At 38.3% G+C, this 72089-nt stretch overlaps 2 protein-coding genes across 2 annotated transcripts; both read left to right on the forward strand.

Moving 5' to 3' along the window:
- Window positions 1–8842: 8842 nt before the first annotated feature.
- On the forward strand, window positions 8843–46431 carry LOC127808297 (protein DCL homolog, chloroplastic). The gene is made up of 3 exons (XM_052346778.1): window positions 8843–9334; window positions 35518–35632; window positions 45942–46431. Exons 1-3 carry the CDS (start codon window positions 9024–9026, stop codon window positions 46110–46112), a joined length of 597 nt encoding a protein of 198 aa, XP_052202738.1. The 5' UTR covers window positions 8843–9023; the 3' UTR covers window positions 46113–46431.
- Window positions 46432–63433: 17002 nt separating this feature from the next.
- LOC127807173 (cyclin-D3-3-like) lies at window positions 63434–65456 on the forward strand. The gene is made up of 4 exons (XM_052344833.1): window positions 63434–64136; window positions 64257–64458; window positions 64637–64767; window positions 64865–65456. The coding sequence occupies exons 1-4, from the start codon at window positions 63636–63638 to the stop codon at window positions 65108–65110; spliced, it is 1080 nt and encodes a 359-aa protein (XP_052200793.1). The 5' UTR covers window positions 63434–63635; the 3' UTR covers window positions 65111–65456.
- Window positions 65457–72089: the final 6633 nt, after the last annotated feature.

Consider the following 72089-nt stretch of genomic DNA (forward strand, 5'->3'; position numbering starts at 1 on the left):
ATGGTTGTTCTGAAAGGAAATGAGGGCCTGAAGTTGAAAACCAACTATGTGTGGATCTATGCAAGGATTTACTAGTTTTAAAATTATTTTCAAAATAAAAAAAAAACTTCAAAGCAACGCAAAGCGAAAGCGAAAACAATCATTGCAAGACTCGATATACTTCATCCATATACTTGAAAAGAAAAACCATGCCACAGAGGGTTTTTCAATATACCTTTACGAAGAAAGTTGTTATCGATTGTCCAAGTGATGGATGCTCATCCTTGTTGTCCGTTTGAGCTCCCACGAGCAACCTGCTTGTAACGGCCCGCCTCCCGGAGCCCCCGAGCACCAAGAGGATCCGTGAGAGGGTCATTACTAAAATGATATCGAATAATGACGCACCTACAACACACACATAACCCTTTTTGAAATCATAATTTTTCTTTATTACAACATCTCATCATAATCTTTACAAACCATTCATCAGTTGGGCCCACCTGGGCTTACATAACATGCGACAAACTCTGAAAACATTAACCTTATTAGGACACGATGACACCCAGGATCTAGGTTCGGGAGAGCTCTGCACTTGCTACCATGACATGTCAATCTGAACCCAACCTCGATGAACGTACCTGGAATGATGTTAAAAACAACGTGAGTCGCGAGACTCAGCAAGCTCTAGAAAAGAAAGGCTGAGGGCTTAGGATAGGACTCTTCCCATGACACCCCATGCAACTCATGCCAATGCAACCACACCATGCCATGATCCACATGTACCTTACTTCTACATGCATAACATAAAGTTAACTGCACATAAGGAACCAGGGGCCCACATAAGTCAAACATTGGCACCCGGGTCCCACATACAAACCTGTTGTAGCCTAACATAGGCTACCATATCATCATTCTCTTAGACCAGTCTTTTCCTGACATGGTCGGCTTTTCCTGACATTCAACTTTTGTCTTTTCCTGATACTTGTTACATACTTTTCCTGATTCCCATCATATTCTCATGTGTTCATCATGTCATACATCACATAATCATATACTTCCGCGATCTTGGTCTTCCCTCGGGCCAACCCCGAGCTAAAATCTAAGCCGAGCCGAAGCTCACATGAGTCGGTACTCCCGACACCTGGCACGGTACTCCCGTCCAGAATAACAGTAACATTAGAACCATGCGATGCAACACATAAGAAATGCAAGGGCTTCCGTAGCATAAACGTGATGACAAGGCCCCCATAAACCAAACATCAGGCCCTGCTACGCCCACACATAAGAATTCACACATGCGACATGCTCTAAATGCATATGCTCATCTAGGGTACCCAAATTGGCTCTTGGACCAACCGGGTCATGTAAATGTTCACACATCCCGTCACACACAAAGCATGTCCCCACGTGAATGCAACCCAGCCCTTTGTAGCACACACATCATGAAATGCACAAACCAAGGCGGGAATCTGGAGTACCAGCTCTTCTGGCCGTCTAGCGCTTATCGTAACAACCGATGACTGGCGCCCATACATCCAGCCATCAACTGCCACGACCCACGGTCAACAGTCAGTGGCTTTGTACCCATACCCTTAGACACACTTACTGACATTATTGACTTTATATTTTCCCAGCTTAACTTTACATAACATTTTTCCATAACTCATAACTCCTCATGTACATAACCACATAACATCGTAATACCATTCTTATTACTTTTCATTCACATAAAGTCATCTCAACATACATAATAAACTCTTTAACACATTTTCTTAATTCTAACCATAACCAATTTCTCTAAGAACCTAACCCCAACGGGTTCGGCATCATTCCCAAGGAAAGCGGAGCGATACGAAGCTCCGTGACGGTTGAAATAAAAGACGCCATGACATCCTTACTAAACTTATCCCATTAACAATAAACTCATTAATAAAATAAAAGTCGTAAAATGGTTACTACGCAGATTATTATTATTTATGCGTAGAACCGAGTCAAGGTGAGGGAGGGTTTAGAGTACAAGAAACCTCAAGGACTTTCAAGGGAAATAAATAACGCGAAGAGAGGGTTAGGAGCTTGCCTGGAAACGACTGATTTCAGCCTCTCTTGTGCTCTCGATGCGAAGTAAAACGTTTCCTATCAAATAATACAACCGTGACTTAAATCGGTTAATTCTAACGCGTAAACTGTATAATCTAACCGTATAAAATTCATGATTTAAACATATAACACTTATATAAATTTTACCCACTTACCTAAAAATTTTAAACACCAAATAACCACCAAAATCCTTTGATTTTTCCTCATTTTCCTTCATTCCTCGCGCTGCTCGAGCTCCCTCTTCTCTTCCATATTCCTGTGAGCGCAGCATGCTTCTTTAATGGCTTCCAACCCAAGATTGCATTATATATATATACCAAAGTCAAGTGGCTTCTAAGCCACAAAAGGGTAATGGCCAACATAAGGCCACGCACACACATACATACATATAAATATATATATATATATATTAAGTAATTAATTTAATTTGATTTACTTTATTATTATTACTATTATTATTATTGTTATTATTGCTACTATATATTATTTGATTATTCTCATTAATACTTTCAATTAATTTAATTAATCACCTTAATTTCCTATTTCTTCAAAATATCATAAATAAGTATTTTCTTAAAATCTCCAAATATTTTAAAATATCCTCAAACACCCAAATTAATTATTTTTACTTATCTCCAAATTTTTTTAGGATGCTACATTTCTCCCCTCCTTATTGGAATTTCGTCCTCGAAATTCGCGCTCGATCCATCTCCTTAAGACACGCTCGCAACTCTCATAATCTTACTCAACATCACTTCTAGGACATTCCATATTATCATTTTCCAGTATCTCACTGGGCATCTTGCGTCACTAAATCATCCTCAAGGTCTCGCTTTTTTTTTGTACCGAGTCAACTATCAACCTCAATTTTCTTATAGCACTAATGACTTCCAAATCGTCTTATCACTCACTTCAACTATAAGGTTGACCCTAATTTGGCTAGCACCATTATATACCTTGCCCACCGAATTCCCATTTGGGAGTCCTTATTTATCGCAAATTCCCTTAGGTGGGTTCTAATATCCAACTTTTACTTATTGGCTCACATAACACTTCCTATTATAGCTTTCTACTGGCAATCACTTTTGCTACCATGAAACCACCCAAGCACATCCTTAACAATCTATAACCATTTATCATGCACCTAGCCTCTCACTTATATCCTATCTTCCATCAGGGCCGCAAGCTAACACCAATAGAGACACAAACACCTTGATCAACCTAGACATCGGGCACGTACCTTGAGTGGGGTTTATTCCTACCATTTACTCGTGGCTAACCTCAACATCTACAAAATCTTAACCCGAGTCACTAGCCTTCCATCACGCATTGCAACATTTAATTCCTAAACACCCACGAATCGCCAAACTCGCAACGATGGCAACTGGAAATCTATTCCTTGCATTTCTAGTACCTCTGGCCCTCAAGCCGGTAATTTTCTTTCCTTAACATTCGCTTCCTTATATAGCAATCGCACCTCGAATACCATTCTAGCCGTATGACCCATGACACGCGCCTAACTCTACCTGATCATTCTATGTGTGCAGAGTCACCTCCCTTAAACTTAACTTGCTCTGATACCAAACTGTAACGGCCCGCCTCCCGGAGCCCCCGAGCACCAAGAGGATCCGTGAGAGGGTCATTACTAAAATGATATCGAATAATGACGCACCTACAACACACACATAACCCTTTTTGAAATCATAATTTTTCTTTATTACAACATCTCATCATAATCTTTACAAACCATTCATCAGTTGGGCCCACCTGGGCTTACATAACATGCGACAAACTCTGAAAACATTAACCTTATTAGGACACGATGACACCCAGGATCTAGGTTCGGGAGAGCTCTGCACTTGCTACCATGACATGTCAATCTGAACCCAACCTCGATGAACGTACCTGGAATGATGTTAAAAACAACGTGAGTCGCGAGACTCAGCAAGCTCTAGAAAAGAAAGGCTGAGGGCTTAGGATAGGACTCTTCCCATGACACCCCATGCAACTCATGCCAATGCAACCACACCATGCCATGATCCACATGTACCTTACTTCTACATGCATAACATAAAGTTAACTGCACATAAGGAACCAGGGGCCCACATAAGTCAAACATTGGCACCCGGGTCCCACATACAAACCTGTTGTAGCCTAACATAGGCTACCATATCATCATTCTCTTAGACCAGTCTTTTCCTGACATGGTCGGCTTTTCCTGACATTCAACTTTTGTCTTTTCCTGATACTTGTTACATACTTTTCCTGATTCCCATCATATTCTCATGTGTTCATCATGTCATACATCACATAATCATATACTTCCGCGATCTTGGTCTTCCCTCGGGCCAACCCCGAGCTAAAATCTAAGCCGAGCCGAAGCTCACATGAGTCGGTACTCCCGACACCTGGCACGGTACTCCCGTCCAGAATAACAGTAACATTAGAACCATGCGATGCAACACATAAGAAATGCAAGGGCTTCCGTAGCATAAACGTGATGACAAGGCCCCCATAAACCAAACATCAGGCCCTGCTACGCCCACACATAAGAATTCACACATGCGACATGCTCTAAATGCATATGCTCATCTAGGGTACCCAAATTGGCTCTTGGACCAACCGGGTCATGTAAATGTTCACACATCCCGTCACACACAAAGCATGTCCCCACGTGAATGCAACCCAGCCCTTTGTAGCACACACATCATGAAATGCACAAACCAAGGCGGGAATCTGGAGTACCAGCTCTTCTGGCCGTCTAGCGCTTATCGTAACAACCGATGACTGGCGCCCATACATCCAGCCATCAACTGCCACGACCCACGGTCAACAGTCAGTGGCTTTGTACCCATACCCTTAGACACACTTACTGACATTATTGACTTTATATTTTCCCAGCTTAACTTTACATAACATTTTTCCATAACTCATAACTCCTCATGTACATAACCACATAACATCGTAATACCATTCTTATTACTTTTCATTCACATAAAGTCATCTCAACATACATAATAAACTCTTTAACACATTTTCTTAATTCTAACCATAACCAATTTCTCTAAGAACCTAACCCCAACGGGTTCGGCATCATTCCCAAGGAAAGCGGAGCGATACGAAGCTCCGTGACGGTTGAAATAAAAGACGCCATGACATCCTTACTAAACTTATCCCATTAACAATAAACTCATTAATAAAATAAAAGTCGTAAAATGGTTACTACGCAGATTATTATTATTTATGCGTAGAACCGAGTCAAGGTGAGGGAGGGTTTAGAGTACAAGAAACCTCAAGGACTTTCAAGGGAAATAAATAACGCGAAGAGAGGGTTAGGAGCTTGCCTGGAAACGACTGATTTCAGCCTCTCTTGTGCTCTCGATGCGAAGTAAAACGTTTCCTATCAAATAATACAACCGTGACTTAAATCGGTTAATTCTAACGCGTAAACTGTATAATCTAACCGTATAAAATTCATGATTTAAACATATAACACTTATATAAATTTTACCCACTTACCTAAAAATTTTAAACACCAAATAACCACCAAAATCCTTTGATTTTTCCTCATTTTCCTTCATTCCTCGCGCTGCTCGAGCTCCCTCTTCTCTTCCATATTCCTGTGAGCGCAGCATGCTTCTTTAATGGCTTCCAACCCAAGATTGCATTATATATATATACCAAAGTCAAGTGGCTTCTAAGCCACAAAAGGGTAATGGCCAACATAAGGCCACGCACACACATACATACATATAAATATATATATATATATATTAAGTAATTAATTTAATTTGATTTACTTTATTATTATTACTATTATTATTATTGTTATTATTGCTACTATATATTATTTGATTATTCTCATTAATACTTTCAATTAATTTAATTAATCACCTTAATTTCCTATTTCTTCAAAATATCATAAATAAGTATTTTCTTAAAATCTCCAAATATTTTAAAATATCCTCAAACACCCAAATTAATTATTTTTACTTATCTCCAAATTTTTTTAGGATGCTACACTGCTACTCTGGGTGACTGGCTCTCCTTTTCACTTGTGAAGGACCTAGTTGATCCATGCTTGAGATGCAACTAGAACCCTCTAACGGAGTTAGGCTATAACTCTCTCAATGGAGGTGAATGGTTATTCTATGGGTGTTTCTCCTTAGGTTACTACTTGGCTATCCAATAGCCTTTTTGAATGGGAGAAGAAGAAGAGGTGCCATACTTTCTCTTGGAGCGAGAACAATGAGATAACTATAGCAATGGAGAAGAGGGAGCAAGCAAGAGGAAGAAGAAAAAGATAATGAGAGAGAGGGGGAGCTGCTAAGAGTGACCATATCTAAAACCCTCTCTTCACCTTTTAATCTCTCCAAATCCCCTTTTCATACCCCTTTGTACATCAACTGTCCTCTTCCAAATTGTCCTTTGCAATCAGGATGACAAAGCATCAAATGCTCATGTTAAACCACGCAGCGGAATTCCAGTCGATCGAAGATTACTGTTCAGTCGACCCGAGACAAGCTGCCCAAGTACAGTAAACCAAAGTCCACCAGAACCCAAGTGGTTTAGGTTCGGTTGACCGAACTCAACCAGAACCGTGCGGCTCGACTTCAGTTGACCATACTAAAAGATACGATCGACTAAAGTTGATCAACTTCTGCCCACTTCATGATTATTACATTCCGGCCCCTCTATTAATAAATAATAGCCCTTGCATTATCCAATAATGCCACTAAGGCCCTTGTTATCCAATAGCAATCTCTTATATACAATAGCAACCAAAATCATTGTCCCACAATGATGAAGAACATACTAAGAGCAATGGATCACTAATACGTGCATTACTTGGTATGCGTGTGACTTTCTAGGTTCACAACCATATAGTAATTAGAACACGCTAACTTTTTTACATCAACCAATCCTATCGGCCTACTAAGGGGATCTCTCCAAATTCCCAAAGTACCCCGAAGGATCCTGAGTACCCACTAGCCAGGACTCAAGACAAACCTAATGATAATGAAGTCTAACTCTATATGAACCTATTAAGGCTCCTCCATTACCATGCACTATAGTCCTTCCACTGACTAACATCCCGATTGAGTAAGAGTTATGGACTAATTAAACTCACAAGACTCGATAACTATGAAAGATCTAATGAGGTGTGTGGTATATGTAGCATGCCAGATCCAATCTAACATTAGAACTCTTTCCAATCTCATGCTCACCCTAATCAGGGGATTTCCAACCACAACCATTAATACGCATTACATAGGGTGTATGCTCCCATCCAATAAAGGTCAATGGATCCCATCAATGAACATCTGTCACCATACACCACTGCACAAAAACCACACAACGAGCATCCCCACCTCTTACACTGGATGGTTTCGCTTAATGGTAAATCCCAAATACCAGTGCATATATAAGACACTATGTCACCTCTAATCTAAGGACCAAATACATAATCAAGAGCCAACGATAGATCATTAATCCTCAAGCCATGTGATATGTCGTGTGTGTCACATTCAGCGGATGTTCTATCAACACCCACTCACATGTCTACTATATGCTCTTCACGCAATGTGGCATGTGACTCACCACCCCATTCCCATTAGCATCTCATGCTAATAATGGTAGTAGCCCATGTACCAATCCACTAATCGATACATCATATTCTCGTTATGATAAATTTGAGGACATCTAGGAATATCTTTAAGAAATTATGAACTAGAAATCCATGTCACAATTTCAATGCAATGAAAGTAGGACCTCTATCAGGAAATCCAGTGACTCATTCATAAAGACGAGAATGAGAGATATGAATGCAAATATGACATTATTATTAATATCAATAATAAATCAAGGGTGTCATTCACATACATTTCATGTAATGTAAATCTAGCATGTAAGACATTATCACTAACATGTTATTCTCCACATACCCTTTAGTTGGCATGGCGTTTCCAAAATGAAAGAGCAAGAACTTTTGAAAAATTCTTGAGATGAATATCTCAAGTGTCGTATAATGGATATGGTCTTTTTTAATTTTTTCAATGTTTGCATGCAAAGGCCAAATTGTTAATCAAAATTGGTTTTATGAAAATTCTCTCACCCCCATCTGGATCATTAGAATCCTTCTATTTAGTTTTAGATATCATTTTGCAAATGTAACGTTCTGTTAAAAAGAGTAGCAAGTTTATGCTTTGATCATTGAGTTCTCATAACAAATTTGGTTGTGTGCTTATTTTGTCATACTTTTTGAATCTTACTTGTCGAGGTTGCTTATTCTTTCTTTGCTTCTCTTGGCTTGGGTTTCTTGACTCATAATATTGGTATCACAGCCATGCTTGAAGCTTAAACCTATTAAGAGAAGGATATCTAAACCTTGTGGCATCGTATCTGATACTTTTTATCAACTTTTTTATTATTATGAAAACATTTTGATTAATAACCATTGTCGATTCTCATATTTAATATATGCCTTGCACTTGCACTCTAAAGAAAGCCGTGCACTAGTATAATGGTCTTTTGACCTATTCAACTGGCAATTTCTATTTGTGAATTTGATTAACAATTATTATTCTTTTAGAAATAAGTAATATTATTTGATTATATTTTATAATCCTACTATATAAAATAAAATGTTATTACATGAACAATCATTAAAATCAATATAAAAATGTTTTAAACATTTCATAAAATAAAAATATCATTATTTAAGACGAGACCATGGCATTGCCCTAAATGAAATGAAATGAAATGGTATCCCTGGGCATTAATGCAGAGGAGTGGGTCCATTCTTCCACGGTTCGATTCAGGGAGCTCAGTTTTAGCTCAGTTCACTGCCTCGCGTCATCCCAGAGCTGCGAATTCGTTGCTCTGTGAAGCAATCGCAAAGCAGACGGCTCTTTTCTGTTTTCTTCTGCTCGGGAAGCAAGCACATTATGGCAACTCCCCTGCTTTTCAGAGGGCTTCCACTCCTCCGTCTCCGCCTCCGACTCCACCAGCATCACCGGTTCGCCGCCGGTACGTTGACGCGCCGACCGTGGTGCGCCGCGGCAGAATCGTCTTGGCCGGAGGAGGAAGCTTCTTGCACAGCCGAGGAGAGGACTGCTTCACTGAGCATCAAAGATCCACCGAAATACGCCAGGTGGGACGATCCTGACTTCCGTAAGTGGAAGGATAAAGAAGCCGAGATTCTCAGAGACATCGAGCCCATCACTCTCCTCATCAAAGATATTTTACACTCCTCCAGGTTCACTATCTCTATTGCCCTTTCTGAAATTAAAAAAAAAATCATAGTTATATACTCTCTTCTTGTTAAAATATTTCATCAACAGGGCAATGATTTCTTATAATTGTCAGGGTAAATTTTAGGTTAATAGATAATGAACGCTATCAAAGTGTTGTGTATGTCAGTATGTATCTAATTGGGGAAAACTTGTGTGTTGCATTCTTAATTGTTCTTCATGGTAAGTAATTTGAATGCCTTGTTTTTGCATTGTAATGTTAAAGATGCTAACTTAGGTTGCAGGGTTATCAGCAACTATTTGTCATGTAAATCTCCTATGTTCTTTTACACTATACTGCTGTAGGTTTGCTAGTTTAGTATCCCTATATGTAAAGAGACATCAGCTATGTTGGTTAACTGAGGTTGTCTTCTGTTTTGTATGAGTGCAAATAAAGTCATCCTTTATGTGGAGAATTCGATGTATTTTCTTAAGTCTTAATCCACAAACTTGGGATATTTCAGTATGTTTAGTGTTGAGAGGGAGGGCCAAATTGTTGGGCCCATTGCAAGGTAGATGGCTTACAAGAAATCTTGCAGAAGACATTTATTATGCAAGGCCTGTAGAAATGATGGGGGAAGCAGCTTGATTATACTAACTAATGCAGCAAATGCCACCTTTCACAGGATGTGATTAAGATATGCAGGATGGGACTGCAGTTATGCACTTAAACAGGCAGAATTTTTCTCACTTCCTTGTTTTCAAACAGTTATATACATTTATTTATTCATTCTTTTTTTATCTTGTGAAAATATAGATATGAGATATAATGGCCTAACAGAAAATATAGCTATGGATAGAGATGGTTGGAAAATTACAATTCAAGGAGCCAACCTAACCTGGTGGGATTAAGGCTTGTGATTGCAGCTGTTGAGAACATTGTATTATGATCTCAAACTATTTTATGAAATTATGCAGTACTAGGTTTCAAGTTTTATGGCTATCCAACAAACGGAAGCTGTATGAAGGTTTTCATATACCCCAAATTCATCACCTAATGGCCCAAATTAAATGGTCAAAAGCAAAGTACTAAGGAGCTAGAAAACTCTTAAGAGATTTATAAGATAAAAGACAATTTTTTCTTTTTCTGTAAGCAAATAGTATATAGAAGAGAATTGCCTTAAGGGAATTACCTTAAGGGAAAAAATCCTATAGAAAAGAATTAGTAGGAAACTGGGAGTTCACATTCGCATTTGAGAGTCAAAATGAAGATCATCCAGAAGATGCACAATGGAGGACAAACAAAATAGGATGTCCTTTCTCAACTAAGAATACAATTTAACATAATGTTATCTTTATACACAAAATCAAACTCTCCAAGTCTTCAAAGGTTCTATTATTACTTTTCCTCCAAATATACTACCATAAACACAAAGGGATAGTTGTCCAAGCAGACTTTGAACTGTAACCAGATAGTTCCTATGCCAAAAGTATAAAAACCTGGACAAACACTTTTTATTAAGCCACCTTCCCTCTTTTTGGGAGGTTTAGCCTCAACCTGTTTGCAAACCTTTCAATCACCCCATTCCCAGTAGCCTTCAATTTGAAGGGCAACCCTGAAGGCAAGCATAAATATACAGAGGAAAGAAAATGGATTTTACAAAGCAAGATTAGAAGCTAATTCCACCTACCCCTTCCTCCTACCCAAGTGCTGAGATCTCACTCTTGGCTCAGTCCACACAAAACTGAGACTGAAAGGACTGAAACTTGCTATGACTTTTGAAAATAAAGGGTTTAATAAACAAACCAAAAGTTGTCCCAAAAAAACCTGTATGACACCATCCAAGGAAGAACATAGTGATTGGACAATGAATCACAGCAAGTGGAAATGACAACAATTAGTTTGCAGCATTCTGCAGTAAGAAAAGAAGCACAATACTATATATTTTTCATTTGGCTCAAATATTTTAATTTTCTATCTCTTGTTTTAGCTAACTTATATTATATATATATGTATATATCTTTCTCTCCATCATTTGTGTCAAGTCAATTGTATAAATTTTCATAAGCTTTCAACTCTGCTTCATTAATTTTCCATCTTTGCTTCATTAGTTTTCCCAAAATATACCTCTTTAAATTTTCTTCATTGTGGCATGTATGTAAAGTCTTGTAGCAAATGAGCTAGCTTTCTTGATTTTAGTTTTTCCTTTTACCTCTCCATTCCACCATCAGGGTTCTTTTCGGTTTGAAGCTTTTCCCTTTGAATCTCCTAAAACTGTTTTCTCCACATGCCAAATGGTGGTAGTTTTCTTGATCCACATTTGGTTCTCTCTCTTTCAACAGTCCAGTCGCTTTTGCCTCACGCCTGTTTTTTTTCCTTTGAAAATAGCTTGTTTTCATCTTTCAAATCTCGCCATTTGGTTCTTGGATTTCGTTTTGTATTATTCTTCCTTAATTTTTCGATATGGATGTTAAGGACCATAAGCCTATGTTGAATAGTTAGGAGTTTTCTTGGTATAACTTTACAATCTTTACAACATAAGCAATCCTTTTGTCTCATAGGAAAGTTGACTAGTTGATAAACCATCTTAAATGTGTCCAAGTGTTCATCTTGCTTTCTTGAACATAATTTTAGCTTCAATAAACTCATATGCTATGGCAAAATTTAGATAGCTTTACCTTCATTCTTTCTTTCTCCAAATCCATAACATTTGTGAACATCTCTATACCATTCACATCTCTCCCCACATGACCATTTAAGTCACCTCCTATCATGATTCTCTCTACTGTAGGTATTCGTTGCATCAACTCCTTTTAAGTCCTCCCTAAATTTTGTCTTTATCCCTTCTTCTTCGTTGCATCAACTCCTTTTAAGTCCTCCCTAAATTTTGTCTTTATCCCTTCTTCTAACCCAACTTGTGGTGCATATATATTAACAATATTTGTAGCCTATTCTCCTAGAACAACTTTAATTAGCATAATATAGTCTCCTACTGTAGTTTTTGAACAGGAAAAACTTCTCTCACTTATTCATTTGATTGAACATACATATATAGAGATTACAAAGGAGAAACTGCCGACATGGAGTCGGTTAAGGAAAAAAAAAACTGTCACCTTGAGATAAAATTAATTGTACAATTATAAACAAAATTGTAATCACATGATTTTCTACATGCCCCCTCAAGGTAGGCTGTAAATATTAGGCAAGCCTAGCTTGGATCTTCACATCTTCAAATTGAGTCTTCGGTAGATTCTTGTCCACCTTCCATTTTTCTTCTTGAAATGCCTATTTATTTAGGTCACTTTGAACATGTTGAGTTGTTGGCAATATCTAATTAGACGACTAAGATATTGGGTAATTGAGAGGTCTACTTGACAACACCTCTGTTGTGTCCTCAATGTTGGAATACGTCTCTTTTGCGACATCTTAGACTTCTTGTGTCGTCTTGTGGAAGATGAAATTTACTCCGACTTGATGTGTCTTCAGGGTTGGAATACTTCTCCTTTATGGCATTCTCTTGTGCCATCTTGTGGAGGATGAGATTTACTCCAACTTGTTGTGTCTTTAAGGTCGGAACACTTCTCCTTTGTGGCAATCTCTTGTGCCATCTTGTGGAGGATGACATTTACTATGCAACTTTTCACAAGCTCAGCTACAACCTTTTCAAGGCATAGCTACAACCTTTTCAAACCTTTTACAAGGATGAGGCTCCTTGATGCAAGACTACGGTGATGGCGGACGAAGATAAAGGAGATGATCAGAGATGAAGGAGATGGGTAGTAGCCGACGATGGCAATGTTTTCTCTCTCTCCTTCAAAACTCTTCGTCTAACCCTGCTCTGATACCATGTAGTTTTTGGACAGAAAAAACTTCTCACTTTTCATTTGATCAAACATACATATATAGAAATTATAAAGGAGAAACTGTCCATATGGAATCGGTTAAGGAAGGAAAAAACTGAGTCAGTTAAGGAAAGAAAAATTGTCACCTGGAGTAGAGGTGTGCAAAAAATCGGGTAAACCGATTTAACCGAACCGACCAGTTTGATCGATTCGGTTTGGTTTCAGTTACTTATTTAAAAATTGGTTATTCGATTCGGTTTGGTTATTTTTATCAAAATAATCGAAAATCGAATCGAACCGTGGAGGAATAACACCCCCCCCCCCATGTCTATACTGCCATTTCATTTTCTCTTCGTCCTTCTCTCTCTCTCACCATTTCATTTTCATCCCAGATCTGGTCGATTCGTTCCCTCTCTCTCCCTCCACCATCCCTTGTCGTCGCTGAAGGCGAAGACGAAGACGAAGACGAAGGTTCTTCGAGGCTTCATAGATCAAAGAGAAGACAAGAGAGAAGACCCAGAAGGCTAAAGGACCGAATCAATCCTTGGTCCTTTCGTTTGCTCGGCCCCCATCGTCTCCCACTCTCCTGCACGGTGGCACCATCGCCCCCTCCGATGCCATCGTCAATGCCGATGCGATGCTTCCTCTCTACCTCTGACGCCGACTGTTGTTTCTGTCGAAGCAACCACTTTCGACGCTTCTGCTCTAACGTTGACACTGACTCGGACCTTCAACACAGCAACGCCGACTTCAACGCCTACGACGAGTGCATCTCTCTCTCCTCCAATTTGCACCACCGTGCTTGCCCTTCGGTAAGTTTTCGGCAACTTCTATTTTTCCAGAAATGTGTTCAAGTTTTTTAACTATATAATTAGTTTTTAGATCTACAAAAAATCAACTGTCCGATCAAACTCATTTTTGGATATATGAATCACTGTGGTTGGGGGAATCCAATGATCGGTTCCAATCATTGGAATCACCAGCTGGCCAGGTGGTCGGCGACAACAGATGTTCGGTCTCTTTGGTTCGATTTAGTTCGGTTACCATGATTTGGGTTTCGGTTAGTTCGGTTAGTCGGTCTGTTAGTAATTTTTGGACAGTTCGGTTCAGTTATAACCGATTACACACCCCTGACCTAGAGATAAAATTAATTGTACACTTAAATACAAAATTGTAATCACATGATTTTCTACACCTACTCTATTAACACCCACTACCCTATTCTCTAACGTCTTGTCAATACTAATTCTCATTTCATTCCTTGTATGATATTCTTTGAGTACCATATTTTGTATCCACACTCAAAACAACTTTTTTAGCCTTCTCAACAACCCATCTTGTCTATTGGAGCCAAGTAATATTAATACTTCTTTTGATCATTAGATCGACCACTTCCATAGTTTTTTCTTGGGAAACTTTGGATGTTCCATGATCCAATCCTTACTAGTTTATGAGTTGTGTTAGTATAAGTTAGTGGCTTTTGTTCAACAATTGACGATTAGTTTTTTGTTTGAATTCATATACAAATTTGTTTCTCATAGGTTTACTATGATTGGTCCCCTTTTTGGAGTTCAGGTTTTGACATCTATCCTTTCAAGTCCAAGCTCTTGTTGAAGTAAAAGATTTAGCAGTCACCCCCCACGATGGGAAAGTTGTATGGAGACTCTTGGGTTTGATATTTAATTATTTGGGCCTTCAAAAGATAAAGCCTCTAGATAGAAATGAATCAAAAGCTAGAATTCATGTTGTTAACTCCACGTAATGGGATAAAGGCTTGGTATGTTGTTTATAAATACTCCCCAAGTTTCTTTGAATGCATCTTTCTCTGAGTTTTCCTTTTTAGTCAGCTTCAGGAATTGCTCCCAGGCCTTAAGAACTACTTTTGTAATCCTGACAACTGTACTTTTGCAAGTGAAGTAATTCCCTAAAAAATTAAAGAAAATATATAATCATGGAGAACCAGACATAAAAAGGTGGTTATTTTTCAGCAATTTTTTTGGTAAGTAAGAATACGAGGATAATTATAGGCAAGGTACTGTTCATAGCCTCTGAGAAGATACTATCATTAACTGTAAGGAGAACTGATTGAATGTTGATGAGTTATAGTTCAAAATCTCCGAGCAGCATCCATTTTCAACCATAGCCATGTACCCTACCAAATCCTAACTGTAGGTTTTTTCCTGTGATTTGTGGCATTAGGCTTAGGAACTAAGGTCCATTCTAGCTCATAGTCAGCATGCATTTTCTAAAATTTCAGTGACCTGTTTCTTGTGAAATCTGTCTAATTCCAAACCCTTACCACATACCAATAATTTATTAACTTTCCTCTTTCCTTTACAAGACTAAAGTCTACAAGTCTACAACCTTAGTCCAGAAGGAAACCATTTGTATATTGTATTATTGTAGTGCTGCCTGTTGATCAGTGGTATGAGAGTAGAGTAATGGGGCCTTCTGGCAAGTGGCAGCGGTGAGTGAGCTGCCACCAAATTGCCAAAGATGAGGAAGAGATAGAGAGAGCTTAGACAATACAAAGAGTGCCTGTTGGGAGTTTGTGCTATGAGGGAATGCTTTACACTTTAAGTGCACCACTCTTTCTCTTCCCCTGTATCTGTAGCTGCTTTTCTGGCAATCTCTTAAGAGTAGTAGGATATTGATCTTATTTCAAGTGACAAAATCCTCCTTGGAGGACCTATGAATAAGAGGCTGTGAGAAAATGCCAAGCATTTACATGGTAATGCTGGGATGGATGACTTGTATTCTTTTGCCTGATAAAGTGCAGATTTGATACTCTGTTATGGAGGTTCCCTTTGCCAACTTCCGCATAGTGGTTGGTTGGTTTCTACAGGTTCTGTAGTTTGTAGTTTGCACTCTGCTTGAGAGATATGGAAGAGCATGGAAGTGTTCTTTCTCTTGGTTTGTCTTTATGCAGTTTATCTCTCTTGCTTGACTATTCAAGGGCAAAGGTCTGTTGAGGAAGCTAGAGATGAACACACGATGAAACCCTGAAATCCAGCCCCCATTCCTCCAGAATTTTGTGAAAACAGATGCCTAGACCTTGTCTTTGCTTAGTTTTGTAACACCCCCTCAGCTCAAATATCACAAGAAGTCATACACATAACCGCCTAAGGGGTGTTAGGAAACCCTCAAACAACGAAAGCGACGGATTGAACCTGCCAAGAGTATTGAAAGGGTTTCCTAGGCTAATATAACACATACAAACCCCCCTTTTTTTTTTTTTAGGTGGTGTTTAAATTTAACAATAAGTAGTACAACCATCAAACTGATACAACGCTTTATTTACAACTCAACCAGATTACACAATAAGCCACAAGATAAAAGGTAAACATTAAGCGTCCATAATTCCCTTTCCATTTGCCTCGCTTGCCTCCTTGGTTCCTTACGTGTCAAACATATCTGGAACGTGAAACGTTCCAGGGGCATCAACCCAAGTTAGATAACAAATATCTAAGTGAAGTGGTTTCATGAAAGAAGTAAAGTATGTATGTAATGCACATATGCAAAGTGTAATCCCCTTTTGTGGAAGCCATGCCAAGGTGTTGTAATTACCCCCGCGTATGCCATGCTCACATCAAACACAAATATGTGACTCCATAGAGCCACTCATGACGGCCACTAGTTTGCCACAACACCTCATGCTATGTAGTGAAGTAATTAAGTAAAGAAACATGCTAAACAAAGAAATCAAGTGAGTAGGTTCACATCCAACACAAGTGATTCAATAAATGATCAATATGTAGCAAGAAAAATGCAAGAAACCATTCACCTTAGCTGCTGTCCTTGTCGGGTTACTATTCACAGGGGTGTCGATTTTGTCTCGTTGCAGTTTCACAAATTTCGAGTCACCAATCTAAAATATTTTTACATAGGATACTAGGAAATAATTTAAGGAAGAAAGCTAGAAAATTTCAGAGGAAGAGGTCCTGTCACGCGACGCCACGCGCCGTCTTCTTCCTCGTTACGGATTCTGCTACCAGAGTTTAAAAATGCAATAACTAGCTCAATTTAGCTTCGTTTCACCCCCTGTTTGAACCTATGGACTCCCTTTTTCGTGCTCTACGACCCTACGGAAAGAAAATCAACTTACCTCTTTGATTTTCCCCTTGTATTGATTGATTTCTAGTGAGGTGTCAGTTACTTGGCACCACCTTCTTCCTTCTTTGCTTCCTTTGGTTTTTCCCTCTTTGATCACTTAGAGAACTCCCTATACTTGACACACCCCACATCCACGCAAGTCTCCTCCCTTTATATAGGCTCCCAAGGCATCCATATCTCAAGATATCCCTTCCTTCTTAAGTTATATCCCTATCTTCTTAAGTTATTATGACTAAATCTCTCATTATCTCTTAGAATATCCTTTAACTCTAATTTCCGTTTCTCATCCAATCCCATGCTTCCAATTCATGCCCCCATGTGTCCTTTAAGATAAGGACTCATCATCACCATCATTTCCTTTAGTTGGAAACAAACTAACCCTTTGCAAGTTGTAACATTTGCACTTAGGCCTAGTTTTCTCCTTTCTCTTATTACGTTAATGCCCGGAAACCACTTCTGTTTACATTTTAACCCTCAGCCTTTATTGGAAACTCTTTTACCCCTCTTAAACATAGAATCCTACCTTGCAACTCTTTCCCTAGGTATTTCTAACTCATTTTTACATTCACAAATCAATAAAATTAAAGATTTCTCTATTTTCCCGAATCAAAATGCCATTCATTTCATTACTACAATTTCAATTACAACATCCAAGCTTTACATCAAGGTTCAGAGTATTACATCCTCCCCCTCTTAGAATAAATTTCGTCCCCGAAATTTCTTCAAGTCTCCATAAAGTCAAAGAGGTTTGGATACTTCTACCGAATTTCTTCTTCTCTTTCCCAAGTAGCTTCTTCAATGTTGTGATGCTTCCATAGGACCTTTACTAGAGGTATCGTCTTGTTCCTTAGTACCTGCTCCTTTGTATCCAAAATTTCAACTGGTTCTTCGGGATAGGTTAAATCTTCTTGCAGCTCGGTAGTCTCTATAGGAATCCTCTGGGTGGGATCAGGCTCATGTTTTCGGAGTCGAGAGACATGAAAGACATTATGTATGTTGGACATCATCGGAGGTAATGCCAATCGATAAACGACTACCCCGACTCGTTCTAAGATCTCATATGGTTCGATGTACCTAGGGCTTGACTTTCCTTTTTTCTTTCCCTAGGAAATTATTTGAGAGGGTATAACCTTCAAGTACACTTTATCACCTGGTTGAAACTCCAAATCCCTCCTCCAGTGGTCTGCATAAAACTTTTGTCTGCTCTAGGCCATTTTGATCCGTTCTCGGATTATCTTGATTTTCTCATTTGTCTGTTGCACAATTTCAGGTCCTGTTATACACCCTTCTCCTACTTCTGTCTAGCATAGAGGAGTTCTACATTTTCGACCGGCTTCGTAGGGGTCCATACCGATACTGCTATGGAAGCTGTTATTATATGCGAACTCAATTAGAGGTAGATGTTCTTCCCATCCCTTTGAGAAATCAATTACACATGCTCTCAGCATGTCTTCCAGGGTTTGGATGGTTCGTTCTGACTAGCCATCTGTTTGCGGGTGGTATGCAGTACTCATTTGTAAGCGTGTTCCCAAACGCTCCTGCAAGCTTCCCCAAAACCAAGAGGTAAACCTTGGATTTCTATCGGAGACGATGCTGACTGGTACTCCATGAAGTCTAACGATTTCCCTTATGTACAGCTGAACTAGTGTGCTAACAGGCTGTTCTGTCTTCATCGATAAGAAGTGAGCAGATTTTGTCAGCCTGTCTACAATCACCCAAATCGCATCATTCCCCATGGGTCCTTTTGGCAATCATGTTACGAAGTCCATAGTGATATGCTCCCATTTCCACTCAGGAATTTCTAGAGGTTGCAATTTCCAGCCAGTCTTTGATGCTCAATTTTGATTCTTTGACAGGTGTCACATCGAGCCACTTGTTGCACCACATCCTTTTTCATTCTCGGCCGCTAATACACGTTTTTCAATTCCCTGTACATTTTCGTAGCGCCTAGGTGAATCGTATATTTGGCTTGATGAGCTTCGTCCAGTATAGTTTGCCTTAATTCCCTAACTCTAGGTACATAAACTCTGTTGGTGAATCGTAGTATGCCACCTGAGAAACTAAAACTTGGATTCTTGACCCTCACTTGGTCGTCGAACCATAGTTCTAGTATCGGGTCTTTCTTAGTGGCTTGCCGAATCTGTTTTAACAGCTGAGAACGAACCATTAGGCCAGCGACGTAAATAGAAGTTTTTTTAGGAATTACGTTTACCGCCAATTGGCTAAAAGCCTCCACCAATTCCCATTCTCGAGTCATCAGATTGGCCATCAAGGCAAGCTCTTTTCTGCTCAATGCATCGGCCACAACATTTGCCTTCCCGGGATGGTACTGAAGCGAACAATTATAATCCTTCAGAAACTCCATCCATCGCCGCTGTCTCATGTTCAGGTCTTTCTAGGAGAACAGATACTTCAAGTTTTTATGATCCGTGAAGATCTCAAATTTTTCTCCATACAAATAATGCCGCCAGAGTTTTAAAACAAACACAACTGCCGTAAGCTCCAAATCATGGGTGGGGTAATGCTACTTGTGCTTTTTCAGCTGTCGAGACCCATAGGCTATCACTCTCCCATTTTGCATGAGAACACATCCTAATCCAATCTTTGAGGTGTCAGTGTAGACTGTAAAACCTCCTGTATCACAAGGCATTGCTAAAATAGGAGTAGAAGTTAGCCTTTCTTTAAGTTCCTTAAAGCTATGTTCACACACCTCATTCCATTCAAATTTAATTCCTTTTCGCATTAGTTGAGTTAAAGGTAAAGCAAGACGAGAAAATCCTTCAATAAATTTTCTATAGTAGCCAGCTAAACCCAGAAAACTTCGTACCTCGTTTATTGTTTTGGGTTGTGGCCAGTTTCTTATTGCTTCAACCTTTGAGGGATCGACAGCTATTCCTTTTCCAGATATGACATGACCAAGGAAAGCAACTTGATCTAACCAAAACTCACATTTCGAAAACTTAGCATACAACTGGTGCTTCCGTAATATTTCCAAAACAATCCACAAATGTTGTTCGTGTTCCTCTTTGCTAGTAGAATAAATCAGGATGTCATTAATAAACACAATTACAAACTGGTCCAAATACGATTTGAATACTCGGTTCATTAAATCCATAAAGGCATCAAGTGCATTAGTTAATCCAAAAGGCATCACCAGGTACTCATAGTGTCCATATCGAAATCTAAAGGCCGTTTTCGAGACATCCTCCTTCTTAATCCTTAACTAATACTAACCAGACCTCAAATCAATTTTGGAAAATAATTTACCACCCTGCAATTGATCAAACAATTCATCAATCCTAGGGAGGGGATACTTATTTTTGATAGTCACCTTGTTTAGCTGCCTATAATCAATGCACATTCTCAAGCTTCCATCCTTCTTTTTGACAAACAACACAGGTGCTCCTCAGGGTGAGGTACTGGGTTGAATGAATCCTTTATCCAAAAGGTCCTGCAACTGACTTTTAAGCTCTTTTAGTTTTGCAGGGGCCATTCTATATAGTGGTATGGAAATGGGATCCGTTCCTGATACAACTTCTATAGAGAATTCAATTTCCCGATGAGGGGGTAACCCAAGTAAGTCTTCGGGAAATACATCAGAAAATTCATTTACCACTGGTGTCTCCTCAAGTTCGACTTTCTTATTTTCTATTTGCACACCAGCCAAGTACCCATAGGCTCCGTTCTCTAGCATTTTGATAGCTTTGAGGGCTGTTATCCATTTAATCCTTTTATCACTCTCATGTCCCTGAAACTTTTCCCAAATTCCCTGGTTATTCTGAAGTTTTACCGTTTTTGTCTGACAATTAATTCGAGCCTTGTATGTGGATAGGAAATCCATTCCAAGAATTATATCAAAATCTTGGATTTCTAATGATATGAGTTCAAGTGCAAATTTATTGTCCCCTAATTCAACATTTCCTTCCTTATTCCTCGTGCTAGTTTTTACTTGTTTTCCTAAAGAAGTAGCCACAATCATAGGACACACCAAATCCTCCGGTTCCAAATTCAAACATTGTACCAATGCATGTGAAATGAATGAATGTGTAGATCCAGGATCAATTAACACTTGTACTGGTGTGTTGAGAAAAATCATTGTACCTTATATGACTGATGGGCTTGTGTCGACATCTTTTCTCGTCAGATGATACACTCGTCCTTGTATCGGTTCTTAACCTCCTCTATCTGCTCCTGCTTGATCGACTTGCTTCCCTTATGGGCAGTCCTTTGAGAGGTGACTGACCTTCTGACAATTGAAGCACTTAGGTCCCTTGGGACAATCGTGAGCCAAGTGGTCACTCCTCCCACATGAGTAACATCCTTGAGTCTGGCTCTAACATGCCCTTCCAGGATGGAACTTCTGACACTTGGGACATGTAATACCCTGAAGCTTGATGTAAAGCTTTGATGTTGTAATGGAAATTGTAATAATGAAATGAATGGTATTTTGATTCGAGAAAAAAGAGAAATCTTTAATTTCATTAACTTGTGGATGTAAAAAGGGGGTTAGAAGTACCTAGGGGAAGGAGTTAGCAAGATAGGATTCTATGTTTAAGGGAGGCAAAAGTATTTCCAATGGAAGTTAAGGGTTAAAATGTAAACAAAATGGTTTCAGGGCATTAGTGTAATAAGAGAAAAGAGGAAACCGGGGCTAAGTGCAAATGTTGCAACTTGTTAAGGGTAAATTTGTTTTTAACTAAAGGTAATGATTGTGATGATGAATTCTTATCCTAAGGGACACATGGGGGCATGAATTGGAAGCATGTGATTGGATGAGAAATGGAAATTAGAGTTAAAGGATATTCTAAGAGATAATGAGAGATTTAATCATAATGACTTAAGAAGATAGGGATATAACTTAAGAAGGAAGGGATATCTTGAAATATGGATGCCTTGGAAGCCTATATAAGGGGAGGAGACTTGCGTGGATGTGGGGTGTGCCAAGTATAGGGAGTTCTCTAAGTGAACAAAGAGGGAAAAACCAAAGGGAGCAAAGAAGGAAGAAGGTGGTGCTAAGTAACCGACACCTCACTAGAAATCAATCAATATAGGGGGAAAATCAAAGAGGTAAGTTGATTTTCTTTCCATAGGGTCGTAGAGCACGAAAAAGGGAGTCTGTAGATTTAAACGGAGGATGAAACGGAGCTAAAATGAGCAAGTTATGGCGTTTTTAATTTTCAGTTGCAGGGTCTGTCGGGAGGAAGGGGACGGCGCGTGCATCGCACGCACCAACTGCTACTGCGCGTGGCTGCACGTGGCCACCCTTCTAGGGGCGCGTGAGGGCCCCTCTTGACCTGAAAATTTCTAGTTTTATTCCTTAATTTATTTCCTATCATCCTATGTAAAAATATTTTAGGCTGGTAACTCGTACTATGTGAAACTGCAGCCAAACCGAGCCGATACCCCTGTGAATAGTAACCCGACAAGTCCAGCGACTAAGGTGAATGGTTTCTTGCATTTTTCTTGCTACATATTGATCATTTATTGAATCATTTGTGTTGGATGTGAACTTACTCACTTGATTTCCTTGTTTAGCATATTTCTTTGCTTAATTACTTCACTACATAGCATGAGGTGTTGTGGCAAGCTAGTGGCCGTCATGAGTGGCTCTGTGGAGTCACATATTTGTGTTTAATGTGAGCATGGCGTGCGCGGGGGTGATTGCAACACCTTGGTATGGCTTCCACAAAAGGGGATGTCACTTTGCATATGTGCATTACATACATGTTTTATTTCTTTCATCAAAACCACTTCACTTAGATATTTGTTATCTAACTTGGGTTGATGCCTCTGGAACGTTCCACGTTCCAGGTATGTTTGACGTGTCAGGATCTAAGGAGGCAAGCGAGGCAAATGGAAAGGAAACTATGGACGCTTAATGTTTTCCCTTTTATCTTATGGCTTATTGTGTAATCTAGTTTGGGTTGTAAATAAAGCGTTGTATCAGTTTGATGGTTGTATTACTTAATGTTAAACCTAAACACCATCTAAAAGAAAGGCTTGTGTGTGTTCCTGTTAGCCTAAGAAACCCCTTTCAATTCTCTTAGCAAGTTCGATCCATAGCTTTCGTTGCTTGGAGTTTCCTAACACCCCTTAGGCAACTATGTATATGACTTCCTGTGATATTTGAGCTGATGGGGTGTTACGGTGGTATTAGAGCAGGGGTTACTGTGATTTTGGATAAGTTATGATTTGACTGATATTGAGGTTTTTGATGTGTAACAGGATATGGACCCCAATGAGATAGAGAATCAACGCCAAAGGGCCATTATGGGCTGGTGGACTGCGGTGCTCCAGGGACGCATCATGCATCCTGTAGATGCTCTGGGGAATTTTCTTGATATTGTTGTTCCCGTTATACAGCAAGTTCCACCAGGCCTAATGCTCCCGTATATAATAGATCTTCAGTTGGGTTATTTGGTATCTATACTAACCCCGGAAATGCAGGAATTAGCTAATCAACTTTTGGGACAAGCCCTTTACCCTGATATTGAGACATTTGTCAATCACTTGCGCGAGGTAGAACTAAATCAAGGAATTGGAGACATGCCAGTAGATGCGGATGACCTTGTAGACTTTCCTGAGGAAAGGGAACTCACGCCTCCAGTGGCATCAGAGTTAGAAGAAGAATAGCTCTACTTTGGACTAGGAAATTTTGTTTGTTGTGGATATGTATGTAGATATCAAATCGGATATGCTATGTATTATACTAGTGATGGTAGAATATGTATAGCACTTACCCCTTACGCGCAGGAATTTTGGATTGTATGACAAAATAAAATAGTAAACTCGGATGGCGTAGGTGATACTCTAGCAGTTGTGTATAAAGATGTAATGAAATAATGGTAGTATAAGATGTGACGTAAAGTATAGTAGTTATGTATAGTTGGACATGTACTTACGTGACAGAAGTAGAAATGATAAATAGAAATATGGACTATGTAAAACCCTTTTGGATTTTGAATAAGGTTGGGGATGGATAAATTGGGTGTGCGGATTAAGTGAATTTGATCAAATTAAGAAATAATGTATAAATTTCATTTGAAATATTTAAAGAATGATAGAGTTTGAGAAAGACCTCGCAAGCACTTGGGAGATACGAGAATCTTAAGAACCTAAGGGCATTAGAAAAGTATTTTGTGGAATAGTGGTAGGTCTGATCATAAGGGTTAGTGTTATTTTCTTTGAGAATTTTAGAAGCTCCAATTATGATTCCTATATGATTTCTACAAGACAAGTCTAGCTAATTTGTTTTATGGACTCAAAACATGTGATCCTTAAATGTCATTCTTATAAACTTTGTGGTTGTTTTAGATGGTGAACACTCGACGATCCCAAACCCTCAGACAAAAGGGTGGCACCCAAGAGGAGGAGGCACGACATCCCCAGGAGAAGGAGGCACGACATCCCCAGGAGGAAAGAGTCGAGTTGTCCCAGGGAAACTCGCCTCAAGGTGAAGGTCAGGAAAGTGGGGATCGTATAGATCGGGTGGAGCGAGTTCTAGAACATATGGTCACGTATATGCAAGGGACTCAGCCACCAGGTTAAAATATTCCTCAAGTGCTGGATACCATCGACAGGTTTCAACGATTAAGTCCCCCTGTTTTCCGAGGAAGGGCAAACGCTGACCTAAGCGAAAGTGAGTATTGGGTAGAACAGCTCGAGAAGATTTTTGACTTCATTAGATGTGGGGATGGGGAGAAATAATTTGTGCCACTTTCATGCTCCGAGATGAAGTGAATCATTGGTGGAGGACGATGCAAAGAACTTTGTCCGGCCCTACAAGACAAGGTATGCCAGTTGTCATATAGGTTCAGTTTAAGGAATTATTTTACACTAAGTATTTCCCTTTATGCAAAAAGTTGGAAAAAATCGAGAATTTATGAACCTAAAACAAACTGGGGATATGTCAGTCGCCCAGTATGAAGATAGCTTTTCTCGGTTAATTAAATACATGCCTGTTTATAATTTGGATGAGGAGGCAAAATCTTAAAAATTTCTTAGCGGGCTAAAACTTGAGATACAACTGGCATTAAGTTCCTTAGGGGCCCGTACTTATGTAGAGGTGGTTATGCAAGCTTTAACGGTGGAAAGTAACCTTGTTCGAATGAATGCTTTAAGGGTGGAGGTGCAGGAGCCTGAGGGCAAGAACGCGGAGAAGAAGCATCACTTAGGAGTCCGAGGAGGGAATTTTAAACCTAAGAGTAGATGTCCCAAGTGTCAGAAGTTCCATCCTGGAAGGGCATGTCAGAGCCAGACTTAAGGATGTTACTCATGTGGGAGGAGTGACCACTTGGCTCGTGATTATCCCAAGGGACCTAAGTGCTTCAATTGCTAGAAGGTTGGTCACCTCTCAAAGGACTGCCCACAAAGGAAGCAAGTCGATCGAGCGGGAGCAGGCAGAGAAGGCCAAGAACTGCGACGAGGACGGGTGTATCATCTGACGAGAAAAGATGCCGACACAAGCCCATCAGTCATACAAAGTACAATGATCTTTCTCAACACACCAGTACAAGTGTTAATTGATCCTGGATCTACACATTTGTTCATTTCACATGCATTGGTACAATGTTTGAATTTGGAATTGGAGGATTTGGTGTGTTCTATGCTTGTGGCTACTCCTTTAGGGAAACAAGTGAGAACTAGCACGAGGTATAAGAAAGGAAAGGCTGAGTTAGGTGACAGTAAATTTGCACTTGAACTCACATCATTAGAAATCCAAGATTTCGATATAATCCTTGGAATGGATTTCCTGTCCGCATACAAGGCCGAATTGATTGTCAAACAAAAACGGTAGAACTTCAAAATAACCAAGGAATTTGAGAAAAATTTCGGGGACAGGAGGGTGATAAAAGAATTAAATGGATAAGAGCCCTCAAAGCTATCAAAATGCTAGAGAACGGAGCCTATGGGTACTTGGCTGGTGTGCAAATAGAAAATAAGAAAGTCGAACTTAAGGAGACACCATTGGTAAATGAATTTTCTGATGTATTTCCCGAAGACTTACCTGGGTTACCCCTTCACCGGGAAATTGAATTCTCTATAGAAGTTGTATCAGGAACGGATCCCATTTCCATACCACCATATAGAATGACCCCTACAGAACTAAAAGAGCTTAAAAGTCAGTTGCAGGACCTTTTGAATAAAGGATTCATTCAACCTAGTACCTCACCCTGGGGAGCACCTGTGTTGTTTGTTAAAAAGAAGGATAGAAGCCTGAGAATGTGCATTGATTATAGGCAGCTAAACAAAGCGACTATCAAAAATAAGTATCCCCTCCCTAGGATCGATGAATTGTTTGATCAATTGATGGGTGCTAAAATATTGTCCAAAATTGATTTGAGATCTGGTTATTATCATTTAAGGATTAAGAAGGAGGATGTCCCAAAAACTGCCTTTAGATCCCGATATGGACACTATGAGTACCTGGTGATGCCTGTTGGATTAACTAATGCACCTGCTGTCTTTATGGATTTAATGAACCGGGTATTCAAACCATATTTGGACTAGTTTGTAATTGTGTTTATTGATGACATCCTAATTTATTCTGCTAGCAGAGAGGAACACGAACAACATTTGTGGATTGTTTTGGAAACATTACGGAAGCACCAGCTGTATGCTAAGTTTTCAAAATATGAGTTTTGGTTAAATCAAGTTGCTTTCTTTGGTCATGTCATATCTGGAAAAGGAATAACTGTGGATCCCTCAAAGGTTGAAGCAATAAGAAACTGGCCACAACCCAAAACAATAAATGAGGTACGAAGTTTTCTGGGTTTAGCTGGCTACTATAGAAAATTTGTTGGAGGATTTTCTCGTCTTGCTTTACCTCTAACTCATCTAATGCGAAAGGGAATTAAGTTTGAATGGAATGAAGTGTGTGAACATAGCTTTAAAGAACTTAAGGAGAGACTAACCTCTACTCCTATTTTAGCAATGCCTTGTGACACAGGAGGTTTTACAGTCTATACCGATGCCTCGAAGACTGGGCTAGGATGTGTTCTCATGCAAAATGGTAAAGTAATAGCCTATGGGTTTCGGCAGCTGAAAAAGCACAAGCAGCATTACCCCACCCATGATTTGGAGCTGGCAGCGATTGTGTTTGCTTTAAAGCTCTGGTGGCCTTATATGTATGGAGAAAAATTTGAGGTCTTCCCAGATCATAAAAGCTTGAAGTATCTGTTCTCCCAGAAAGACCCGAACATGAGGCAGCGACAGTGGATGGAGTTTCTGAAGGATTATAATTGTTCACTCCAGTACCATCCTGGGAAGGCAAACATTGTGGCTGATGCATTGAGCAGAAAGGAGCCTGCCTTGATGGCCAATCTGATGACTTGGGAATGGGAATTGGTGGAGGCTTTTAGCCAATTGACGGTAAACGTAATTCCTAAAGAAACTTCTATTTACGTCTCTGGCCTAATGGTTCGTTCTCAGTTGTTAGAACAGATTCAGCAAGCCACAAAGAAAGACCCGAGACTAGAACTATGGGTCGACGACCAAGGGAGGGTTAAGAATCCAAGTTTTAGTTTCTCAGGTGGCATACTACAATTCGCCAATAGAGTTTATGTACCTAGAGTTAGGGAATTAAGGCAAGCTATACTGGACAAAGCTCATCGAGCCAAATATACGATTCATCTTGGCGCTACGAAAATGTACAGGGAATTGAAAAACGTGTATTGGTGGTCGAGAATGAAAAAGGATGTGGCGCGACTAGTGGCTCGATGTGATACCTATCAAAGAATCAAAATTGAGCATCAAAGATCGACTGAGAAATTATAACCTCTGAAATTCCTAAGTGGAAATGGGAGCATATCACTATGGACTTCATAACAGGATTGCCAAAAGGACCCACGGGGACTGATGCAATTTGGGTGATTGTGGACAGACTAACAAAATCTGTCCACTTCTTATCAATGAAGACAGAGCAGCCTGTTAGCAAACTAGCTCAGTTGTACGTAAAGGAAATTGTTAGGCTACATGGAGTACCGGTCAGCATCGTCTCCGATAGAGATCCAAGGTTTACCTCTTTGTTTTGGGGAAGCTTGCAAGAGCGTTTGGGAACACGCTTACAAATGAGTATTGCATACCATTCGTAGACAGATGGTTAGTCAGAACGAACCATCCAAACCCTGGAAGACATGTTAAGAGCATGTGTAATTGATTTCTCGAAGGGATGGGAAGAGCATCTGCCTCTAATTGAGTTCGCATATAATAACAGTTTTCATAGTAGTATCAGTATGGCCCCCTACAAAGCCCTCTACGGTCGAAAATGTAGAACTCCTCTATGCTAGACAGAAGTAGGAGAAGGGCGTATAACAGGACCTGAAATTGTGCAACAGACAAATGAGAAAATCAAGATAATCCGAGAACGGATCAAAATGGCCCAGAGTAGACAAAAGTCTTATGCAGACCACTAGATGAGGGATTTGGAGTTTCAACCAGGTGATAAAGTGTACTTGAAGGTTATACTCTCTCAAATAATTTCCTAGGGAAAGAAAAAAAATAAAGTTAAGCCCTAGGTACATCGGACCATATGAGATTTTAGAACAAGTCAGGGTAGTCGCTTATCGATTAGCATTACCTCCGACGATGTCCAACATACATAATGTCTTCCATGTCTCTTGACTCCGAAAACATAAGCCTGATCCCACCTAGAGGATTCCTGTAGAGACTATTGGGCTGCAAGAAGATTTAACCTATCCCGAAGAACTAGTCGAAATTTTGGATACAAAGGAGCAGGTACTAAGGAACAAGATGATACCTCTAGTAAAGGTCTTGTGGAAGCATTACAACATTGAAGAAGCTACTTGAGAAAGAGAAAAAGAAATTCGGCAGAATTATCCAAATCTCTTTGACTTTATGGAGACTTAAGAAAATTTCGGGGACAAAATTTATTTTAAGGGGGGAGGATGTAATACCCCGAAACTTGATGTAAAGCTTGGATGTTGTAATGAAAATTGTAATAATGAAATGAATGATATTTTGATTCGAGAAAAAAGAGAAATCTTTAATTTCATTAACTTGTGGATGTAAAAAAGGGGTCAGAAGTACCTAGGGGAAGGAGTTAGCAAGATAGGATTCTATGCTTAAGGGAGGCAAAAGTATTTCCAATGGAAGTTGAGGGTTAAAATGTAAACAGAAGTGATTTTAGGGCATTAATGTAATAAGAGAAAGGAAGAAACCGGGCCTAAGTGCAAATGTTGCAACTTGTTAAGGGTAAGTTTGTTTTTAACTAAAGGTAATGATTGTGATGATGAATTCTTATCCTAAGGGACACATGGGGGCATGAATTGGAAGCATGGGATTGGATGAGAAATGGAAATTAGAGTTAAAGGATATTCTAAGAGATAATGAGAGATTTAGTCATGATGACTTAAGAAGATAGGGATATAACTTAAGAAGGAAGGGATATCTTGAAATATGAATGCCTTGGGAGCCTATATAAAGGGAGGAGACTTGCGTGGATGTAGGGTGTGTCAAGTATAGGGAGTTCTCTAAGTGAACAGAGAGGGAAAAACCAAAGGGAGCAAAGAAGGAAGAAGATGGTGCTAAGTAATCGACACCTCACTAGAAATCAATCAATACAGGGGGAAAATCAAAGAGCACGAAAAAGAGAGTCCGTAGGTTCAAACGGAGGGTGAAATGGAGCTAAAATGAGCAAGTTATGGCGTTTTTAATTTTCAGTTGCAAGGTCCATCATGAGGAAGGGGACGGTGCGTGTGATGCTGCTGCGCGTGGCCGCGCGTGGCTGCGCGTGGCCACCCTTCTAGGGGCATGTGAGGGCCCCTCTTGACTTGAAAATTTCTAGTTTTATTCCTTAATTTATTTCCTATCATCCTATGTAAAAATATTTTAGGCTGGTAACTTGTATTGTGTGAAACTGCAGCCAAACCGAGCCGATACCCTTGTGAACAGTAACCCGACAAGGCCAGCGGCTAAGGTGAATGGTTTCTTGCATTTTTCTTACTACATATTAATCATTTATTGAATCATTTGTGTTGGATGTGAACTTACTCACTTGATTTCCTTGTTTAACATGTTTTTTTGCTTAATTACTTCACTACATAGCATGAGGTGTTGTGGCAAGCTAGTAGCCGTCATGAGTGGCTCTGTGGAGTCATATATTTGTGTTTAATGTGAGCATGGCGTGCGCGGGGGTGATTGCAACACCTTGGCATGGCTTCCACAAAAGGGGATGTCACTTTGCATATGTTCACGTTCCAGGTATGTTTGACATGTCAGGATTTAAGGAGGCAAGCGAGGCAAATGGAAAGGAAACGATGGACGATTAATGTTTTCCCTTTTATCTTATGACTTATTGTGTAATCTAGTTTGGGTTGTAAATAAAGCGTTTTATCAGTTTGATGGTTGTACTACTTAATGTTAAACCTAAACACCACCTAAAAGAAAGACTTGTGTGTGTTCCTGTTAGCCGATGAAACCCCTTTCAATTCTCTTAGCAGGTTCGATCCATAGCTTTCGTTGCTTGGGGTTTCCTAACACCCCTTAGGTAGCTATGTATATGACTTCCTGTGATATTTGAGCTGAGGGGGTGTTACAGGACATCTACTCATAGGCTTAAAATTCCCTCCTCGAACTCTTAAGTGATGCTTCTTCTCCGCGTTCTTGCCCTCAGGCTCCTGCACCTCCACCCTTAAAGCATCCATTCAAACAAGGTTACTTTCCACCGTTAGAGCTTGCATAAACACCTCTGCATAAGTACGGGCCCCTAAGGAACTTAATGCCAGTTGTATCTCAAGTTTTAGCCCGCTAAGAAATTTCTAGGATTTTGCCTCCTCATCCAAATTATAAAAGGGCATGTATTTAATTAACCGATAGAAGCTATCTTCATACTGGGCAACTGACATATCCCCAGTTTGTTTTAGGTTCATAAATTTTTGGCTCTTTTCCAACTTCTTGCATAAAGGGAAATACTTAGTATAAAATAATTCCTTAAACTGAATCCGTGTGACAACTGGCATACCTTGTCTTGTAGGGCCAGACAAAGTTCTTTGCATCGTTCGCCACCAATGGTCCGCCTCATCTCGGAGCATGAAAGTGGCACAAATTATTTTCTCCCCGTCCCCACATCCAATGAAGTCAAAAATCTTCTTGAGCTGTTCTATCCAATACTCACTTTCGCTTGGTTCAGTGTTTGCTCTTTCTCGGAAAACAGGGGGATTTAATCATTGGAACCTGTCGATGGTATCCGACACTCGAGGAATATTTTGACCTGGTGGCTGAGTCCCTTACATATACGTGACCATATGTTCTAGAACTCGCTCCACCCGATCTATACGATCCCCACTTTCCTGACCTTCACCTTGAGACGAATTTCTCTGGGACAACTCTACTCTCTCCTCCTGGGGACGTAGTGCCTCCTCCTCCTGGGTGCCACCCTTTTGTCTGAGGGTTTGGGATCCTCAAGTGTTCACCATCTAAAACAACCACAAAGTTTATAAAAATGACATTTAAGGATCACATGTTTTGAGTCCATAAAACAAATTAGCTAGACTTGTCTTGTAGAAATCATATAGAAATCATAATTGGAGCTTCTAAAATTCTCAAAGAAAATAACACTAACCCTTATGGTCAGACCTACCACTATCCCACAAAATACTTTTCTAATGCCCTTAGGTTCTTAAGATTCTCGTATCTCGGTCTTTCTCAAACTCTATCATTCTTTAAATGCTTCAAATGAAATTTATACATTATTTCTAAATTTGATCAAATTCACTTAATCCTCACACCCAGTTTGTCCATCCCCAGCCTTATTCAAAATCCAAAAGGGTTTTACATAGTCCATATTTCTGTTTATCTTTTCTACTTTTGTCACGTAAGTATATGTCCAATTATACATAACTACTACACTTTACATCACATCTTATACTACCATTATTTCATTACATCTTCTTTATACACAACTGCTAGAGTATCACCTACGCCATCCGAGTTTACTATTTTATTTTGTCATACAATCCAAAATTCTCGCACGTAAGGGGTAAGTGCTATACCTGTTCTACCATCACTAGTATAATGCAGCATATCCGATTTGATATCTACATATATATCTACAACAAACAAAATTTCCTAGTTCAAAGTAGAGTTATTCTTCTTTTGACTTTGATGCCGTTGGAGGCGTGAGTTCCCTTTCCTCAGGAAAGTCTACAAGGTCATCCACATCTATTGGCATGTCTCCAATTCCTTGATTTAGTTCTGCCTCGCGCTAATGATTGACAAATGTCTCAATATCAGGGTAAAGGGCTTGTCCCAAAAGTTGATGAGCTAATTCCTACATTTTCGGGGTTAATATAGATACCAAATAGCCCAACTGAAGATCTACTATGTACGGGAGCATTAGGCCTGGTGGAACTTGTTGTATAACAGGAACAACCATATCAAGAAAATTCCCCAGACCATCTACAGGATGCATGATGCGTCCCTGGAGCATCGCAGTCCACCAACCCATAATGGCCCTTTGGCGTTGGTTCTCTATCTCATTGGGGTCCATATCCTGTCACACATCAAAAATCTCAATATTTGTCAAATCATAACCTATCCAAAATCACAGTAACCCCTGCTTTGATACTACTGTAACACCCCCTCAGCTCAAATATCACAGGAAGTCATACACATAACCGCCTAAGGGGTGTTAGGAAACCCCTAAACAACGAAAGTTACTCAAATTTAACAATAAGTAGTACAACTATCAAACTGATACAACGCTTTATTTACAACTCAACCAGATTACACAATAAGCCACAAGATAAAAGGTAAACATTAAGCGTCCATAATTCCCTTTCCATTTGCCTCGCTTGCCTCCTTAGTTCCTGACATGTCAAACATATCTAGAACGTGACGTTCACGGGGCATCAACCCAAGTTAGATAACAAATATCTAAGTGAAGTGGTTTCATGAAAGAAGTGAAGCATGTATGTAATGCACATATGCAAAGTGTAATCCCCTTTTGTGGAAGCCATGCCAAAGTGTTGTAATCACCCCCGCGCACGCCATGTTCACATCAAACACAAATATGTGACTCCACAGAGCCACTCATGACGGCCACTAGCTTGTCACAACACCTCATGCTATGTAGTGAAGTAATTAAGCAAAGAAACATGCTAAACAAAAAAATCAAGTGAGTAGGTTCACATCCAACACAAGTGATTCAATAAATAATCAATATGTAGTAAGAAAAATGCAACAAACCATTCACCTTAGTTGTTGGCCTTGTCGGGTTACTGTTCACAGGGGTGTCGGTTCTGTCTCACTACAGTTTCACAAATTTCGAGTCACCAATCTAAGATATTTTTACATAGGATGCTAGGAAATAATTTAAGGAAGAAAGCTAGAAAATTTCAGAGGAAGAGGCCCTGTCACGTGCCACCAAAAGGGTGGCCACGTGCAGCAGCAACTAGCGCGTGTAATGCATGCACCGTCTTCTTTCTCGTTACAGATTCTGTTACTAGAGTTTAAAAATGCAATAACTAGCTCAATTTAGTTTCGTTTCACCCCTCGTTTGAATTTACGAACTCTTTTTTTTGTGCTCTACGACCCTACGGAAAGAAAATCAACCTACCTCTTTGATTTTTCCCTTGTATTGATTGATTTCTAGTGAGGTGTCAGTTACTTGGCACCACCTTCTTCTTTCTTTGCTCCCTTTGGTTTTTCCCTCTTTGTTCACTTAGAGAACTCCCTATACTTGACACACCCCACATCCACGCAAGTCTTCTCCCTTTATATAGGCTCCCAAGGGATCCATATCTCAAGATATCCCTTCCTTGTTAAGTTATATCCCTATCTTCTTAAGTCATTATAACTAAATCTCTCATTATCTCTTAGAATATCCTTTAACTCTAATTTCCATTTCTCATCCAATCCCATGCTTCCAATCATTATTGTTAAAATCCCGATTTTACGCGTACGATTTTACGATTCGAAGACCCCCAAACGATTCAAATCCCATGTAAAATCCAATTTGGGATAAAATCCTATAAAATCTCGATTTTACATGTACGATTTTACGCTTCAGAGATCCCCAAACGATTTTACGATTCAAAGACCTCTATTGATTTAAGTTGTAATTTAGAGGATGCTTCCAACGTCTCAATGTCACATAGCATCTGACATTGGAACTTATGCAATGAATTGTTATATTTTGCCTCTAAATTGGAACTTGATTTAACATTGATTACATAAATTCCAATGTCACATAGCATCTAACATTAATTGCATAAGTTCCAATTTACTTGATTTAAATTATAATTTTTACTTGATTTAACATTGATTGCATAAGTAAATCAAGACAAACAAGTAATTAATTAATGAACCACCCAACCCCAAATTGGGATATTACTTGATTTAATCAATGTTAAATCAAGAAAAAAATTACAATCTAAATCTAATGGAAGACATTGGAAGCATCCTCTAAAGAATTTTAAGCTATATTTTACCTCTAAATTACCTATATTTTGCCTCTAAATTGCCTATACCAACCTGCTAGTTTTTGAGCTATATTTGGGAAGTATCATTTTTTGAATTATAATAAGGAATAATCAAGTTATTAAATAATATTAATTCATTTTCTACAAAATTATATTATTATAAACATATATTTACAAAAATAAAAGGGTATTTTTAATTATCTCTAAAATCTTACGATTTTACGATTCGATTTTATGGACCCTTTGTCGATCCCACTTAAAATCCCGATTTTAACAACCTTGCTTCCAATTCATGCCCCCATGTGTCCTTTAAGATAAGGACTCATCATTACCATCATTTCCTTTAGTTGGAAACATACTAACCCTTTACAAGTTGTAATATTTGCACTTAGGCCCAGTTTCCTCCTTTTTCTTATTACGTTAATGCCTGAAAATCACTTTTGTTTACATTTTAACCTTCAACCTATATTGGAAACTCTTTTGCCCCTCTTAAACATAGAATCCTACCTTGCAACTCTTTCCCTAGGTATTTCTGACCCCTTTTTACATTCACAAATCAATAAAATTAAAGATTTCTCTCTTTTCCCGAATCAAAATGCCATTCATTTCATTACTACAATTTCCATTACAACATCCAAGCTTTACATCAAGCTTTGGGGTATTACAAGTTTCAAGTAGAATGTCCTGCAAATAGGTGTTAGCATTGTCAGTATTGTCAATTTACATTGAATTGATTGTCTTATACCTCGTGTCTGCCAGGATTTTCAAACGCTCCAACAGGTGACTAATTGAATTTCTTTCTTGTTTTCCAGGTATATGGATGGGGCTCGACTAACAGGTGAAGATGAGAGAGCTGTGGTAGAAAATCTTCTTGCTTATCATCCTCACTCTGAAGATAAAATTGGATGTGGAATTCATTCCATTATTGTAAGTCACCCTTTTGCTAAATATTTTAGAGGATACTCCAGTATAATGGTTAAGCTTCTGAAAATTACTCTACTTTCTGGGTTGTTAAAAAATAGAATAACTTATAGCTGAAGTTAGAGTGTTTCACTGTAAAAAATGTGAATCTTTGTGAATGCATTGCCACCCACATGGATGTTTTGTTTATTTCAGGTGTCGAGTCAAAAATAAAAACAGGTTTGAACTATATGAATCTTTTCCCAAATTTTGGTTAGTTAAATAATAGTTGTTACTTCCTTGATCATCTTTTTAGCTTAACATCCATAGATATGAACTGATATCTCTCCTTCTCCTCAATCCAAGAACTTTGTATACTTGGCATATTCAAATTTTAGTTGTCATGGAGTTTGGCTGTGTTATACCGTGAATTTCTAGTTGGTTTAATCCCTTCTTTTATTACACATTATGTGGGAATCCCTAATAAAATAAGTGAAAGGAAAATAGGGGACTTAAGCCAAGTGAAGTGCATAGAAAAAAAATTAAAATATTTGGGTAAATGAGGAAAAATCAAGGGGGACATGGAAGGAATGTTTCTCAAAGTTGTTCAAGAATGCCTAGAAACATGCTGTTGAGATATCTTAGTAGCTTCAAAGAAGATAGAAATTACATTCTTTACTGGGTTTGTCTGAATGGAGTAAAGCAAGCTATGAAAAAATGAACAGTAAAACAGTCAGACCAGATAATAAATAATATACTATAGAAGCATTGCAATACATGGGTAAAGTGGAATCATTAACTCAAAGAAGATGCTTGATGTGTAGAGAAAGAGCACCCTAGTGCTCATTTATTAGAATAAAGGAGGTGTTCAAAGTTGTAGAAGTTTATAGAGGGTCAAGATAATGATTCATATCATAAAATTTTGGGAGATTGTGGAAAGGGACCAGGGTCTGTGAGGACCAATTTGATTTTATGCCTGATAGGTCAGTAATGAAAACTATCTACTTAGGTGTTTAATGAAAAAGTCTTGAACAGTTGTCAAGAGTAGTAGCTTATTAGAGTTGTACATAAGTTTATGTAGTGTTTGTGTTTGCTTGTACCCAGATTTAGAGTCTTTTTCATTTACCTCATACAACTAACTGAATGATAGATGATTCTGATTTTTCCTTCCACTCTCTCTCTCTCTCTCTCTCTCTCTCTGCTTCTTCATGTTATCAGAGCCATATGTGAGAGGGATGCAATTGGTGTATTGACTGATTCTCTGTTACAAAAAGATAAGCCTCGACCAAACACTCAAAGCAGAAGACACATAATTGAAATACTGTAAGCATGCAAATGATCAAGAATAAATCAAACACACAAACACCAAAGATTTACCGTGGTTCACCCGATAGTGAGGGCTACATCCACGTTGAGCTCCGGCAAAGAAAGCTCACTCCACTATCAGATCAAAACGATTACAACCTCGGTTTACACAGATTAACTCTCAACCCTCACTGTACAAAACGATTCTCACCTTTTAAATCGGCCCCATAACCACAGAAACTAAAGGTCAGAGGCCAAACCCTAGAGAGAAAACATATATAAACTATACAGAGAGAGAGAAGTAAATACAGAGAATAAACAGATCAAACCAAGCAAGAGGAGGGTAATCGGAGGCTGTGCGCGCTGCTGATCTCGAGGCCACTGTAGAAGATATATAGAAGGATGCAACAGTGGCAATCGGGATGAATAAAGGCACAACAGAACATCAACGATCGGGCACGCAGCAGGCAAGGCGACAATGAAGTACGCCAAGCAAAACGACACAGCTGGTTGCCGTTTCAGCCATCCACTCAGAGGCCCAAAACGCTACTGTTTTGGGCGGCTCTGAGGGTTGCTGAAAAGACCCTCCAGCCCCTATGCCAAACGCAGCGTTTTGAAGCTTCATCAAAGTACAACAATCTCCACCTTGAAGCTTCAGCATTTTAGGGACAAGACCACAACCAGTGTTCTAAAAATCGGGCTAGGCGCCGCCTAGCCGCTAGGTGGCTGCTGGCCGCCCCAAAATTGCCCTAGTCGGGCCTCCTAGGCGTCGGCCCGAGTAAACGTCCGGCTTGGGCGCCCAGGCGGCGCCTAGTCGGCCAGCGCGCCTAGGGCTTTTTTTGCTAAATCATAAATCGAACCTGTTAGCGTCTCCCCCTCTTCACTCTCTTCTCACTTCAACGCTGCTGCCTCAACGTCGCCAAGCTTCATCGGCCCGCCAGTAGCTCACCATCGTTGCTGCGTCCAGCTCCATCGTCACCGCCTCTTATCTGTCGCATCCTCCTCGTCCTCGTTGCCTCAGCGTCGTCGCCCCCGCCCCCGTCCTCGCCGTCGAGCTCCATCTCCGCCGCGGCAAGCTCCATCTCCGTCGACTCGTAACCTCTCTCTCTCTCCCTCTCTCTCTCTCTCTCTCTCTCTCTCTCTCTGTGGGTTGTGCGTTTTTGCTGCGTTTCTGGTTTGTTTTTTATGTTTTTTATTTTTTATTTTATTTCATTTTCTTTTCTATTTATATATAATTATTAGATTTATATTTAATTTTTATTATTAATTATATATATTCTATAATATTTGCAAAAAATCTGCTACTTGCTTATAGTATATTGATGTTTTTATTATTGGTTTATGTTGCATTATTAATGCTTTTCAACTTTGATTTAATTAAAAATAACATCAAATTACATTATAAAATTGAAAAAAAAAAAAATAACAGTTTTCTAGGCTCCGCCTAGGCCCCGCCTAGGCGCCCTAGGCGCTAGGCCCCAGCTTGGCGCCCGACTAGCGCCTAGCGCTTTTTAGAACACTGACCACAACAATGGAGCATGCTAGAACCTTTGCCATCATAGCTCTTGTTGGTTGTTCCTTCAACCAACCGTGACATGCAGCAAGCTCAGACAGTGTCTGAACTTGGCTGCAGTCACAATTTTTGTACCCATATCAGCTGGGTTATTTTCTGTAGGGACCTTTTGGATAAATACCTTTCTCTTGGCCACTTGGTCCCTTACATAATGGTATTTTACATCTACATGTTTTGTCCTTTCATGGTAAACAAGATTCTTACATAAATGTATAGCACTTTGGCTATCTGAAAAAACTATCACCTTACCTTGTAACATCTGGATTTCTATAAGGATACCTTGAAGCCAGATGGCTTCCTTGAAGGCGTCAGTTACAGCAACATACTCAGTCTCAGTAGAGGACAGAGCCACCAGCGACTGTAATTGAGACTTCCAACTTATACAATTACCACTTTGGGTAAAGTAATAGACTATAGTAGACTTCCTAGAGTCTCGGTCACCTGCAAAATCAGAGTCTACAAACCCTACCAAATCAAGAGTATCAGTTCTTTTCATGTAATTCAAACCAACATTTAAGGAACCATTAATATACCTCAGTAAAAATTTTAGGGCTTCCCAATGAAGCTTCCCAGGGTTAAACATATATCTACTAAGTAAAGAGATTGAAAAAGCAAGGTCTGGCCTGGTACTGATCATGGAATACATGATGGTTCCAATTACATTGGCATAAGGAATGGATTCCATTTTTAACCTTTCAGAATCTGATGTTGGACATTGGGCTTTAGACAAAATGAAGTGATGTCCTAAGGGTGTATTAACAGGTTTGCAATTTGACATTTCAAATTTCTGTACAGCCTTTAATAAATAATCATGTTGGTGAATCTTTAGACAACTTTTACTTCTATTTCTCTCAACTACCATCCCTAAAACTTTTCTGGCAGGTCCTAAATCTTTCATATCAAAGTTTGTGTTCAACATTGATTTTAGTTCATTAATCTTAGATTTAGATTTGCTAATCAATAAAATGTCATCAACATACAGTAGCAAATATACAGGTATATCAGAGTGAATGTAGTAAAGACAATTATCATATGCACTCCTCACAAAACCAATCCCAATTACGAAATTATCAAATTTCTTATACCATTGTCGTGGGGATTGTTTTAAACCATACAAAGACTTTTTCAGCAAACAAACAAAATCTGGATGGTTTTTATTAACATAACTAACTGGTTGTTCCATATAGATGATCTCTTCTAAATCTCCATGTAAGAAGGCAGTTTAACATCAAGCTGTTCTAATTCTAGATCATATTGAACTACTATAGCAAGCATTAAACGAATGGTTTTAAACTTGACAACAGGCAAAAAGATTTCAGTATAATCAATGCCTTCCCTCTGAGTAAAACCTTTTGCAACTAATCTAGCTTTAAATCTAAGGGGATCAGAGGGTAACATCCCTTCTTTGATTTTGAACAGCCACTTACACTTCACTAACTTTTGTTTCTGAGGTCTTGGGACCAGTTCCCAAGTGTTGTTGGTTATTAAGGATGCCATTTCTTCATCCATAGCACATTGCCACTTAAAGCTATCTTGAGAGCTGATAGCCTCCTCATAAGAGGTAGGCTCACTGCCTCTCAAATCCATGCCTGCCACCAAGGCACAATAAACAAGGTTTGAATAGGCATACCTAGCAGGTGGTCTAACTGACCTCCTACTCCTATCTCGAGCCAACTGATAGTCTCTCAAGTTTTGCTGGGGGGGAGTCATGATGCTCCACCTCAGCCTCAGGGACTTCAGTGGATTCCTCCTGATCACTTTCATGATCAGAGGATGAGTCACTATTGGGGTTAGGATTAACAGGGGTTGAGGCAGCTGGCATATCAGGCATTCCTGATGGCAGCTCCACCTGAAAGTGGGTATTAGATCCTATCACAAAGTCTTCTATGATACTGGGTTTAGGTTCAGTTTCTGTATTCTCTAATTTGCAAGGGAAAACATTTTCATTAAATATAACATCCCTGCTTATGATTATTTTAATTCCTCCAGAACTCTTGTCCCATAACCTATAGCCTTTAGTTCCTTTTTGATATCCTACAAAGACACACTTTGAAGACCGAGGATCTAGCTTTCCTATTGATTGATGAACATAGGCTTGACACCCAAAGACCTTTAAATGATTCAAATTCAATTTCCTGCCTAGCCATTTTTCTTCAGGGCATATAAAATTTAAAACAGTTGAAGGGCTCCTATTGATCAGATAGGCGACAGTGGACAGGGCTTCTCCCCAAAGGGTTTTAGGCATACCAGCAGTAAACATTAGACACCTGACCTTCTCTAGGAGAGTCCTATTCATCCTTTCAGCTACCCCATTTTGTTGGGGTGTGTTCCTAACAGTCTTGTGTCTGGTGATGCCTTGTGAATTACAGAATTCATCGAAATCTCTATTACAGAATTCTAATCCATTGTCTGTTCTTAAAAATTTAACCCTCTTATCTGTCTGATTTTCTACTAAGGTCTTCCATACCTTAAATTTTTCTAAGGTTTGGTCTTTAGTCCTAAGAGGAAATACCCAAACTTTTCTAGCATAATCATCAACAATGGATAAGAAATACCTGTTGCCACCAAGAGTTGGTGTTTGAGAGGGACCCCACAGGTCTGCATGCAAGTACTCTAGGCATACCTTCACCAGGTGAGTTCCTTTATGGAAGCTCTGCCTATGTTGCTTGCCAAGGGTACAAGGCTCGCAAAAGTTTAGGGACTCTGCAAACACTGAATCAATAAAACCTTGAGAAGACAGTGCCTGCAGACCTTTCTGGCTCATGTGACCAAGTCTCAAATGCCAGAGATCTGTCTTATCAGTTTGAACAGTACATGCAGATGAAACAGGATAAAAAGAACAACCATTTAACACATATAAGCCATGCCTTTTGGTACCAGTTAAGATTAGGTTATTATTTTTAAACACATGCATGAAACCATTTTCAGCAGTATAAGAATAGCCTAATTCATCCAGAGTACCAAGAGAAATTAAATTTCGTTTTAGACCAGGCACATATCTGACCTTAGTGAGCATTCTGACTTTGTTATCATGCATTTTAAGGGTTATGTCTCCTATTCCTTTTATACTACAAGATTGGTCATTGCCCATATAAACAGTGCCAGATTCTTTGTCACTAAAGTTTTGAAACCATGCAATATTAGGACACATGTGGAAAGAACACCCAGAGTCCATAATCCATTCATTAGTTACAGTTTCATCAGACACAGTCAAAACTTCAGCTAAGGTATTTAAATTACTTGCAGCTATGGTTGCATTACCTCCTTGTTTCTGTTTTCGTAAAAGGTCATAGCAATATTTTTTAATATGTCCCTCTTTCCCACAATGATAGCATTTCCACTTAGGTTTTTGTTTGCCCTTCTTTTCTTTATTTTTACCCCTATTCCCAGAACCCCCAGATTGATCTCCATTACCCGAGTTGATTTTCTTTTCTAATTTGCCTTTTACAAATAAGTTATTAGCAGGCTTCTTGGATGTATTCAATTCAAGTTCCCTAGCTTTAATTCCAAATATGACTAAATCTAGACTAGGTACAATTCCAGTATATTGAAGAGCATGCTTGACTACATTATATTCTTCTGGCAATGAGTTTAAAAGAATCATAGCCTCATTGGTATCACCCAGGGCTTGATCTGTTCCTCTTAATAATAGAGTAAGCTTGGTGAACTCATCTATGTTTTCATCCATAGATTTAGAAACATTCATTTTAAAATTGAATAACATTCCCTTTAAATAAACTAAATTAGGAGCAGATAAAACAGAATATAATTATTCCAATTTGTTCCACAGTTCAATAGGGGAATTTATGTCATCAACTTTACAAATAACACTATCACCAAGGTGTAAGAAAATAAGATTAAAAGCTTCTTCTCTTACCTCATCAGTTCTAGCCAACTGATCTGCTGACCACTTTCTGTCGTCAGGCTCAAGTGCAATAAGCACTTTGTGATGAGAGAGCAGGACTCTCATCTTCTTTTTCCAACTACCGAAGTCATTTTTCCCGTCAAATGTACCGATATCATATCGGGTTGATGTCATCTTCGCTTTGCACGAAGGAACCCTAAAACCCTAGACGTTGACAGAGACTCACACAGCAAACCCTTGACTGATAGAGACTCACAGCAAACCCTAGAGCCTTAGACCAACACAAGTAAAAGAAAAATATGACTCGGAAGATGAAATAGCACAAGCTCCGAAAACCCTAATGGCGAATACCAGAGAAATGGCTCTGATACCACTGTTACAAAAAGATAAGCCTCGACCAAACACTCAAAGCGGAAGACACATAATTGAAATACTGTAAGCATGCAGATAATCAAGAATAAATCAAACACACAAACACCAAAGATTTACCGTGGTTCACCCGATAGTGAGGGCTACATCCACGTTGAGCTCTGGCAAAGAAAGCTCACTCCACTATCAGATCAAAACGATTACAACCTCGGTTTACACAGATTAACTCTCAACCCTCACTGTACAAAACGATTCTCACCTTTTAAATCGGCCCCATAACCACAGAAACTAAAGGTCAGAGGCCAAACCCTAGAGAGAAAACATACATAAACTATACAGAGAGAGAGAAGTAAATACAGAGAATAAACAGATCAAACCAAGCAAGAGGAGGGTAATCGGAGGCTGTGCGCACTGCTGATCTCGAGGCCACTGTAGAAGATATATAGAAGGATGCAACGGTGGTGATCGGGATGAATAAAGGCACAGCAGAACATCAACGATCGGGCACGCAGCAGGCAAGGCGACAATGAAGTACGCCAAGCAAAACGGCACAGCTGGTTGCCGTTTCAGCCATCCACTCAGAGGCCCAAAACGCTACTGTTTTGGGCGGCTCTGAGGGTTGTTGAAAAGACCCTCCAGCCCCTATGCCAAACGCAACGTTTTGAAGCTTCATCAAAGTACAACAATCCCAGCACGTTGTAGAGTTTGCCATTTGAATTTGTTGCAATTTGCAAGCTAGGATTTGGGGCATGGGATTGAATTTGCTTTGTTTTCTGCTAAGAGTTCACAATTGGAAATTGCTGAATAGAATCATTTGCATATGATATTCATAGTCTTAAAAAACAGCATACGACAGTGTCCTTGAAGGAGGCTTGTGGAGGATTTTAGAAAAAAAAAAGAAGAGGAGTTTGGATTGCTTATATACAAGTTATATATATATAATTAGATAAAAGCTTATATACTAGTTAATAGAAGACGTGCTACCAAGTAAAAACATGTGTTATGACTTAAAAAGGAGATACTGGGCTTTTTAATTACGATTGGATTGTATCAAGGATTATCACTTAGCCTTTATCTCTTTTCCCTTGTAAAGAATAAACTTATAAAGTACATCCAAGAAGAGGTACCTTGGAGTATATTATTTATAGACGCTATTGTTTGGTTGACGGTACAACAGAAGGTGTAACTATTAAGCTTGAAATGTGGAGGAGCATCTTAGAATCTAAAGGTGTCAATGATGTCATGGTGAGGTTTGAAATTGAAGTTATTCCTAAAAATGATTAGTTTAAATATTTTGGACTAATTGTTTAGAAAGGATGGGAGATTATTGATAATGTTACCTAGAATTAAGATAGGATGGTTAAAGTTAATAAATGGGCCTAAAATATTTTGTGATCATAAAATTGTTCTAATGCTAAAATGAAAATTTTATGAATGGCTATAAGATCGTCTTCGTTGTCTATCTTAAAATGTTGGACAATTAACTACCAACATATACAAAATGAACATAATTGAAATGCTGATGTTAAAGTGGATGTCTGACCAAACTATAAATGAAATTATACGCCGTAAGATTAGAGATACCTATTGAAGAGAAGATGTGTAAGATGCAATTGAAATAGCTTGAACATGTAAGGAGAAGATCAATAAATGCACCTATGAGGTGAATGGATGAAATGGACATAGTTTGTAGCAGAAAAGGTTGAGGAAGCTTAAAGAAAACTTGGTAAGAAACCCTTAAACATAACATAGAGTGTAATGGTCTTACATAAAATATGGCTATGGATAGAGATGGTTGTAAGGGTAGAATCCTTGTAGCTGACTTGTCCTGGTAGAATTAAGGTTTGGGACTACTATTGTATTCGTTTCTCATTTAGATGCCCCAAGGAAAGTCTTGCTCAAACTTATGTTATCTGCAGCCACTGTAACATTTGATGCACTCAATCAATGGGCATTCCTAGTACACAACTTCCCACACTTGGTCAATAGGCATTCTTGGTACACAAGTCTTCCCACTTTGGCAGAGGTGTTTTACTATGCTGTAATAAAACCAGGTTATGTAGCCTGGACGGTCTGCCCATAATGGGCTCCAGATCCAGCTCCAAATCTTATCCAGACCCGGTCCAGATCCAAAACTGGATCTGCAACTGCTGTGTGCAGTTGCAGGGGGAACAACTGCAATCAGCAGTTGAACCCCACTTCCTCCATTCTTGGTGGAAGTGGGCAGATGGGAGGGGCATGCTTGTGCATGCTGGTATGTATATTGATGGTATATGCAATAGTTAGGGCTGCTGAAAAACTGGTGCTGGAAAATTTACAGAAAACTGAGAGAAACATTGCAGTGCTCGTGTGTTCCAATTTGTGTAAAGGAACAAAAACTCTCTGTGTGAGGCTTTTAGGCTGTGGAAAAACAAATGATTGCCATTTTGTGATTTTGTTTTTGGTACGAGTAACTCAACCTGATCCGACCCAATTCTCCTGTGCCAAATCAGGTAAGTCCAGTTTCAATTTTTATACATCATTTGGTTTCAGATTTTCTATAACATATGCAATCTTAGCTTTGCTTTGCAAAGAGGCTATTTATCTCCATATTTGAGATAAATCATGTGTATATTAACTATTAAACTTGCAATTGGATGGTTAACATATGAGTTGTTATCCCAATGACTTGTATGGTTGATATTTCGCATCCCTTTCCTGGCTTTATGTTGACAGCTGAGCAGTTCACATGCATAATCATTTGAATGCTTGATCCTTGACTTTCAAAAATGCCTTAAATTTGCCTCTATTTTTTTCCTTTTTTGTCCCTTACTGGAAGAAAGGAGTCTGAGAATAATGAGCTTTGCCCACACTTTTGACTTGGGGGACCTGGTTGGTTGCTGGATTCACATTCTTTGATATAAGAGGAATAGATGGGAACTTATTTGATTAATGACGTCCTTTGCCTTGCCATGTAGTATTTTACTTCAGGTCATGTAGATTTTTTCCCCCCTTCTTTCTAATCCAACTGGTTTGTGGTGAATATTTTAGCCTAGAACAGATGCGACTAATTAATGATTTGATTATTGTTACAACTAACTAATAGACGATTACTTGCTTTATACATAAGCTTTGTTAAATAGTTGTGGTTTAACTGGGCCATTTATTTGTCCAGGCTTATTTACATCATAAATGCTGCATCTTTAGTTAGACTAACAGGCTCCCAAAATCTGTTTCTCGTGAAGGTTGATCGGCATCCTCAGTTCAGGTGCTCCAGGTGCCTGTTTGTGGTGAGAACCGATGGTGTATGGATAGATTTCTCCTACCAGAAGTGTCTTCGAGCATATATTCGACACAAATATCCACCTCATGCAGAGAGATTCATTAAAGAACATTTTAAACGTGGGAGCGGTTGATATCTCTTCAAGGTCATATCAGGTCGGTGCTTGATTTCAAACCTGGGGAAGCTTTGTTGATTCAATGGTTCTGAGGCAAGTACCTTCAACCATCTTTGGATTTTGCCCTAGGCATTGCCCCCCGCCCCCCCCCCCCCCCCCCCCCCCCCCCACACACACACACCCTTTCGTTACCAATTGTCAATGTAGCAGATAATATAGTTGACCAACTTCATGTTTATTAACTCAAGTGGGTAAGGATTATGATTGAAGTGGAACATTTCTTGGCCCTTATACTGTGTGCATTATAATTGAAAGGCAATACATAATCTTATCTTAAGATTGCTGTTTTATGATTAAAAGGTTATGAGTTCGAGTTGTAGGAACCATTCCTTTGCAAAGAGTAAAACGGCATTCAAGAATGATCTTTCCTCGACGAATGATGATACAGATTCCTAAGAGGGAGAGTGAATGCATGGGACGAGAAGCTAAAAAGTCTCTTCTGCTCATACATGTGTTCTCCCTCTTCGAAATTAAAATCAATATTCTTCCTTAATCCTACCAGGGGAGAGGGGAGGAGGGGAGAAGGGAGAGTCTTATCCATTTGGGGGCACTTTTTTTAGGAAAAAGAAAAAGGAAACGTGCATTGAGATATGTTTTTGCAAGACCAAAGAAAAGAAGCCACGCAATGGGAGAGTAGTAGTGGTTGAAGTTGAAAGACTTGAAGCATTTGGGGGAAGTCAAAAAGGTTGGAGAAGTGCATGTTCTTTGGCTGATGATTGGCTTTGATTAGTCAAAGCGGTGGAGAAGTATGAATGGCCGACAATGGAACATCCGCTGTTGGATGATTAAGACAAACATTGAACAAAATTTCCATTCTTTAGTTACATGTGCAGCAGTCACATGTTGGTGATTTTTGCTAGTCTCGTGCTTGTGAAAGCTGACCTTATCAATGGCAAACTAAACCAACCACCCCCCCCATTGGCTGGGCCGCCTCCTATTTTTAGTAACATCATTCATTCTCTCATTTGAGTATTGTGAGCTTTATTTGCTCTCCATTAGGTCCCAAGTAATGTAGTTTTATCCACACACAAAAAATAGAAGGATTATTCAAATAATAATGAGGCTTGACAAGATTCTAAGTTCAGAACTTCAAGCTCTTAACGTTATATGTTAAGATTGAACTGTTAAGCCACCACATAGCCGATGTGCTCTCAATTTTGGTGCATATTGCATGATCTTCTCGTAGTAGTTCCAAATGAAAATATTACACCCTTCGTATATAGATCGAAATTGATTTGAAAAATATGAGACCATGAGTTCCTTTGTGCTGTTATTTACAATTGTTTCACACGTGTCCAAAAAATTAAATTTCATCTTATTTAATTAGAATATCATATTTATGAAGCAAAAAAATAATATGATGTCATATTTGGTTTATGTTAGGAGTATTGAAGATTATTTATTATTCCTAATATTGGTTTAGTTTGTAATCCTATTTCATAGTCAGTTATTAATTGTTGTTAGGCAAGGAAACCTTACCCTTGATGAACAAGGAAACTAGTTCATAAATAAGATGTTTGGCTTGTTATTCAAGAAAAACAAATCACTTGTGAGAGATCAATGAAAGATTAGAATTGGGTGTAATTGAGACTTGGATTTAGAAAGAGAATATTGAATTTTGTAGTTGTAAATTTTTTTATATAGTGATATATTTTCTCTGTTGTCTTGACGACTGTGATTTTTTCTTTTTTGAATTTTTCACATAAAAATTCCTTGTATCTGAGTGTGATTGGATCATCTTGTGTTTTCTCTCATCTTATTTCTTTCTTCAACAGTTTATGTTCTACAGTTTATGTTCTAATTCAATCTAAAAATGTTTAAACCACATGAACTTAATGTTTAAATTTTAGGGAACTTTTTGAAAATAAATAATTTTGTTATTAGAATTAAATGTCAAATCTTTTTCCCTTCTTTCCTCTCTCTCTCTCTCTCTCTCTCTCTCTCTCTCTCTCTCAACATGGCTCCTCTTTCATCTCTCTTTTTCTTCATTACTTGATGTCGACAATGGAGTTGTGCAACAACCCGTCACAGTGATCTTGTGTCGAGAAAAATAAAGAGGAAAAAAAAGAAAGATGGAAGGTTCTTCACAATCCAAGGTAATTAATTCTCCACAAGTTTATGTGAAATCCATCTCTCTCTCAACCTTATTGCTAAGTGAGTTGTTTTAAACTTCATTACAAATCACCATCTCTCCTTTCAACATCATCGATAATATACTTCTCTAGTAACCCTATTACTCCTTCCCTTTCCCACTTCTCAACCTCATTGGTATTGGGGATTCCAAAATCTTATAGCTTATCAGGTTTTAATGGCAGTCGACATTGTTATGTTTTTTTTTTTTTACTTTTTTATAATTACATAGGAGAGATAGAGAAATATAAAAAATATTTTGAGTATTTTAAAATTTTCAATAGTCATTTTATCAAGATTAAGAAAAAAGGTGATATATAATTCATAAAATTAAGAGACATTTTTATCAACTATCATTTTTAGTGAATTAATAAATTTATTCATATTTTTTTAACGAAACTTGAAAGATTTCACGTGAATTTTAGCCTAAGATTAGATTATGATATTTGAATTGGTTGGTATAGATATTATCAATTTTTCCAAAGGTTAGGTGAGATGATGGAGCTCACAACTTCTCTAATCCTCAGCTCCTTAATTGCCCAAACAAATAGAACCTATGGGTAATACAAAGGTCAACCCCTTTCCCTTATTGGTATGTCTTTATTCTATTATATAAATAAATAAGGTAATTTGGTGTTACAATTTTTTTTTAATAAATTAATTTTTTTAATTTTTTATGTATATTATTTTTAAAATAAAAAATAAAAAATATATATTAATAAAATTTAAATTCATGATTTTAAATAAATTTATTTATTTTATTACTTACATGTGCATAGCGAGTGAAGCCCTACTAGTACCAAGGGTGGAGTTAAAATTTTGATTTAGTGGGGTGAATTTAAATATAAAAAAATAATTTTAAAAATAAGATAATAATGATAATATTAAAATATAAAAAAAAATTACAATTGTTCTCTATGACTTTTTATATTTTGATAAAATCGTATAATGATTTCATTATCAATTTTATTAAATATATCATTTTCAATATACATAACTAAGTTATTATTTATCTATTAGTTTTCAATCCTATTTCGTAATCAATTCTTCACAATACTCATTGCAAAAAATATTATTTCAACTGTAGCAGTAGCAATCGAAAGAAAGAAAATCAGGTGGATATTAAAAAAGAAAGCAAGAAATAAGATAAAATTAAAAATGAAATAAATTAACACTTAAAAATTAGTGGATTTGGACCATTTAACCTATTTAGGCTTAAGTTTTAATATAATAATTTTGAATTAATTTTGGAAGTTAGACTTAATTAAAAATAATATAAAATAAAAAAATTAAGATCTAACCTAGTAGGGGTAGTTGCCTCCATTGGCCCTCACTTGGCTTCTCCACTTGCTATTATATATAAGAAAAATGCTAGAAAGCCTAACGGACTTACCGACGGGGTTATCGAAAGGGGAAAAAAAGACGATTTTGCCCCCACGTCTGCTCTCTCATTTCCCCTCCCATGGATTTCTCTCTTGCTCTGTGCGTCTTCCCTGCCATGGTCACTACCTCGCTTGCATAGACTGTCGACGAGGCGGCGATGGCAGAGAGGCGACGAAGACGAGGCAAGGGAGGCGAGGTGGCAGACATGACAGGAGAGACGCACAGAGTAAGGGGGGCAGGGCAAATTTGCAAAGTGAGCGGAGGCAAAATCGTCTTTTTGCATCTTTTTTGTGAGCCGCTCGGTAGACCGTCGGGCTTTGTAGGACGATTCGTATATATAATTGCAAAAGTTTATTATTAAAATATAATAATTAAATCAAAATATTAACTAATATAATGTTGAAAATGAGATTTAAAAAATATTTTTCACAACTTATAAGATAAGGAAAGAAAATTAATATCACAAAAAAATTGAGAAAACGAGGAAGAGAGTTAAAAAACAAGAGGAAATCTTATATCTATTCTTCTATTATTATATTATTATTATTATAAAAACAAACACATCATTTTAATATTATAACACTGTCAATAAAAGAAAAATGTTATTGATACACATTTGTGTACCACTTGGGTTACATAAAGGTGTATTAATGACAAAAAAACTCATCATGAGGCGCATGTGAAGCGCAGGGTATTTTAGTCATAATACCCTTTTATGTAGTCTAAGATATATAAAATGGATGTACATGGTTCATAAAATAATTTTTAAAAGTGCCATATATATTTTACTTAATAAAATAAAAATTAATTATATTAATAAGTTTTGAATTTATAACCTCAAATATCAAATATGAAATTAATTTAAAATTAATTTTACTACTATACCCAAATTTATCTTAATTTAGATATTGCTTAAAAAGTTAAAAAACTAAATTTTAACTGTTAGATGCATTTTTTTTATTCATGCTTGTATAACACGACTCGATATATATATATATATATTCATTGAAAAAAACTATTTTTGTATAGTTGATACCAACTATCTTTAATTAATGAGACAAGAATAAGTAAAGACTAAATTTCACACACCATTTGACATTTATCTAAATTGCAATTGCAATTCATATATTTTTGAAGATGTCTCTCACATCTTTTCTTAGATTCAATAAATTAACTATTTTTTCTTATATTTAAATTATTTATCTTTTTCACTTTCTTTTTTTATCACATATTAGTGATAGTTTTTTCTCAATAATTTTATATTTCTTTCTTTTGGGATTACCGTTCTTGTGTGATCCCCTACTGCTCGTGCCCTATAAATCGTAGGTGGAGACTTTGTCTTATTGTAGGGTAAGGAATCAAACTCACGACCTACTAATGTGAACTCCAACTTATCATGGTTCAATCGTTTAATTTATATCCTGGGGGTTTTATATTTCTTTTCTTGGGATTATCGCGCTTGCATGATCTCCCATCACTTGTGCTCTTGATTTCAGTAAAGAAGATAAATCTCAAATGGAGATTTTATTTCACTGCACAAAATAAAGAATCAAACTCATAACTTATTAATACGAATCTTAACTTATTATGACTCAACTACTTAACTTACCCAAAGAAAAATATTATATTTCTTTTTTTTTTTTTGTTAACGTGCATCACGAGAGCCCCCGTTGTTCAGTCCCACGATTTCAATAGGAGAGGTAAATCAAGAAATTCAGTAGGCAAGTTTTAACTCCTAACATAACCGCAAACATGAGGGTGACAAGTATTTTTTATTTTTCAAAATTGCTCCTTTACCTGTTAAACTATCTTCTAATCAGAGCTCGAACACGAAATTTAAGGGTCCAAAAAGTAACACCCTAACACATTCTTAATTGATTTACGCCATGGGGACTTATATTTCTTTCTCAACCTTATTCCTGATTTAGATTGAGTTTTTGTATCTCAATTTCTTTTTTATGATTTATAAAGTTTTAGCCATGGTGATTAGGCCCATGGTGGTTGCCAAAATTATTTGCATGAGTCGTTGCTAATAGAGACAGCTGTAGAGTCCTGAATTCCAACGCTGTACGCGCAAACATGTTTTGAATTTGAATATATAATCCATATTGATTTGGGTTCAAAAATTTCAGACCAAGTGCCTGTAACTAACTAACTATGGGGAATGGCCAACTTGAGAGAATCCAAACCAAAAATCAACAGACAGCTTATTAGTAAGTAATTCATAATTATAAAATTGAAAGAAAATGCACTGTTAATTTTAAAAATAATTAACCTAATCTAAACAAAATTTTAAAATAATAGGCGAAATAATTAATGACAGTAAACTGGGTGGGGGGGGTACGAACGATATGATAACAGGCCAAACAAACAGAGACACAGCCCCCCACCACCATCATGCTCGAACTGCTTGATTGGTGGGTCCCACCAGGGAACAGAATCCATGGTGGGCCTACTCTTTGTCGCAGATCTCTTTCTTCCTTTCATAGTACTATTACTACCGCAACAACCACATGCCACGGATCGTCTCCCTCTACTAAAATAGATAGCCCACCCCTCATAATGTTGTTTAATCCCTTATTTGCATTCGTCTCCTCCAACATTTTCATAATGGCAGATGCCTCCCCTTCAGTTTTTTTAAATTACAAAAATGCTTTTCTATTTTGGTGGACGGCAACAAATACTTTTTTCTTTTTAATAATTATACCTTAAATTTTAAATCAAAAAATATTCCTATTACTTACTGATAAATATATTCTATTTTCTAAAATATTTTACTAATTAATAGAACTATTTCAAACTTAAAAATTAAAAAAAATCCAATTACAAAATGAGAAACATGCAGCGAGCAAATTTAATGGCAAAATGATTTCATTTATTATTGATAAAATATTTAAATCTTAAATATTTGATAATTATTAAAACAATCAATGTTATATTGAAATTATTAATAAATTATGAATCGTGTTAAATGCTGTTTAAATGTGACTCACTGTTATAAATTATTGTTAATTTTATAAAAAATTATTATGAATTAATATGGACATAGGTAGAAGACAGAGAATTGGGAATTGGGAATTGGGCGACCCATTCGCCCGAATTTCAGTGTCCTAAATACTGGACTGGATCCCATCCATTGGGCCCATAGTATGATGGGCTCCTCTGGATATGAAAGTAATTTTTATAATTTAATATTATTTATTTATGCAATAAAAATGACAAACATTAATTTCACCAAAAACGAAGTGGGTGGGTTTGCTAAATGAATTTTAAAGCTTTAATCTTCTTTATTTATCATGGCATTTTTCTATAACAACATTGAATCTTATCTTATGTGCTTAAAGCATGAGATACCGCACATTTATATTGGTGAATTGTGTGGTCAATATGGATGATCAAGATGAGATCACGTGAATAATCAGATATAATTCTCTAGATCGACCAAGTGAACTAGTTATGGGTGTAATCTTAGGTCTTAGTCCACTTTGGTGCTAGTTTGGGTTGTCTGAGTTAATATTTCGAATAAACTCAATTTTTTAGATATTCTTTAATTTCTATCTTAATTTTAAATTTGAATTATTTTAAATTTTTCTTCCAAAATTAGGGTGTCCATCATCATTTACCTTATCATGTGCTGTAACATTTTTATTTTGATAAAAACACTATATTACATGTCTTGTTTCTACCTATACACATTCACTGTGACATTTTACACAAGGGTGTATACCAATTTTGTTTTTTACACGTCTGAATTATCTCTAATTGTCTTATTTTAAGTAAGTGTTGCTCTAACTTCACTTTGTAGACCTCCTAACATTTTCATATCACCTCTACCCATCCCAATAAAACTCTATTTTTTTATTCTTACACTTGTCTCATAAAAACTTTTATTAGTTTTATAAGAATATCATTTTTAAGGGTGATTTTGACAGTGACCCATGTCTCTTGACAACAAGCATAAGTTATTGCCCAAATACATATTTTTTGTGGCCTTGTATTTGTATATCTTTTTCAATTAAATACTTAAATTATTTTGTTGATTTAAAGATATTCCTGAATTATGTAATTTTGAGTCAATAGTATCTCTAATTTTTTTATTATTTTAATTATACTTATAAATTATATAATTTCTAATCAATTACATGCATCAATAAATTTATATTCAAGAATGTAATTGAAATAACAAAAACTTTTAAGAGTATAATTGACTTAAAATTATAAATTTAAAAATATTTTTAAAATAACAAAAATTTCAAATCTCTAACTGAAAAAATCATAAATTACAAACATTAAAATATATATATATTTTACCGTATTTTTGCTATCAACGTTTTTAGTTACTTTTTATATAAAAAAAACAAAAAATATATATATAATGATGGCATAAATTTGACTGGCTATACATACTTCTCCATTTCAACCATTTCGTGTAGGCCCTCTTTATGAATAATTGCCTCTTTATGACTAATTGACAAGAGATATTTTAGTAAATAAATAAAATGACATAAAGGTTATATTTTAAAAAAAAAGAAAAAGAAAACAGTCAACCGTGGAAGGCAAAATTAGAAGGAAATAGTAATTAAATAAAAGTAGATGGACAGTGATGGGTCATAGCTGGACAATTAATTATTATATATGAAATAGTTTAATAATAATTTTATTATTTGTCATATATATATATATAATGCAGGGGTTGGGTTTATATCTTATATAAGTAATACTTTTAGATCTCTTCCCTGTCCGTAGATGCATCCTCGAAGGTCGGAATGGAATGGAAAAAGAGAAAAAGAAAAAGAAGGAAAGCAGCAAGGCGCTATATATATATATATATATATATATATGCAATGCAGCACAGCAGCGAGACATATAATATAGCCTAGCTAGGAGATGCAAGCAAGCAAGCAAGCAAATGGCAATGGTACAGGGCACTGTGCACAGGCAAAAGAAGAAGAAGAAGAAGAAGAAGACACTGACCGTGACCGAGTGCGTTGAAATCCACCACGTAAAGGCCAGGCCAATGAATAATGGATGCAGTTGGTTCAAGTAATTAATTCTAGTACTGATTTATGTAGTAAGTACGTCGATAACAACAAAGGAGAATTGCTTAATTGCTACATTAACTCTAAGCCTCTTCCTTCCCCAATTCGAATCAACCATCATCACCTCCTCATATTCTCATCGCCCTTTAAAGTAGTGTTTTAATTTCTTCTTCATCTCTTCTGCTTCAGTTTGCACACAGTTGCTCGCCTTGTTTGCTTTATTCTATTATTATTATTAGGTTTGTGCTGCTGCTGCTACGGGGCACCAAATCTCTCCCCATATCGTCTTGAGATGAGAGTAGGGCTGGATGTTTAAAACCCATACCAACCTAAAATTGTTGGGTTGCTAATGGTTGGGACATACCTTAAATTGGACTTTAAGGTACAAAGTCCAATTTAATCCTTGAACTATATAAGATATAATAACTTATTTGCATTTCGTTCAATAAAAAAAAAAAAAATTACTTTTTAAGTATTTAAATTTAACACTTATAATAACATTTTATATTAATATATTTATATATTATGTATCATATCAATATAAATATATATATAAAAAGATATCAATCCATACAATTAGTGCCAAACTTGAAATTCAAATAGGAGTGGTGGTAAAAGAATTATATTAATTAGTTGGGTTGCACTCAAAAAGAAAAGGAAACGTATATAGTATTAATAGGATGAGCAAGTCTTAGGCTTAGTCGTTTAGTCTCAGTAATCTACTATTATAGTAATATAACTACTTTTTGTTTTTGGGCACATTGGTGTAACTCTAAAAAGAAAAATGTAATATAAACAGAGAAGCCAAGATGGCCTATTGATGTTGAGTCGTTCACTATAGCAGGGAAGGGAGTACTCTGTTGAGTGAAATTAATATGAATTCTTTCAAGTCGCGTTATAGTTAAATTTATTTATGGATAATGAGAAATCCAATCAATTTTTGAAAAGACTAAACTAAACCAGATCAAATTAAATTATTTTTTATTTAAATAATTTAGACCTAATTATACTTATACACACTCATGGACTGAACCAGATCAGATCAATATGTTGTTTAGGTTAATTTGGTATGATTTGATTTTTATTTTATTCCCCCCCTCAAATAAACATCAAATATAAGATCTAAATACCAAACCCTATTAATATAATGCTCCATTCCTTAAAATTATCTTCATTTTGGTAATTTGCTTAGTAAAACATCAATCGCTTCTTAATTAAGGACGTTTGTAAAAATGAGAAATATAAAATTATATCAAGATAAGATTAAAATATTTTTTGAATTAAAATATGAAATAGTCAAAATAAAATTGAAAATGATTCTAAGATTTCTATCACACTTCTTGTTAATTTTTTTTTTAAAACAGACTAAGAAATGCACTTTTATGAGATGGGACATATATAGGTGTTCCTTTTTGACTAAAAGAGGACGATTGGAGGTAGGGTCGCAATGGCAGGGAGTAGGCTCCAGCGACGGATCCATCTAGGAGGTGGCTAGCACCTGTAAGCACTCCGACGCTCTAGTAAGTAAGAGAATGAGGAGAAAATAATGTATCAGTAGGTCAGAGATCATAACATACCTTGGCTCTAAAAAGAGCTGGCTAATATAGGAAGATGAGACGTCATTTTGTATGCATGTGTCGTGCGTTTGCAGGTGATGAGACTGGTTATCCGACGCTAATGGAGGTTCCCAAGTGGTAGCATGGTGGCGACGGGACCCTCATTAATGTGGATGAGATCTGCCATTAATAAGGGTGGGATCTGAGGCTGCTGCATGGATACCCAGTGGGGATCATAATGATGCCGTGGCAGGCTGGCATTGGGTCGAGACTGGGTCCAAAGGGAGGACCAAGATTGGGCCTAAAGAGAGGGTAGATACTTAGCCCAAAGAGGGTCGAGATTGGGCTCGGACAGTCCACAACCCCCAGGTTGGATGCTCGAGCAACAACTGTTCGAGCTAGAAAAGAAAGGCTTGGGTGATTTTTGCTACATGTGCCAGTTTTGGAGAGTTGGATGTCTTATTCGAGGCACGACTTTCAAGTTAGGCCTAGGTAGACTTGAGGTCCGACGTGCCTGTCTGATACAAGGTATGGCTCGATAGGGTCGAGGAAGTCTCGAGGCCCTAGAAAAGTGACGAGGTTGTGCCTGAGGTTCGAGTCGGTCTGGGTCCTGAGCACAGCTAGTGGAGGACCGAGGTAATTCGAAGTCCTGACGGACTGCGTCGATCTGGATCTTGAGCACGGCTAATGGAGGACTGAGGTAACTTGAACGGAGGACCGATGTGGGCTCGAGGTCTTGTGACGGACCGCGCTGACCTAGGTTTGGAGCACTGTAAACGAGGGATCGAGGCGGGCTCCAGGTTCAGTGACAAACCGTGTCGACCTAAGTCCAAAGCACTATAAACGGGGGACCAAGACGGGCTCGAGGTCCTATGACGGACTACGTTGACCTAGGTCCGAAGCACTACAAACGGGGGACCGAGGCGGGCTCGAGGTCCTGTGACGAACTGCGTCGACCTAGGTCCGAAGCATTGCAAATGGGGGGCCGAGAGGGGTTTGAGGTCTTGTGATGAACCGCGTCGATCTAGGTTTGGAGCACTGCAAATGGGGGACCGAGGCGGGCTTGAGGTCCTGTGACTAACCACGTCGACCTAGGTCCGGAGCACTGCAAATGGGGGACTGAGACGAGCTCGAGGTCCTGTGACTGACCGCGTCGACCTGGGTCCAGAGCACTGCAAATGGGGGATCGAGGGGGGCTTGAGGTCCTATGACGAACCGCGTCAACCCAAGTTCAGAGCACTACAAACGGGGGACCGAGGCCTGCTCAAGGTCTAGTGACAGACTGAGTCAACTTAAGTCCGAAGCACTGCAAACGGGGGACCAAGGCAGGCTCGAGGTCTTGTGACAGATTACGTCGACCTAGGTCCGAAGCACTGCAAACGGGGGACTGAGGTAGGCTCAAGGTCTTGTGAAAAACTACATCGACCTAGGTCCGAAGCATTGCAAACGGGGGACTGACACGGGCTCGAGGTCCTGTGACGGACCACGTCAACTTAGGTCTAGAGCACTGCAAATGGGGGATCGAGGTGGGCTCGAGGTCCTGTAACGGACCACGTCGACCTAAGTCCGAAGCACTGCAAATGGCGGATTGAGGAGGGCTTGAGGTCTTATGACGAACCTCGTCAACCCAAGTCTGGAGCACTGCAAACGGGGGACCAAGCGCTAGCTTGAGGTCCTGTGACGAACCGCGTCGACCTAGGTTCGGAGCACTGCAAACGAGGGATCAATGGGGGCTTAAGGTCTTGTGACGACCCGCGTCGACCTAGGTCCGGAGCACTGCAAACAGGGGACCGAGGCGGACTCGAGGTCCTGTGACGGATCGCGTGGACCTTAGTCTGGAGCACTGCAAACGGGGGACCAAGGCGGGCTCGAGGTCTTGTGACGGACGACATCGACCTAGGTCCGGAGCACTACAAACGGGGGAGCGAGGCGGGCTCGAGGTCCTGTGATGAACCGTCTCAACCTAGGTCTGGAGCACTACAAACCGGGGGATCGAGGCTAGATTGAGGTCCTGTGACAGATCGCCTCGACCGAGGTCCGAATTACTACAAACGGGGGATCGAGGCAGGCTCAATGTCATGTGACGAACCTCTTTAACCTAGGTCTGGAGCACTACAAATGGGGAACTGAGGCGGGCTTGAGATCCTGTGACTAACCGCCTCGACCTAGGTCTGGAGCACTACTAACGGGGGACCGAGGCAGGCTCGAGGTCCTGTGATGGACCGCCTCGACCTAGGTCCGGAGCACTGCTAACGGGGGTTCGAGGCGGGCTCGAGGTCCTGTGACGGACAGTGTCGACCTAGGTCTAGAGCATTGCTAATGGGGGATCGAGGCGGGCTCAAGGTCTTGTGACGGATCGCATTGATCTAGGTCCGAAGCATTACAAATGGGGGACTGAGACGGGCTCTAGGTTCGATGACGGACTGCGTCGACCTAGGTCCAAAGCGTTACAAACGGGGGACCGAGGTGAGCTCGAGGTCCTGTGACGGACAACGTTGACCTAAGTCTAGAGCACTGCTAACGGGGGACCGAGGCGGGCTCGAGGTCCTGTGATGGATCGCGTCAAGTTAGGTTTGGAGCACTGCAAACGGGGGACCGAGGCGGGCTCGAGGTCTTGTGATGGATCGCGTCGACCTAGGTCCGGAGCATTACAAACAGGGGACAGAGGTGGGATCGAGGTCTTGTAACGAATCACATCAACCTAGGTCCAGAGCATTGCTAACGGGGGATCGAGGCGAGCTCAAGGTCCTATAACGGATCGAGTCAACTTAGGTCCGGAACATTGCAAATGGGGGACCGGAGCGGACTCTAGGTCTTGTGACGGACCAAGTCGACCTAGGTCCAGCCTGCCCATTTGATACAAGGCACAACTTTGGAGTCCAACCAAGGTAGACTCGAGGTCCAACATGCTTGTCTGGTACAAGGCATGGATGGATAAGTTCGTGGCGGACTCGAAGCCCTAGAGCAATGACGGGGTTGTGCCCGAGGTCTTGCTGATACTTGTATTGAATGAGTTATGAATAATAAAATAAAAAATTCTTGGGTACCTTATATTTAGCGGGTCGAGTGAGTCTGAGGTGACCCAAGATCTGTTTATGCTGTGCCTGTTTGATACAAGACTAACTTTGGGAAGTAGCCGAGTTTACTCGAGGCTAGGGCGAGACCGAGGAAGTTCGAGATTTGCCAATGCCTGTTTGATACAAGACTATCTTCAAAGAGAGTGGTTGAGGTTACTTGAGGCTGGGGCTAAATCGAGGAAGCTTGAGGTGAGGTAATAGTTGCTTAACTATAATATCTCCGTAGGCTAGCCGCATTTCATGACCTAGGCAGGGGCCTTCTTGGGAGTTCAGCCAAGTGGTAAGCTCCGTTGCCGAGGTTGTTGGTGACTCGGTAAGGGACTTCCTAGTTAGCACAGAGCTTTCCTTATGCAGGTTTTTTGCTTGGGCCTTCAATCTTCCTTAGGACTAGGTCTCCTTCTTGAAATCTTCTGGGTTTTACCCTTTTGTTGTATTTCCAAGCTGCTCTTTATTTGGTAGTCTATTCGTGGATTTGGGTCTGGTCTCTGGTTTCCTGAATAAGGTCAAGGTCAGCTCGCTGCTCTTTATCGTTGGTGTCTTCACGAAAATGTTGTCGCCTGGGGCTAGGTTATTCAATCTCTTACAAGGATCATGGCCTCTAACCCGTAGGTGAGTCGAAAGGGTGTTTCCATGGTCGAGGTTTGAGCTGTGGTGTGGTACGACCACAGCACCATGGGGAGTTCTTTTGGGCATGCGCCCTTGGTGCCATCGAGTCACTTTTTTAGACAGGCTAAGATGACTTTGTTGGTGGCTTTTTCTTGGCCGTTGGTTTAAGGATGTTCAACTGAGATGAAGACTTGGTGGATGTCGTGCTCCTGACAGAAGTCTTGGAGTTATCAGGAGCTTGCTGTTGGTTTCTGGTTAATTCAGTAACTCGATTCTGGAGCTTTTGGACTGTTTAAAGAAGGACTTTTATGACAGTTGGGTTTTGTGGGGGATGATCGGGGTTATTCGGTTCTTGGGCGGAGGCGCTTCTAGTTCGCACCATGGTATGACAACATGAAGGTTGGTTTCAAAGGCTCTTGAGAAGTTATGGGGTAGGTAAGTTTTACCAAGCCCCACGATGGGCGATAGATGTTTCTTCCTGACCAAAAGATGACGATCGGAGGCAGAGTCGCAACGGTAGGGAGCAGGCTCCGGCGACGGATCCATCCGGGGGGCGACTGGCACTTGCAAGCAGTTCGACGCTCTAGTGAGTAAGAGAGTAAGGAGAAAGCAATGTATCAGTAGGTCAGAGGTGAGAACATACATTGGCTCTAAGAAAAGTTGGTTGATATAAGAGGGGGAGACGTCCTCCTACATGCATGTGTCGTGCGTTTGCAGGTGATGGGATTGGCTATCCAGCGCTGGTGGAGATTCCCAGGTGATAACATAGTGGCGACGAAACCCTTATTAATGTGGATGAAATCTGCCATTATTGAGGGTGGGATATGAGGCGGCCTCACGGATACCTAATGGAGATCGTAATGATACCATGGCAGGCTGGCGCTGAGCCGAGACTGGGTCCAGAGGGAGGACCAAGATTGGGTCTAAAGAGAGAGCCGAGATTAGGCCCGAACAATCCAATAGGTTATTTTTTCTTATATGTAGAATCTTAGATAAAATTATCTCTCTTATTTCTAGATAAATCTATCTATAAAATATCAAATAAAAAGTTACATAATTTTTTTTTAGTAGATTATTAAATAAATTTAATAAATATAATAATTTTTTTTATGTAAAATAGTATTCAAATCCTACCTTTTTTATTTCATATTTTGATTAACAAACACTAACTAAGCAAACAACTATCTTCATTTATGCTGTAACAATACAATGGCCGCATTGTTATTTTTTTTTTTTTATAATAATTGAGTTGATTTTGAGTCTAAAATTCTAAATTTAGTTAAAAAATTATATAAAATTAAGCTAACTCGTTTAGAATTAGAATCTCTCAAGTTCAAATTCAAAGTACATGGATTATAAGAAGTCAAATGACGTACCCATAAGCATTATCAATGATGGTGCCCCCAACCCATGATGCTAATACTAATTTTGCCTCATGTGATGTGATGATGCAAATTACCACAAATCATGATGATCCCAGTATTGGACGGCTCTGATCCAGCTAGCACTGGGCGGGTCGAGAGATGCACGAGGTACAAGCGTCACGTGCACGGAGTTATTGTGCTGCTGCCTCAGCAATCAGCGTCGCCCATCTTCTTCTTCTTCTTCTTCTTTCTTATTATTATTATTCAGCTCTGCTATGCCCCAAGGCCCCCAACCCATGTACACACGCCCACACGGGCCAAATGCATAAATGTCACACACAATTTTAATTTAAATAAATAAAAAACAATATTACTTTTTCCTGAATATTATAAAAGTGATTTTTATGTTTAAAAATAAAATTATATTTTTTTAAAATTTAAAAGCTCAATAAGATTTTAGTTACCCAAATTAAAAATCAATTAGGGTGTGTTTGATAACATTTAGATGGAAAGAAAATCATTTTCCAACTTATATGGAAAACAAAAACTATCTCCTCTTAGATAAAATTTTTCATAAAAAAGAGGCAAAAACATACTTTAATGATTGTACCATGGAATTCAATTCCATTCCATGAAAAATATAATGTGTCAAACACTAAAAATGAAATTCAATTTATTAGATGTGACTTTTTTTTATGTATTTTTTATGCTATCAAACACACTCTTAAAAACATGCAAATTTAATATATTTTAGGAATAAGTCTACGTGGATGAGCCTAGGAAATAACAAAATGCATTACGAATAAAGAGTCAAGAAAATAAAATCAACACACATCTTATTTTAGTTGTCACGCGTCTTTATTTATATTGAAATTAAAATACATTCTAAATCCAAATTGCATCTAATTCTATCATATTATATTTTGGCCTGACTCATCTACATTTAAATTCAAAATAATGCAAAACAATGTGGTGTTAGTGTATATAAAAGATATTTTATAATTATGAATTATTAGTTTAATATTTGTATTTGTCGACGTTCAAAATCATCCGACCATAGTTTGTAGGCCCACAATGAGTAAATAAGTCCAAATATAAGGAGAAGGAACATAATAGAACGTACGCAAGAGGTTTTTATATAATTTGGCCAGAGTGATGCCTACTCCACGACTGTTCTTTGAATGTTCTAACAAAGTAACAGTATGTTATTATCGTTGTTCTCTCTTTTATAATGGTGTTTCGAATCTTATTTATAGTGAGGGGTGTTCACAATTACATAAAATATAAAAAGTGTAAAGATGATATTATGAGGGGTGTTTACAAGATATCCTTATCATTTCCATAAAATCGAGAGTAGGCTTCGTATTACTTGGGATTCAGTTTGTCTTACAAAAATAAGTTGGTTCCTGCCCCTAGTTATTCAGCAGCAATATTATTATGCGAGTTGAATAGTTTGATCGATGAGCTGATTGGTTAGGCCAGCGAGCTTGAAGTATTGCTGGAGCTCGTTGAGTATATCGTTGAAAGGTCACTCGAAACTTTGCTAGGAGCTCGCTTGATTCCGTGATCTGAGCTCAGATTTTAGCGATGTATGAGCTTGCCTGACGAACACGGCTGGACTTATTAAGTTTTAGACGATTGAGTCAGCCTATTAAACTAAGTCTAACTCATAAGAAGTGGTGCGAGAAATATGTATAAGAATATTATTGGGTTAAAGAACATTATAACTAACAACTACAATTTTCAGATTAGATTGCTTTTAACACATTAAAACACCACTTTATAGATGGTGTGGGTGTGAGAAGGAAAACATGCCATAATTATATTATTAGATTTGGAGTGAAGTTTATTTGTGAGAATATGTTTAATTCAGAATTTTTAAGTTTTAAATTAATAAAATAATATATATATATATAAATATATATAAATCAAGATAAATCATAAAAAAAAAAATGGGACCACAACCGGATGCAATAAATATTGTAAACAAGCGACCTATATTCTTACTCATAAAAATTTTTAATAATCAAGTTATCACTATCAAAAAATTAGTTTTGAATTATTATACCCACCCAACGCAGTAATAAGGCACTCATAGCCCTTCTTTAACCGTTTCAAAATTTTTGAAACAGATGGTGTAAATTGAACCTGCATAAAAACCCAAGCTTTGGGTACTGCTCACCTCCTCCCTAGAGAGAGAGAGAGAGAGTGAGAAGAAATGTCTCCTGCTTTGCCTTCTGTTTTCTCTTTCTTCTTCTTCTTCTTCTTCTTCATCTCCTCTGGCATATAATGAATCCAGACCCAAACCTCTTCTTCTCAGAAGAAGATGGCTCAACCACGATCCCAACCCCAACCTCAAAACCATCCCTTTCTTTTGGACTCTTTGTACTGCCAAGAAGACCACTGGGAGGCCGAGGATGAGAGAGTCGACGTCTTTGGACAACAAGAACAAGAAGAAGCAGAGGAGAATCAGAATCTCATCCCTAAGCCTCCACTGTTACTGGAACAGGACCTCGTTTGGGAAGACGAGGAGCTCGCCTCTCTGCTCTCTAAACAGCAAGAAACCCACCTCTACAATGCCCTCCAGAACGACCCGTCTCTCGCCAGTGCTAGAAGAGAAGCCGTGGATTGGATGCTCAAGGTCAATGCCCACTACTCTTTCTCCGCCCTCACGGCGGTCCTCGCCGTCAACTACCTCGACAGGTTCCTCTTCGGCTTCCAGTTCCGGCCGGAGAATCCGTGGATGACCCAGCTTGCGGCCGTGGCCTGCCTCTCTCTGGCCGCCAAAGTGGAGGAGACCCATGTGCCTCTGCTCTTAGATTTCCAAGTACGTCTCTTCTCCTGGATCTTGTTTTGTCTAATGTTGATTTTCTATCTACTTTGGGAGCATTCACATTGTATTAATTAGTGAATTCAATGTGGGTTTTGGTTTTTGTTATTTGTTAAGGTAGAGGAGAGCCGATATGTGTTTGAAGCCAAAGCGATTCAGAGAATGGAGGTTTTGGTGCTGTCCACTCTTCAATGGAGGATGAATCCCGTGACCCCGTTATCATTTCTTGATCACATAGCAAGGAGGCTAGGCTTGAAGAACCATTTATGCTGGGAATTTCTCAAGCGATGCGAGTGCCTTTTTGTGTCCATCATCTCTGGTAATCCTCAAACTTTTCATCAACCACAGTCTAATTAATTGTAGTCTAGTCCAAGACCGTACTACTATTAAGTTCCGAAGTCTTGAATTCCAGTCTTATGCACTCCCCACTAGGTTTCGATTTAATTTTCCTTCTTGTTCAAGGACTCTATTAAAAGCCTCCCCTTTTCCATTTTCAGATTGTATGTTTACGGGTTATCTTCCCTCTGTATTGGCCGCCGCCACAATGCTGCATGTTGTCAATAGCGTGGAGCCCTGTCTCGCCGGGGAGTACCAAAACCAGCTCTTGGCCATTCTTGGAATCGACACGGTTGGTTCTGTCATACAATATTATCTCTCTGTTTTAGTTGCTGGTTTGTTTCTTCGAATCTGGATTGAATTTAGCTTCATAAACCGATGTTTTACAGGACAAATTGGAGGATTGCTATAAGCGAATCCACGAATCATCTCTGGGCCACCAATCCCACAAACGGAAACTCGTCGGATCGGTGCCCGGCAGCCCAAACGGAGTCATGGAAGCTTGTTTCAGCTCCGATAGTTCAAATGACTCGTGGGCAGTGACGGCGTCAGTCTCTTCCTCGCCGGAGCCGCTGTTGAAGAAGAGTAGGTCTCAGGAGCAGTATTGCCATGCGGCTGAAGATATTCTGAGCTGAAAAGCCCTTCAATTTGGTTCTATTTCCTTACGGACAAGTCTAGTCTAATGTTAAATAACACTTCCATTACCATATATGTTCTTTTTCAAGTGCATGTTAAATTGCCCCCCATCTCTGCGTTTGAATCCAAAACCCAGATCACAGTTCACGGATTTAGCCAAATGCTCGCCATTTTCATCAGCTGATCGATGGGTGGGGATCGGATTGGAGTTTGGATGTAGAGATGGATGGCATTTTATCCGGAGAAAGTAAAGAAAGAACGTGGAAACGGGGATACTGGTATTTCAGCCTTATATATATGTGAACATAATTTTGTGTTCTTAAATAAATTATCGCCTTCAATTCAGCCCGTCCTTGCTGTTACTGTAGAAAAACCAGGGTAGGAGTCTAGTGCTAGGTTATTTGTGCCAGTGGTCCTGTGATTTCGTGTTGGGAGTCTCATTAACTTTAAACCTATCGTTATTTATGTGTTTGCTGGGTAAAGGGGCTAAGCATCGTAACCGATTTAATGAAGCTTAACAGAGGGGAGGGTTAATTAATCTTTCAGATGATCTGATTAATCTTTTAGAGAAAAACAAAGCTTTTTCTCAAGCCTTTCATTCATGTTGCTTCAATGTGGATGGAAGGAGATGGGTGTGGTCTGGAAATTATAATCAAAATTTTGGCTGTGATGGGGAGACATCATTAGAGGGAAAGGAAATGGGTATGGTTATGGATATGGGCAGGATATGGGTAGATGGTTTATTCTGTTTGCATGTGAGGATGGTAACGTATTGTCGGCCACTGCCAAATTTTGGTTTAGATTTGCGAGTAAATTGTTATGTGGGTTTTGACCTCGATCGTTGCAAGACCTATCTTTCTACCCTAGACTTTAGAGTTTATAGACTGTGCCATATGTAAGGGATGGGCTATGTTTTCTGTTCAAATCCGGAAATTAATTATAAGTAAAGATGCTACTTTTATGTCATTTTATTTTATATGGAAGTTTCGAATTACTATTAATATTCTTTAGTTTCCATACCTTCCTAAAAAATTAATTATTGTCAATGGCTTAGGTATATTAAATGTGTCATATTTTATATAAAGTGCATTTATTATATATTATTTTTAGTTAAAAATACTCATATTATTTGATGATAAATACATCATTTTAACAATCAATAAGTGAATTAAAAATGTGTGATAAATATATATTATTTAAAAATAAAATATATTTATTACACGTTAACTATGGTTAGCATTACTCATTTTATATTTGTAGAATAAGATAAATATACAAAAAAATAAATAAATTTTAAATGTTAATAATACTAATTAAAATGGATCTTAAAATTTTATATTAATTTTTCTCTGGATTCTCTTATATGATTTGGGTAATGTGATACTAATGAAATCTATGACATTTTATTAAAAAAACAAGCGAAACTTTAAGTATTATATATTATTAGAATGAGTCACATTATGAAATATGAAGTCTATGAAGTGGGATTAGGTACATGTATGTGTGTATGAGTTGTCTATGAGATGTTGGGAAAGACATATATGAAGTGGGATTATATATGTTGCAAAATATGAAGAAAGATAAAGTTTTGGAGGAATTTGAATCATAATTTGACTACAATCCCATCTTTGCCTTTTGGGCTTTATTTATTTAATAAATTTCACCAACTTATACCTCCCCAAAAAATAAAAATAAATAAAAAATCCCATCGTCTTTGCTAAAGACACCCACAGGAGGCCTTGCATGTGCTTTCCTACCACCTACTTTCTTCAAGCCAACATAGCTTTGGCTTTGGCTTTGGCTTTATTCTCCCTTAATATTCTAACCTATTATTAGCACACTCCAAATATAATTATGATTATGGAATGCTCAAATCTGCTATACTTCAATAATTCACTCAACCTGTATTTTCTTTTTTTAGTTAGTAGCGTGATGTCGGAGGGGTACTGACAGATCTTCTAAATCTACTAATAAATAGTTATTAATTAAATAAATTGTTCCACATATTTAATTGAAGAATAATGATAAATCCATGCATGGATAAGTAACTAATTAAATCAGGGTAAATGGGCCCAGCAGACCCGACTCAGTAGCTAATACTAGCTCAACATTAATTACTGTCCTTATGTCAATTATGAATCTTATAAAAGAAAACAAAGCCATCAAAAGAGTATGATCAAAGCATAAATATCAACCAGAAAAAAGAAAAAAAGAGTTTTAAACTTTGGTAATAAAAAGAGTTAATTATTAAGATACAGAATGAGTTGAGTTGGTAATTAAAAGTTGAAAAACATGTATGTATGTATGTATGTATAAGAGCTTTATAAGAGAGAAAAAGGAGGGATTGCATTAAGAGAAGATCTAAAAGAGGGAGAGGGAGGGAGGGAGGGTTGGATGCAATTAGATTCACCAAACCAAAGAGAGAAGAAATGAAAAGGAGAAAAGGGAAGTGAAGGGAATGTAATGAGGAAATATTTGGGGTTGGGGGACGGTATCTTTTAATTTTGTTCTTTCACAGAGAGAGAGAGAGAGAGAGAGGGGGGGGGGGGGGGGGGGGGGGGGGGGGGGAATGGACTTTAAGCATAATTCAATTCAACTCCAAAAGAAAAAGAAAAAGAAGACAATGATAGAAAATGAATTGCTCATCATAAAGATCACATCAGATCGAGAGAGAGAGAGAGAGAGAGAGAGATGGATGGGTTCCAGTTAACATCTTCTCCTTTTGTTTTATTTTTATTTTATGAGCACTGTCATCTCCATCTTCTACACAGATGGTCATCCTTTTGACTATATATTACCCATTAGCGTCTTTCTTTTAAGTTTTAAATTCTTTTTTTTTTATTTATGTGGATTAATTCCACATTAATATCCATACCCATAACAAATACCAACCCTTCATTTTTTTTTTATTCATCTGGGATATTCGAGTTTCACTCGACTAATTCTTATAGGCGGGATGGGTGACCTTTCCCCCTGATGTACTGCTGGATAAATTTAGATGCAAGCACAGTTTATATACAATCAAATCTGAACATTCAGCACAGTTAATGCAGCACTTACCTTTTAATCTTACTGCTACCTTCTAGCTAAATATTGCATTCTAAATTGTCGCACTTATTCGAACGTCAATATTTCATGTGAAACTCTAAATACTTTACCACTACACTATGCCTATAAAAACTACCAACCCTTCATCTTATTAAGAGGTAGACGTGTTACATGTATCTCAGTTCTTTAATCATTTCGGTCTTGTTTGAAAATCATATCCATGTGGTTACAAATTATATGTTATTATTGATGTTTTAACATGCGAAAGGACTCAGGCATGTCCATCTAACAACAATTATGCATGAATAGAATAGAACTATCTTTGGAAGGTCAGTAAAAGATTTCAACATATATCACAGTGACAAAATTACAAAACGATAATGATTTCAACATATACAACAATAAAATTTGTAGTTGGGAGTCACCTTCAGGTTTTTGGAATCTTATAAGACATAAGATAGTCAAAGGGCGCGGGCCCTTTGATGATTGAGTTAACTCAATCGAAAATTAGAAGAAAATTTAAAAAGTTATTGTAGTATTTTTAGCATAACTAAAGAAGAGAAATCACCCTCAATGGATTCTTTTGGGAGGATTTTTCTTATTTAGGGATTCTTGCATTATTTACCTTTAGTGGTTGTTTCTTTCCTATAACCCAATGGTTTAGTAGATCAAATTCATGACCTTTGTTTGTCTCTGCTAGTATTTTAGATGATGGTTCTTAGATCGTTTTCACGCATTTTCTCACTTTCAATGCTAGGCTTTTCTTAGGTTATTCTCATGTTTTTGTGTTTTCAGTTTTAATAGGTACGTTCTCACACTTTTTGTGATTCTAATTCTAGGTTTGTCTTTGTTTTTCTGCATAACACATTAGCAACAAGCATTTGAATCATAAATTGTTCAAAACTTTTATGGTTTACCTCCCTTGCCACTTACTTTGCTTGGCCTCATGAGAGGGGGGTATTATACTTGGTCCCTGATCCTTTTGAGAGAACTTGTTTTTTCAAAGAATTTTTGTGTTGCCTATTTATTGGATATCTATATGTGTACAAGTGAGTTCTTGCAAGTGACCCCCTAATATTTTAATAGGTCTTTGTGCTCATTCACGTGTATCTAGGGCGAGTATTTGGTTTATCAATGCAAGAGACTCCTAAGCATCTTAATGAATTTTTGTCATCCTAGCTTGCTCTCATACTTTTGCATTTCAGTTTTAGACTATTACCATGCTTTTACATTTTGATTTTTAGATTGTTCTTACACCTTTTACATTTTTATTTTTGGATTGTTCTCATACATTTTCATTTCAGTTTTTAGCATATGATGGACCCTAGATCATTCTCACATTTTTGTGTTTTTTATTTTATTTCGGTCTTACGCATTTTGCATTTTTGCTACTAGGTTATTCTAGATCATTCTTGCTTTTGATTCTGGGTTATCATAGATTTTTCTTGTGTTTTTACGTTTTCAATTTTTAGTCCAATCTCATGCATTTTGCATTTCTAATGCTAGGTTTTCCTCTATGATTCTTATCATTTTTTGTGTTTTTTATGTTCGTTTTATGATGAATGTTGATTCCTAGACCATTCTCACACTTTTGTGCTTTCAGTTTTTAACCCAGTCTTGCTCATTTTGTGTTTCTAATTCTAGGTTTTAGATAACGAACCCTAGCTTATTCTTGAGAATTCTATGTTTTGATGATAGGTAGGTTTGTTTACCTCATTTTAGCCTTTTTCGTGCATTCATTGTATTGAAAAACAAAATACACAAAAAGAAAACTGCCACAAGGTAAAAGTCATTTTATTTAGACTTTATATATTAAATGGAAAACATAGTTGTTAGAACTCTTAATCTTGCTTATGATACTTCCTTAAAGTGTATACAAGTGTTCTAAATTCTTTTGAGAGCTTTAGGCATTCAAGCGATGAAACATGTTTTTCGAACTTGCCTATCATCGATTGAATCAAAAGGAACTTTTGTTATTTTCTTGTCTTTCTTACTTTGAGTTATGTCTCTTGCCTCCAGGGTAGGTGATCTATTCATCCTTCTAGGCTTATGTGTTCACGAATTCTCACAGTTCCTCCTTCTTAATCAGAACCTCTACTTGATTTATCAAGTTGTGACATTTATCAATGGAATGATCATGAGTATAATGAAATTGGAAAAAAAACATCCATTTTCCTCCTCATAGGCTTGTTAGTCCTTTGAGGAATTCAATAAGGCCCAATCCTTTAATACTTGCCAAAATAGTGGAGTGTGACTCTGTGAGTGGAGTACAGTCCTTGAATTGGAGTAGGGAGGGCTGTAATACTTTTTGGCTTTCTTCTTTCTCTAGCTTGTCCCCGTATTAGAGTCTCTTTCCTTTTTATTCTTATCTCTTTCTTTGTTTCCTCTGACCATTTACATTACCTTGGCCCGGAGAATATACTTATTCGCCTAAGTAAATAGATTTTCCAAGGTCATTGGCTAGTCAAGGGTGAGGAACTTTTGCTAAAGAGTTGACCGAGTCCCTTGAAGCATGGTAGTAATGACCACTCCAAATTGCAGGTTTCATATTTCCAATGTTGCATTCTAAAACCAATTAACGTATTGTCGAAGAGTTTTCATGCTACTTTGTTAGATGCTACCGACAATAGTTTTCATGCTACTTTGTTAGATGCTAAGAAGGTAGGTAACATCATTTTTCCTTTAGCTATTAATGATGAAGGCCATGATGAACTCTCTCCTTAGTTGATCAAAAGAAGAGATTGACCCCTTCAACCTAGCCATTAAATTAGGCATGTGCATAATCAGTCAGAGTTAGAGGGAAGGCTCGACACATGATGACATATTCCCAACTATGAAGAACCATGAGGGACTCGTAATTATATATATAATCATAGGGATCTCTTTTCCTTAAATAAGTGGCTGATTGGGGTATCTTGAACTTTGATACGATTGAGTATTTCTGTGAGATTGGGTTCCTAGGAGACTAGATGGAAGGGCCTCTAGTGATCTTTGAAGATTTCTTAGAGATTAGACTTTAGTCCTTAAATTTGTCAATTTTCAACTGCAATTGATCCCGTTCATACCATTGTTATTTTGTTTTAGCACTTATTTGATGGTGTTGTGGAGCTTGACTTGATTGATGACGCTTATGTTGAGTCGTGCTACCCATTAGTGGGTAGGGTTCAAGGGGGCAAAGGAGCCCTCGAAACCTAAATAGATCTTTAAGGGAGGACCTAGCCCTTCTTGTCGATTTGGGAGACCCTTCTCGCCTCCAAGGAAGGGAGCAATCTTTCTTATCGATCTAGGAGACTTTCTTGCCTCCAGGGGAGAGACCAGTCTTTCTTGTTAGTTTGGAATACTCTTTTGCCTTCAAGGAAGGGCCCAATCTCTCATTGCAGCTTCCTGAAGACATTTCCTTACTCATTCGAAGATGTGTACTTGGCTCTTCCATTTCCCTTTGTGGTTTCCAGAGATTGTTAATTCCCCCAAAGATTCATTAGTCTCTCCCTATGACTTGGAGGATTTGGACTGTTAGAGAGTCTTTCAATTGACTTCATAATCGATTTTCACTCGGATTTTCAATTGTTGTTGTCAAAATATAACAATAAAATTTGTAATTGAGAATTTTCTTAAAATCTTTGAGATCCTTTCTGGGTTTTATCTTTTATTTATTTTTTATCTCTTAAGCTTGTTTATTCTTAATTATAATCTTTTTGCAAATAAAACGTAATTTAAGACACGTCAATATAAGATAAGAAAGAACAAGTAAGGTTGCATTCATGATCGATAGTCATCTCTATAGGTAAGTACTAACCAGATGAATAGGTGCTATATATATATATATATAATGTTACTATCACTAGCATAAGGACGCAGCGCACTAAACAATCAGTTTATATACGTATGCTATTATTTGCCTCTGATTCACTGATTGTTACAGAGATAATT

The sequence above is a fragment of the Diospyros lotus genome, chromosome 8, assembly GCF_014633365.1.
Source record: "Diospyros lotus cultivar Yz01 chromosome 8, ASM1463336v1, whole genome shotgun sequence".
NCBI lineage: Eukaryota > Viridiplantae > Streptophyta > Magnoliopsida > Ericales > Ebenaceae > Diospyros > Diospyros lotus.

What these genes read in the sequence shown, in the direction of transcription:
- LOC127808297 (XM_052346778.1), top strand. Translation starts at nt 9,024, where the DNA reads ATGGCAACTCCCCTGCTTTTCAGAGGGCTTCCACTCCTCCGTCTCCGC. An exon ending in GATATTTTACACTCCTCCAG is followed by an intron (nt 9,335 to 35,517) that starts GTTCACTATCTC and finishes CTTGTTTTCCAG; the next exon opens with GTATATGGATGGGGCTCGAC. An exon ending in GTGGAATTCATTCCATTATT is followed by an intron (nt 35,633 to 45,941) that starts GTAAGTCACCCT and finishes TTTCTCGTGAAG; the next exon opens with GTTGATCGGCATCCTCAGTT.
- LOC127807173 (XM_052344833.1), top strand. Translation starts at nt 63,636, where the DNA reads ATGGCTCAACCACGATCCCAACCCCAACCTCAAAACCATCCCTTTCTT. An exon ending in TTTTGTGTCCATCATCTCTG is followed by an intron (nt 64,459 to 64,636) that starts GTAATCCTCAAA and finishes TTCCATTTTCAG; the next exon opens with ATTGTATGTTTACGGGTTAT. An exon ending in CCATTCTTGGAATCGACACG is followed by an intron (nt 64,768 to 64,864) that starts GTTGGTTCTGTC and finishes GATGTTTTACAG; the next exon opens with GACAAATTGGAGGATTGCTA.